Genomic DNA, 72,089 nt, shown 5'->3' with positions numbered 1-72,089 from the left:
TGTGTGTGCCGTGTGTGCGCACAGCGCACAGTGCACAGTGCACACATTGCAACATCAATGCATGTATCTATTCTACATTAAACCTCAGCTAGGGTTTTCATTCAGTTCAAATTCTGTCTGAGCACAAAGTGCACAATTTAATTGGCTGGTAATCCAGTCTGGCAGTGTGCCGCGGGTTCGACTCCCGATGGCCTTTACTGCGTGTCACCCCCCCCCCCCCCATCTCTCTCCCCATTTCCTGGCAGCCTACTGTCTGTCCCTCCATAAAAAAAATATATATACGACATATAAAATAAAGGTGAAAGCCAAAAAAAAAAAAAAAAAAAAAAAAAGATCAACCTCATTAAATAGAAAGTATAAACTACTATAGAAAAATGTACTTTAGATCTACCTTATTAAAACCCATTTTGGGCGGGAGACCCCTTTTGGTGTTAGCATTATGTTATGCTTTAGCTATTGAAAAATAGCAGATCTACAAGCGCATAGCGCGCTACCGAGTGGCGCGCTACGAGCTTGTAGGTCTGCCATTTTTGGAAAATCGAAGAACGACTGACATATATACAGGGCTGCCATGTCTCACCCTTTGAGCGTGACAGTCACGCAATTTAACCCTTTACCACACACCACGCCACACATGCCATTTCACACGCATTATAAATAACAATTTTCTCCGCGGCTCCGCCGCATAATAACGCGCGCTCATGTGTGCGTCCTCACAAACGGTAAAATAGCCGATCTGCATGAGATCTCATGCAGCATATGCAGTAGGAGGGTAAACAGTGGACCAAATCGCCATTTTTCATGGAAGACAATATAGACCCCACAAGTTACAACAAGTTAGGTGTTTGGCGTCTCTTGCGTGATATTTATCTCATTTATTTCTAAAACCATTGAACGTGTTGTCTCCAACCAGCTCTCTCTCCATCTCTCACAGAACAACCTGCTGGATCCCAACCAGTCCGGATTCAAGAAGGCCCACTCCACAGAAACTGCCCTGCTGGCAGTCACAGAAGCACTACATGCTGCCCAAGCTGCTTCCCACTCTGCAGTACTGATTCTCCTAGACCTATCGGCAGCATTTGACACAGTGAACCACCAGCTGCTCCTAGACACCCTAGCGGATCTAGGCATCGGTGGAACGGCACTAAAGTGGTTCTCCTCCTACCTCACCGAACGGACCTACCAGGTTTCCTGGAAAGGTCTGTTATCATCCCCCCGAACCCTCCAAACTGGGGTCCCACAGGGATCTGTACTTGGTCCCCTCCTTTTCTCACTGTACACTAAATCCCTTGGCACTATCATCTCTGCCCACAATATATCCTATCACTGCTACGCCGATGACACACAACTGTTTCTATCCTTCCCCCCTTCTGCCACTCAGGTGGAAGAGCGCATCACGGCATGCCTGGCTGACATCTCACAGTGGATGTCCTCCAACCACCTCAAGCTGAACCCAGACAAGACTGAGCTTCTCTTCTTCCCAGCTAAGTCCTGCCCTATGCGGGAGTTAACTATTTCCGTAGACAACGCCCTGTAACGTCTGTCCCAACAGCCAGGAATCTTGGTGTTGTCCTGGACAGTCAGCTCTCGTTCAAAGCTCACATCACAGCTGTCACTCGATCCTGTAGGTTCACACTCTATAACATACGACGAATTAGACCGTTCCTCACCCAGGAATCAGCCCAGCTCCTAATCCAGACAACAGTCTTGTCAAAACTTGACTATTGTAACTCCCTCCTTACTGGCCTACCAGCATGTGCACTTAAGCCTCTCCAGCTGATCCAAAATGCCGCAGCTCGCTTGGTCTTCAACCAGCCAAAATTCTCACATGTCTCCCCCCTGCTCCGCTCCCTCCACTGGCTCCCGGTCGCTGCCCGCACAGAATACAAAACTCTGATGCTGGCATTCAAAGCAACCAAAGGTATGGCTCCCCCATATCTTGCAAGTATGATTGAACCCTACAAACCCTCCCGCGCACTCAGATCAGCTAACGCAGGGAAGCTGGAAGTACCCTCACTAAAAACGCCGGGACAACGCTCCACACGTCCCAAACTCTTCTCCCTTCTGGCTCCAAAACTGTGGAATGCACTTCCCATGGCAGTCAGAACTGCAGCATCACTCCCAATCTTCCGCCGTAGTCTGAAAACCCACCTTTTCAGACTCCATCATGGCCCATAGCACTTACTCTACCCTAGATAGCACTTCTGTAGACTTAGATAGCATTTGAAACAGACTTATAGCATGTTATGTAGACAGCACTAGAATTGCATTGTATATAGTCATAGCACGCCATAGTACATATGTATAGCATAGTAGTATATATGTAAAGTTTATACGTATAAATTTCATTATATAGATATTCCACTGTTACTTTCTTAGCTTACGCATGTTTCATGATGAATGTTTTTATGTGATGTATTCCCATGCTTTTGTTCTTGCTTAATGTAAGTCGCTCTGGATTAAGAGCGTCTGCTAAATGCCTAAATTGTAAATTGTAAATATGAGGAAGTGAAGTGGAACGGTGCCAGTAGCCCGTGCGTGCACATTAGGGACAAAGTCGTGTGTGTGTGTGTGTGTGTGTGTGTGTGTGTGTGTGTGTGTGTGTGTGTGCGTGAAGTGAAGGGGGGGGGGGGGGGGGGGGGGGGGGGGGGGGGGGCGCATCGCGACTTGTTTCTGTTCAGAGAGAGCCCACAGATGTGTTTGAACTAAGAAAATGTAAAAATAAGGCATTTTCCCACATTCCAGTTTTCTGACTTTTTATTTCACAACATATTCCCCAATTTCCACTGAGATTATGGGGTGAATGAATGTGGCCACTGGCCAGACCCATCTTCTCTTTCTGTCATAGTGACATTGTCCTCCATCAGATCATGTCCAAATCAGGTTATCCAATCTCCAGTAGCCTCTTCAGTTTTTTGAAGATTTTTTGAGTGGTGCAACCACTGACCACTCCCTTACGGAGCTATGTGTGTGGCTGGCTGGGTCTGAGCACTATGTGTGTGGCCTGCTGGCTGGCTGCGGGGTCTGAGCATATAGATAGATAGATATCTTTTTCATTTCTACTTTAAGCATGAGGAGGCTGTCAGTGCAGGGAGAGCAGCTGGCATGGAGGTGAAGACATCAATGTTAAGGTTAAATATCAACGTTAAAACGGGACAAATCCACATTAAAAAAGGCCAATTATTTTCGCCGCTGCTCTTCGGACGGCGTCGAACGCATTAAGACACTATAGAGTCTCACTCTTGACATTTTCTGAAATATGGCAGCCCTGTATATAGCTTTTTCAGAAAACTGTCAGGACGTAGAAGACATGTTTAGAATCTGATCTCAGGTCAAAACGGGTTAAAAAAGTCGTAGAATGGACAATACTAAAACAACATGCATTCATACACAAGCTAAGTTCCAAAACATGTGGATGCCATTCCTGGCAGTGCTTGACAACATGTTCTGTATATCTTCTATGTAGCTCATAGATGTCAACTGTGCATCTTTTGCTATCATAACTCATAACTATATGTCTCTTAAAAACACACCCCAGTTACAGAACACATTCCACTGTGTTTTAACCTTAACAACGGAGAACAATCAGCAGATTTAGTTTCATCATCAATCATGATGCGAGCAGCAATAGGCCAGCGGTGTTGAGCAGCTTAAAAGCAAATTGTAAAACAGATTGCAAAAATCCATATGAAATATCTCTCTCTGTCTCTGTCTCTGTCTCTGTCTCTGTCTCTGTCTCTGTCTCTGTCTCTGTCTCTGTCTCTCTGTCTCTCTCTTTGTCTCTGTCTCTGTCTCTGTCTCTGTCTCTGTCTCTGTCTCTGTCTCTGTCTCTCTCTTTGTCTCTGTCTCTGTCTCTGTCTCTGTCTCTCTCTCTCTCTCTCTCTCTCTCTCTCTCTCTCTCTCTCTCTCTCTCTCTCTCTCACAGGTGGGGGCGGTGGAGAGGAAGAACAGTGCCCTGCCTACCTGGGGGACTTCAGTGGGGGAGGAATGGTATGAGGGTGTTATAGGTGTTTACTTGGGTATACAGAGGATTATCAGAACCAGAACTGGGAGGGCATAGTGGAGAGAGAGCGTGTGCAAAGTTGTCTACATGGAAATGGATGCTATACCCGCAGTTGTCATTTAGGGGACGAGTTCTGGTTTGCTATAATAACCGCGTTCAGCCGATTGCCTCGACACTGTGGCACAGACTGGTTGTTCTGCCTCCTCCAAGAGGACTGATAGAGGAAGTCCAGAAGCTGCTGGTGGACTTCTTCCGGTTCGGACAACACTGGATACGCGCTGCAGCTGCCCTATATCTCCCAGTCGAGGAAGGGGGCCACGGTCTAATTGACATTCAGTCCAGGATACTGATGGCCTTTCCGACTCGAGGCGGCTCAAAGGCTGCTTCACCCCACTGCGGAGCAAGATGGCTGGAGACTGCTGAGCATGCTTCTATACGGAGAGCTGGCCGTTTGGGGGTACAGCAAGCAGCTGTTCCTATTAAGCCTTAACGAGGTAGATCTCAATGGGCTAACTCCGTTTTATAGCTCCGTACTTCAAGCTTGGCAGGTGAGGAAACACCAGGAATGTGGCTCTTTGGAAGAGCCACTATTCTAACAACAGTTTCTTTGACGCACAGACTTTATCCTCTGCAAGCCTGCCGTCAGCCCCCGCGGGAGGCAGGCTTGCGTGAAACTGGGCCACTTGTTGAAGGCCACAGAGACATCTGTGGAGGTCTTGGGACAGATGGCCAAGATCAGGTCTTCCAGACTGCTGACTATAGACTGGTGGAACAGGTTGTTTCCTCTCTCCCGGATCCTATGAGATTTGTGGAGAGGTCAGAATGGGTTAATCAGACCAGTGTGTGTCCAGTGGAAACCTCGTATGAATCTGATCTCAGGTCAGAATGGGTTAGAGCACCTGTTCATATAAGTGCACCGGGCTATAGGGGGTTTATTTGGATTAATGGTCTCTTATTGGTGGTTTCTGGGGTTGGGGGAGGTTTTCTCACACGAGCCTTTTTGTTTTTGGTCCAAAATACTAATGCTAATAAGAAAAGTGTCCATGTGCTCCTGAACTTCATGTCAGGGGTGGCTACGCTGCATGGCAATCTGGATAAGCAGGAAAAACGAAACCCTGGCGGCCGGCGGGGTCTGTAGAGTCCCTGTGTAAGTGATGCAAGGACTGCATGGTGGCAGCCCGCATCAGGGTAGAACTTGCTTACTACAGGGACAGTGGACAGTCTGGAGACTTTTGATGCAACATGGGCTGTGGGAGGCCGTGCTGTGTATGGTATGGTGGGGGGGGCATGGGAAATTTGATGCTGAGTGATTTGGTGCTGAGTTGCGGCAGTATTCAATAAAGGTAGCTTTAAAAAAATATCTGTCTGTCTGTCTGTCTGTCTGTCTGTCTGTCTGTCTGTCTGTCTGTCTGTCTGTCTGTCTGTCTGTCTGTCTGTCTCTCTCTCTCTCTCTCTCTCTCTCTCTCTCTCTCTCTGTCTCTCTTTCTCTCTCTCCCTCTCTCTCTCTCCTGGGTGAGCTTTAATTGAAGCCGATAACGGAGAAGACAGTTCAAAGGGCTGTTTTAAAGATTGATTGACAGCAGAGAGCCGACACTGCCAACTGTTATCATTACCATGATTATTACTACTATGATACATTATGATTATGATTATATTTAAAGATTGATTGACAGCAGAGAGCAGACACTGCCATGATAGAAACTGTATTAAGACCGGAGAAGCATTATACATGTGTCACTTATCTTACACATGGATGTGTGTAAGATAATGGTACTTATTATGTGACCATTATTTTATACTTTGGCTATTCAAAAATAGCAGATCTACAACTTCATAGCGCAACTAGAAAAAGTCCCCCTCGGGGCACAGGTCTCCACCAGGGCAGGTCAGGTTTGTGGCCTCCTGGTGGCGCTATAATAAGCCAATGTGAAAAGGGTGACATTTCTTCTTACGCCTTGGAATGACAATTGGATGATTTGAGGCATTTTGTTCCAAAAATGTGTTTTGCAAAAATCCACCTGTTGGTGGCGCTATAACAGGCCAATGTGAAAAGGGTGGGATATGTTCCTCAGCCTAGTAGGAACGTATGTGAAAGATTTCATGTAAATTGTAAAACGCTGCGTTCATGATTTGAGGCTTTTTATTCAAAAAGGGCCAATCCTGTAAACTTTGAAAGCCAATGTTAGCCAATCAGGATGGAATTTGAAATATCGGACAGAACTGTCTTGAACACATGACTATAGAGATAGCCTACTGTGTAACGATTTGCAGGATTCTTGGACGAAATATGGAGGAGTTTTAAATATATATAAAAAATGTGTTTTACAAAAGTCGGCCTCCTGGTGGCGCTATAACAGGCTGTTCGGGAAGATTGGGGGCAGAGTTTCATTGTTGGCATCCAGGGAGTGTGTGTACAACATTTGGCATCGACCGGGTTAACGGTGCCGGAGATTAGCTGTACACAGACGAACACACACAAACCCGCGCACACGCACGCACGCACGCGCACACACACACACACACACACACACACACACACACACACACACACACACACACACACACACTGCAACAGTGTTAATGTGTTAATGTGTTCAGGTCCATTCGGAGCGGGCCTGTCACTGTATCGTCAGGCTCTGCTACGTACGTCTCACACTGTTTCACTGCTTCAGTTATAGTCATGCGTTTCACCCTGAAGGGAAATACAGCTGAGTTAAAGCTGAGTTGTGCTTTCTCTCTATATATTATTAAATCCATACAGTCTTCTTGTATTATTCTCCTCTCTATTTCTCTTTTCCCCCTCACACACAAACTCTGTGTGTGAGCGTATTCATGTTGTTGTGAGAAACCTGCAGGCTGTGTCTGCAGGCTCTGTGCCTCTGAAGAGATGCTCTGTGACTCTGAAGAGATGCTCCGAGGATCGGGAGCAAAGTAACACGAAGACACTAACTGTGTGTTGCTGCCTCACCGAGATCCCATCTTTCTTCTCCCTAATAGTCACCCTGTGTTCTTATCAGCACTCGCTCAGTGCTAAGCAGACTGGACCGTACAGCAAGCACATGAACACAGGGCACAATGTGAACCCTATATGAACACAGGGTACAATGTGAACCCTATATGAACACAGGGTACAATGTGAACCCTATGAACATAGGGTACAATGTGAACCCTATATGAACACAGGGTACAATGTGAACCCTATGAACACAGGGTACAATGTGAACCCGATGAACACAGGGTACAATGTGAACCCTATGAACATACAATGTGAACCCTATGAACACAGGGTACAATGTGAACCCTATGAACATACAATGTGAACCCTATGAACACAGGGTACAATGTGAACCCTATATGAACACAGGGTACAATGTGAACCCTATATGAACACAGGGCACAATGTGAACCCTATGAACACAGGGTACAATGTGAACCCTATGAACACAGGGTACAATGTGAACCCTATGAACACAGGGTACAATGTGAACCCTATGAACACAGGGTACAATGTGAACCCTATACAGGGTACAATGTGAACCCTAACTGACGATGGTGTAAAAAGGGACCCAAACTGAGTCATAGATCATGTCACTTTTTCATGTGCACATGAGCACGCGTGCATGCGCGCGCGCACACACACGCACACACACAGACACACACACACACACACACACACACACACACACACACACACACGAGACACACACAGAGACACACACTCACACATACACATACACATACACAGTGGTCCTCAAACATGTTAAAAACTGTTGCGCTGTATAGCCTACTGTCTGCAGCATAGACGGACGGACGGATGGACGGAGAGAGAGAGAGAGAGAGAGAGAGAGAGAGAGAGAGAGAGAGAGAGAGAGAGAGAGAGAGAGAGAGAGAGAGAGAGAATGAAACAGGTGGCAGCTGAAAGGATATGTTGTCTTCTTACCTGCTCTCTCTTCTCACATCCTAGTGCTGCTGCAGCTGCTTGACTCGACTCCTTGTGTGTGTCTGTGTGCACTGAGGAACTGGGAGAGAGTGAGAGAGGGAGAGAGAGAGGGGGGGGGGGGCAGGAAGAGGAGGGGAAGGAAAGGGGGAAAGAGAGACAAATGTTGGATTTTCAGTGTGAAAAATGGATAGTGGGTTTAATAATACTATGGGACAGAGAAACAAGCTGCACAGTGTGGCTGCATGCTGCTGCAGCATCCCTGCATGCTTTCTGAATGGTGAGACCACATGCAGCAAGCAGCTGGGCTGGAAGACTGCACACGCACGCACGCACGCATGCACACACACATGCACACAAAACATTGATCCAATAACTTATATGTTCACAATCATTATAAATGTGACTCATCATATAAAGGTAACCAACTCCAAAATACTGGTGAGGAAACTGCTTAAAATTAATATCACATGCCTGTGGCTTGCTGCTTCTCTCAGAATGGTCATCTGTGACATATGCTCTAAATGCAACGGCATTAGAGCTATGGACCAGAGCTATAGGCAAAAACCTTACGAAATATACTCTTCCCCTGACATTAAGATCAGAGGTAAAAAACCACAGAAGACCGCCTGAACACCTGGTATGATCACTTCAGTAAACTCCTTGGTAACCCCGATCATTCCATGGATGAACTGCAGACCATCATCAAAGAAAATCGGCAAGTCAAAGACCCCTGGACCTGACGGTATTCCTGCCATCACGAAGAGCTCCTCATTTTCTGCAACGAAACACGCAAAGGGAGCAACAAACCCACTGCCTTCTCCATATTATCTAGCCTCATACCGTTACCCAAGAAAGGCGACCTCCAGCAGCCTGGGAACTACAGAGGTATATGTGTGCTTGTCAGCCATTGCTTCCAAAATCTACAATTCTCTTCTGCTTAACCGCATTACACCTCATATTGACTGCATAGGCAAGGCAAGGCAAGGCAATTTTTTGTATATACAGTAGCACCTTTCATACACAAGGCAATTCAAAGTGCTTTACGGAATGAAAACAAATACAGAGTGCAACAGTGCACTTTAAAATGAATACAGATTATAATAGATACAATTAAAATAAGATAATTATATAATATATAAGATATAGGAACCAAAATGGTTTCCGTATAGGAAAAGATCAACTCTACCACAGATCCTTGCTTTAAGGAGAATAATCGAAGAACTCCGGGTATCAAAGAAGAAAGCTTCCGTCATTTTTGTAGATTTTTGCAAAGCATTCATAGCACAGGGAAGCTATGATGCATATATACTGCTCAACTATGGAATACCAGAAGAAACGGTGAAAGCAATAGCAGTGATGTATGAGAACCCTGTGTGCTTCGTGCAGAGCATTGATGGACCAACAAAGGAATTCCAGACAACCACAGGCGTCCTTCAGGGCGACACACTCGCTCCTTTTCTCTTTGTCATTGACTATGTCCTTGGGCAAGCGATGGATACCATCTCCTCCAGAGGTCTCACAATAGGCAGAAGATCTGGTCGTCAAAGTCAGAAGTGGCTGACCGACCTTGACTACGAGGATGACATCGCACTGTTTACTGAACACATAAACTCTGCTCAAGAGCTTTTGACATCACTAGCAGTGTCAGCAGCCAAACTTGATCTATTGCTCAATGCCAAAAAGACAGAATGCCATGCTTCTGAATGAAGACTATAGCGGAAAGGACTTCCTGACAAGGAAAGGACAGGCCTGGAGTGCTTGTAACAAGCTACATCTTATATTTCAGTCAGACATCTCAAGAGCTATACCAAGATCAACCTGTTCAAAGCATGTGTGGAAGGTATCCTTCTTTTTCTTTTCTTTTTTAAATTCTGTTTATTGATAAGCACACCCATTCAGACAATTGGACATAACTGGAACATCAACATTTACAGCATTATTGTAGCCTACTTTTGTTTAGTTTTTTTCTCCATACATTGTTTTGTTTTTACTCCATACATTAACTTTCCCCCCCCGCCCCCCATTGTTCTATATATGCCTGTATATACATTAAAAAGATACTGTAATAGTGTTAATCACTGTAGTATGCATAAGAGGTCCCTGATTATACCAGTTCCATGGATATACGATATTAATGACGGTCGACATACGTGTAGTACAAATATATTTTTTAATAAACAATAAAAACCAGAAAATAAAATAGGCATGGCCAGGCCTCCGAGAGAGTTAGATGTTTCCTAATTATACTGATTTTATTTCTTCTGTTTTCTACCCCCCCAAACAAATAATTACAAAGATGAAAAACAACAAAAAAGTGTTGTAACCTGCCGTTTTTTTCTTCTTTGTAATTATTTGTTTGTAAATATTGTGTTTGTTGTCATGAGTTGTCACGACTCGAGTTGGATTTGTCCGCTGCGTAAACGTCTTTAAATAAATACTTTTTGAAATGTCTATGAGGAAAATGAACGGATAATCATTTCCTGGGCCCTGGTAGGGGGCGGGACTGCGACGCTCTATAGACATCTGATCTGTATAAACGACTGTATATAATATGCCGTCCGAGACCATGGGCTATAGTCCATGTTCTCTGAGTGATTTTCGTCTTTTTTTCAAATCCTCAAAAATGATGAAAAATGGCATGCTACAGTATGCCGTCCAAGGCCATGGGCTGAACTTGAACACACAACCTGTGGCTCACATAGACAGCAGCTTATCAGAGTGAGCCACCATGCTCTTTGAGAATATCCTCAGCTTTCCATTGTTCTTCTGGGTGTTATTCTCCAAAATGTGTTCCACAGTGAAGAATAGAAGGAACTCAGCTAGACTTGAACCCACAACCTATGGCTCACACGCGGGGGGGGGGGGGGGGGGGGGGGGGCGGTCGCGGTTAGTCGGCACAGACGGACAGCCAATGAAACGAAGGCTTGCCATTGTTGCCAGGCAGTTTTGCCATCTTTTTTTACCCAATCAGAATTTTTCACTTTTCTTTGTAGGGATTTGGAGACTGGAGTTCGATTCCCCCTCATGGAAGATGTATCCATAGTTAAAGTTAGTTATTGATCAGTTAACTGCCTGGTAATGGCATACCTGGATGTAAAATAATTAAATATGTTGAGCTATATTTCTTTATTTTTGTGTCATGCACCAAAGGCGCCCAGCCCACATGGGCTTACAGGACACACCATATCATTGCATTCAATATTGCATTGTGTACAATAAACAGATATGTTTTTTTGATATTCCCTTTTTTCTTTTTTTTTTACACAAACAAAACCTTATTTCCCACGCCCTGCATAAAAAGTCTGCCAAAGCAAAAGTACCTTTCCTAAAACAAAATTCCAGTTTTTCATAGTCCTCCAACCAGAAAAATATATCTAGATGGCCAAGTGGGGAGGGAGCTCCAGGGGGTCCCCATACAGCTAAATGATAGTTAGTAACCAAATAGACCCTGATAGGTCTGTAACTCAGAGTGTACAAATGGAACCACTCTCATATAGTTAAATTAAAATTGCTTTGAAAATATAAATTGGGGGACCGTAGAAATGCCAGAAATGGGGGTCTGTAGACTAATGCATGTCAAAATGGGGGTCCTTGAAATTAAACGGATTGAGAATCACTGCTAGAGCCATTAAAACAAATCTTCCCTTATGGGGTCCCTGTCCCTGTCACTATAAAGTTCAATATGTAATTGGCCGCCAGCTAAAGGCAGGAAAAAGGAGCGGGCCCTGATGGTGTAAGCCCAGGTGTTTTCAAGCTTCTGCCAGTAGAATGGGTCACGTTTCTATGTACGCTCATGAATTCCATATTTCTAACTGGCTATCCAATGAACTGGGCCCCTGCTAAACTGATGATGTTATTTAAGAAGGGTAAACCGACTTGATTGTCACAATTATCGGGGCATAAGTGTGATCAATATTAGTGCAGCAAAGGTATATGACTATGTGCTTAATAACAGACTGATGTGCTGGTATAAGCCATTCAGAGAGCAGGCAGCAGGAGCTCAACCTAGAAGAAGCTGCATAGAGCACATTGTGGCACTTTAATAGGATTATAATTGAACATTGTGTCAGATAGAAGCTGAAACTGTATACCTTTATAGACTTTTCCAAAGCCTATGACACTAATGACAGAGTCAGGGTGCCGAGAGGAAAACTGTTCAAAGTATTAAAGAGCCCGGGGTGCAACTGACGTCATTTTCAGTAGAGGGCGCCAGTCCACATAGGTTCATGAATGTTTTTATTTGCATTCACATCCCCATAGGGAGATTTTAGGTCGCTTCATAAGAACTGTGTTTGAAAAATAAACTCAATGGGATAGTTCCAATCATAGATATTAATTGTCTATGTAAAAAACAGTTTGGAAATACACTCGCCCTCTCGCGTTTAAACAACTTGCCAGTTAGCCTGGGCACCATTTCATTTCGGTATATGATCCGGGCTGGAGCCGGATGATATGCTTACGTCATGTTGTAGGCAATGGTTTGCCTAGGATGCTGTTTCTGTTTGTTGCTTCCTGTTTGATTAAAAGCAATAAAAGCTCTCGTAAGCGAGAGCTTTTATTGAGAGGGAAAAGTAAGTTGTCGCCGCCTGTTCATCCTGTCTGGCGACTATAAAACAATACTACAACATGACGTAACCACATCTCCCGGTCCCAGCCCGGATCATACGGACTTTTGAAACAGAGACCAGGCTTTCCTCCCTTCCTCCGAGGCGGTGGAAAGCCTGGTGAGGCGAGGTTACTGGCCAGTAAAACACTGCCTTCGTATCCGATTGAACCAATCAGCGGCGTTCAGCGCTCATAGCTCAGTTTAAAATTTGTTGTTGCTTCATTTGCTCGTCTTGCTGAGAAAACATTCCAGTCCAGAGAGAAGCCTTGAGTTGACTGACGGAAGAAAGAAGCAAATTTTATAATTTTATAGTTGTTTTACTGCTTGTGTTTTGGTAAGTCTTGCGATTTGGGTGATGATTAGTTACTCCGCTTCAGGGTTATTTGGTTGAAATGCTGCACAGTGCTATAAACTAACGTTAGCTTAGCTTAAAGCTACGATTTTAAGGTCTCTTTGCTTCAGCTAATGTTATGTCTGCTGGTAGCAACGCTGTTGCTGTTAACCATGTTCGCTACTTTGTATTTATTTTCTCGTCTCTGTATATTGTATATCGGCTATCTATGTAATGTTATATCAATCTAATAAGTTTGATACCATAATGATTACAGTAATTCGGATAGTGTCGTCGTTCATGGCATGTCTGTTTACAGGGCCTGTTTCTTCATGTATTAATTTCACAGATTTCACCTCAAACATGACTGACGAAAGTGAGTGGGCAAAATTACCAGTGGAGCAGAAATGTGAACACAAGGTATAAACACTAGCCCTGAAACATGAAGTACGAGCGTCATGTGACACTTGCCCCCGCAAAACGTTTTAATATAGTTAACAGTTAATTTAGTATTTCCCTCCCTATCTGAAATCATCTTATATACAGATTTATTTGATTGTATAGTAGTCTATCTCTATACTCTGTACAAGCCATCATCATGCTATTATGCCCATGGATATACAGAGTGAACTTGACAATGTTATATTAATATGATGCCTTTTTATATAATCACCAACATGAATTATGTTTGTTATTTACAGCTAGGTAGAATAGTGGGGCAAGATGGAAAAGGGGCGACCGTACCCGTTACCTTTTTGAAATGTCAGAATCGATAAATACCGTACATCTACGAAAGTTCAAAATCTGGGCTAATGTGAACCATATGGCTACCCTGACACCTTATCCATAATTTATAAGTTATGGAGCAACTTGGACACTAATGCATGAAGGAAGCATGAGTTCAAGTCTGTTGCTCTCCTCAGGTTGGCGGAGGGTGTGTAGAGCCCAGGATCACATTAGATAATTGACACAGGGGTGAAAAATGGGTTACAAAATCGTGGGATAAAAAAATTATTAAAAAAAATAACAAAGTTATGGACTTAAATGTTTTTTCATCTCAACTCTTCACAAATGTTTAAGCATGTTCGGATCATGTATACTTTACTTTAAAAAAATATTATAAACTGAGTTTTCTTTTAAAACATTTAGGAAAAAATAAAAAAAATTGCCAATTTAACAGAGTTGCACACTCTTCCTATGTGCCCACCTACCTGTTAGCTTTCACACTTGCAGTTTGCAAATTATCTAAATTTCTCTATTATGCTCTGTTAATTTTTATCAGCATGTTAAAACAGCGTTGTCATGAACCTTGTCTTTTTTTTCCCCAAGGTGTGGAAGGCCAGGCTACAAGGCTATGAGGATGCTCTGAAGCTATTTCAGAGGATTCACGATGATAAAAGCCCAGAATGGGGGAAGTTCCTTGGACTCATCAAAAACTTTGTGAAAGAGTCCAATGCAGTTGCCCAGCTGAGGAGCCTCGAAGCTGCCCTGGCTTTTATAGAAAAAGCCCATGTTGCTACCAGGTAGGGAGATGAATGTCCCATTAGGTTCCCTGCAGATAGCTAGCTACAATAATGTTACATTTCAATATGATTTTCTTCATTAGAAGTCGGGTAAATAAGACTACTGTTTGTTACACTGTTGTATGTTGTGTATATAATAATACATGAATGTATATAGCGCTTTTCAAGGTACTCAAAGTCGCTTTACAGAACAGAACAAAATATTTGATTCATGGTTATATTTTTCGTGTATTTTATTAATTTCATTTAGCCTACAATGTTTGAAATGGATCTTTTCATTTATGTTGCGATTGCACGTGTAAAATTAAACCATATTGAATAAGCCTGCATAGTAATTACAGGCTTCCTACACAAGTGTATAAGATTTTTGTCATTTCCAGGTTTAAGTATGCAAATAAGAAATTAGTATAACAAATTGTTTTACAGACAATGCAGCAATATCTCTGAATTGCATATATACATGGCATCTTATTTAAATTCTTATTTCATAAAGCGATTCATGGAGAACAATTATATATATATAGATAGACCGTTTCAGTTGGTTTACTTATAATTATTTGTTAAGCTGCTGACGTATGTTTAACGTCTTACTTTATGAACTGCCAATGGAGCAGAGTTATTGTTCTTTGGTGATGCACATCACATGGTGTTACTGCAGGGGTTGAAGGTGTATATGGTTTAAGTTTACTTGACGACAAACTATAACATTGATTGCCTGAAGTTGGTGTTAATTTCCACATGCTGTCCTTATTTTGACATTGTAGGCAGAAAAACCAATAATATCTAATGGCAGATCAGCAAGCTCAGTGTGAGCTTGTAGATTGGCTATTTTCACCACTTGACACCATTGCACAGCTAAGGCGGTGGTTAATTGACTCCTATGAGCGACAGTACATGGCTTCTTGAAATTATTTGGCAACGTATTGGCATAATATATAGACCTATATATTCTCCTCTACAAATGCCTTCTAAATCCTGACAGTTTTCTGAAAACCCATGTATCTACGTCAGTCGTTCTCAAACATTTTAATGTGAAGGACCCCCACATTTTTTTGTAATTGGCTGCCGACCCCTATCTGAAAATATGTTGTTCCAGGGACCCCCAGAAGCAAAGATTTTAGTTAAAAACGTTGGCTCTGAAAGAATATATATTCAAAGATTTGCACTACATTTTCACGATAAAAAATAAATAAATAGCAGACCTACAAGCTGATAGTGCGGCCGCGCTATCAGCTTGTAGGTCTGCTATTTTTCAACAGCTAAAGCATAACATAATGCTTTATAGAACACAAAGGTGTTCCCGCCCAAAATGTGTTAAAATGCGTAGGAACCCTGCAATTAATAAGTATGATTTAACCCCTCTGTCTTTATCTTTTGTGCCATCTGCAGGACAGTGGGTGAGGTAGTGAGTGCCGTCGTCAATAAGGTTTTTAACCAGCCCAAGGCGAGGGCCAAGGAGTTGGGCTCTGACATCTGCCTCATGTACATAGAGATAGAAAAGGCTGATGTTGTCCAGGAAGAGCTCATCAAGGGCCTCGACAACAAGAACCCAAAGGTTGTTCTGGCCTGTGTGGAAGTCATACGAAGAGCTCTGAGGTACTACAGGGACATGGAATGGCTTTTATGCTATCAGGACTTTGTGTTTTTCTTGTGCCGAGTTGATCGCTGTTTACTAGAGTGAAATGTAATTATTTACAGTAGAACATCTCTCATTTAATGCTTTGATGAATGTAATTTATTTAAAACCCAGGAAATTGTAGCTTCATATAGCAATTTTCCAGCTAACATGGGCTGGCACGAAGTACTTTTAAAAGTGACGGTAAAAACCTTTTTGGCAGCCTTATTCCCATATAGCTGAATTATGTATCCTTTTGCTTTTTTTCCCCCCCAGTGAGTTTGGACTCAAGAATTTTTCCGTGAAGCCAATTGTTAAATTGTTGCCGAAGCTCTTCGAGTGCAGAGAGAAGGCAGTGCGGGACGAAGCGAAGTTGTTGGCTGTAGAAATCTACAGATGGATCAGAGATGCTCTCCGGCCCTCGCTTCAGAGCATAAACGCTGTACAGGTGAACCAAGCTCACTGTAATGTCAAGGATGCACACCGCCACATTGGAATATTGCTCAATGCGGCCACCTTTCTGTATCTACTCACTGCAGTGCTTCTTAGGGTGTTCCTTTGGTCCATGCATTGGAGCACATTGTATACGTGTCAGTGTTGTTTTTGGCAGCAAATTTCTATTTTAGTTTTAGTCATAGTCTCTTGAATAGTTTTCACGTAGTTTTAGTCACCTGGAATGTTCTAGTGTTTAGTCTAGTTTTAGTCGACTAAATGTCATAGGATTTTAGTCGACTAAATCTACAGTTGATTTAGTCGACTAAAATGTGTTTTGACAGGCCTTGATGTCGTTGTAATGACATATTTTACACGCGTTGTGAGATTGTATACCTGCTATTTTCAGCATGCAACCCAGCATAAAACTGGATCTCTTGTCCACTAGTCCCTTCCTAACATTTTAGTCTAGTTTTTATTTGTTGACGAAATTGTCAGTATATTTAGTCTTAGTTTTAGTCATAGATTCGTTTTTATTTAGTTTTAGTCAGTGAAAAATGGCAGTCGACGAACATTTTTCGTCTTAGTTTTAGTCGACGAAAACAACACTGATGTGTGTGTGTGTGTGTGTGTGTGTTCTCAGTTGAAGGAGCTGGAGGAGGAATGGGCTAAAGTACCTCAAGGAGCACCCAGACAGAACCGCTTCCTTCGATCCCAACAGGAGCTGAGAGAACGGCAACAACAAGTGGAAGCTGCAGGGGACGAGGATGACAGTATGTAGTCGTACACACAGACCCCCTCACTTCACCCTTCTTTCTGGCAGCTTGGATCGTGGTATACATACAGTCAGCTGAGATAAAAAATGGCATGTTCTCCCTGTCTCAGATGAAACCGAGGACGTGCCCCAGCAAGTTGATTCCTACGAGTTCCTTGAGCCAGTGGAGATCCTCTCAAAACTGCCAAAGGATTTCTATGAGAAGATTGTAAGCTCTATCCATTTACAGTTTGGGAAATCATTTCTTACTTCCAGCTCTAGCAAATGTTAAATTACTCTGTCTTTTTGCAGGAGGCAAAGAAATGGCAGGAGAGAAAAGAGGCGCTGGAAGCCTTGGAGCCACTAGCTAAAAACCCCAAGCTAGAACAGGGTGACTACGGGGATTTGGTACGGGTACTGAAAAAGGTACGGACATCCTTAGCCACTTGACACGGTTTTAAATGACCCATGGTGGATGTGTACTGGACAACAATGTATTATTTATTTTCTCTTCTGGTTGTAGGTCATTGGAAAAGACTCCAATGTTTTATTGGTAGCTCTGGCAGCCAAATGCCTAGCTGCTTTGGCATCTGGTCTGAGAAAGAAGTTTGGCATCTATGCAGGCCAGGTAAGAGGGCTGCTGAATTCACGATTGAGACACATCATGTGATGCATAGCCTGCCATGCAATTTGAATTCTGTAATGTCTTAGAATGTTTGCTTCCCAAGGGCTTGTTGCTTAATGTTTTAAACATTTTCCAATAACATCCTCGGTGTCAAATAAAAGCTTATATAAGGCTTTATGCTTATGGCCATGGAAGTGTCAGACAATAGTCACAAATATGTCTCCGCAAGGCTGCATTATTGCAACTCACTTTTCACTTGTCTAAACAAAACCACCATGGACCGCCTCCAACTAATTCAGAATGCCAGCAGCCGGATTACTAACCAGGTCCAGCAGATGGTGCTACATCACTCCAGTCCTGGCCTCCTTGCACTGGCTTCCTATCCTATAAATGTCATGGTCCAGTTTGAAGCTTTAGCGCTCACTTTTAGAGCTCTGCACGGTCAGGCCCCAGGTTACCTGACTGACCTTGCTCCCTCTGTATGTGCCCAGAAAAAGGCCCTTAGGTCTGCCGAACATGGTCTGTTAGACCCACCCTCTACTAAATTAAAATGAGTGGTGCAACTCCCCTCTATCTGATTGATTTTGTTTTTCGATGTGTGTATTATTGTTTTGTTTGAGTCGAATTGTACAGTATTCTTTCTGTTTTTATCCCCCGTTTTGCTCTTTCCCACTGTATGTAAAGCACTTGAGAGAGATCTTTGTGACTGGTGCTAGATACATAAAATGTACTTACAATACACAATATAGCCACACATTTGGACTGGGAAGCCTGTGTCAATCCTAACTATTTGCTATCTATATCTAGGTGGTGCCAACCATTTTGGAGAAGTTCAAGGAAAAGAAGGCTCTGGTGGTCCAAGCCCTCCAAGAAGCTATCGATGCTGTTTTCCTCAGTGTGAGTTGGTTTATTCCTCTAAGGGAGCTAAATCTCCCATATGAAGAATAAAACGGCCTGCACACCAATTTCAGCTCCCAGTTATATCTTTACTTCAAAAGTGGTAAAGTTTGGGCCGCAGCCCATCCTCATGAAATGAGTAGACGACAATACATTTATATACGTAGTGTGACACCCCACACCTGATTATCCCAGACTTGTACAGACATTGTAAATGTACACAAATGCCTCAGGCTGACAAAGCCATCATAATGCTACCTAAGGGGCGCCTCTTGTCTACTCTGAATGCAAGTAAAAAGGCGGGGACAAAAATACCTTACCGGCACCCAGCCTACTAATGTACTTGGGTGTGCGTGGCTTTTGGCTGTTTTTCAGCCGCCTCCTTCTAGCTAATCTCCCATAGCGGCATGTATAATGTTGAATGACAGGACTAGATGATATTTGAATTCATGCGTCTGACTCTGTATGCTATTGCTAGTTGTCTCAGAGTGTTTTGTTAACAATGCTAATTTAATTTCAAATGTCTAATGGTTTTGGTGTTTACTATTTAATAGAATGGGCATCTGCTTTAAGAAAATAAATAATCCAAATTCTCACTTAGTTGGCTTGCTAAGAGCCTGTGTTTAACCCATTTTGGGTGGGAACCCATGTTGGTGTTTTAAACATGATTTTATAATTTAGCTATTAAAAAATAGCAGATCTACAAGCTCATAGCGCGTGGCGTGATATGAGCTTGTAGATCTGCTTTTTTGAAAAATCGTGAAAATATTTATTTCAGAAAACTGGAGGATTTAGAAGACATTTTTTAAATGTCGGTCAGGCCAAAATGGGTTAAACTAATCTTACTCTAGTCCTACAGTGAAGTAATGGGGTTCATTCATTCAATGTACCACCCATACACCCCTGGTGTGTACTCTTATCATAATTGTTATTGGCCTCACTTTTATTGTGGCCTCAAGCAACAATAAAACACTGTTTAGAACTTTAGAGCACCGAAGTCTGACGTCACTTTCAGTAGAGGGCGCCAATACACAGGTTCATGTATTTTGCATTGTATCCCCATAGGGCGATTTTAGGTCGCTTCATATAAGAACTGCGTTTGAAAAATAAACCGACCAACCTGGCCTTTCTGTCAGGGGAGTGGCTGTGCGTCGTTAATGATGTCCATTCATATTTGATACAGCCAGTTTCTGGAGAAAATGGAATTAATGTGGCCGCAAAAGCCTTGAAACTATGACACATTGCGTTTCTGAGATTCCTTGTTGACGTAAGCTCAGCTGGTGGTGACTTGACTCGTACTAACCATGAAACATTAAATATCAATAAAATAAAATTAAACTTAATTAACATTCTGTTTCTGTTGTGCGACGGGCAGATGCAGCAACCCCGCCTACCCGGAAATGTAGTCTCTTTTTCAAACACAGTTCTTATATGAGGCGATCTAAAATCCCCCTATGGAGATTACGATGCAAATAAAAAGTACATGAACCTGGGGACTGACGCCCTCTACTGACAGTGACGTCAGGACTTCGGTGCTCTATTTTTACTATAATAACATGCTTGAGGTTGGAACAACTTGAATGTGTTCCCTCAGAAGTTGAACTTACTGTGCAGCCAGTGTCAAGTTCTTGCTATGTTTCTAAAAGTTCATTTTTTATTTATTTTTGTCCTCAGACAACTCTACAAAATGTGACTGAAGATGTTCTTGCCGTGATGGACAATAAAAACCCTTCAGTGAAGCAACAGGCGTCCTTGTTTCTGGCCAGAAGTATTCGTGTCACCAGCCCTGCTATTGTGCCCAAGCCACTGGTCAAATCATTCTGTGCTGCTGCCCTCAAGGTTCAATACACAACATTTCTGACAACCACAACATCATTCTTGACTTGTCATGAAATCCAATTATCTTGTTTTGTGACTCGCATGAATAGCTGTAGCATATTAAGGTTGGTTTTCCCTTCTGACAGCAAGTCAACGATTCAGCTCCTGAGGTGCGTGATGCTGCCTTCGACGTTCTGGCAACCATGATGAAGGTAGCTGGAGAGAAGGCCGTCAACCCCTTCTTGGCCGACCTTGATAAAACCAAGCTCGATAAGGTGAGCTACTGGGGGTTGGAGAGAAGCGGTGTAATTGGAAAGCCATTATTAAAGGTGCTCAAACAATGAACTATACTGAACAATAAACTATACTGAATAGTTTGAGGTGCTGGAAAAGTTATCCCTATGGTTTTGTGTGCCTGCTCTGTATGCATATTTAATTGTAGTTGCCCATTGCCCTGAACCTGACCAAAAAGTTCCACAATGGTTGAACGGTTTAATTTTAAGTAGATGGAAACTACCAGAGGAGCAGCAATTTAAAAACGTTGGATGCCGTCTATAATCATGGCAAAATATCTGCATTGATGGCAATGTTACATTTTGGGGTTTGTTTATTTTTGACACTTGTATGACAAAGGCGTTGGTATTGTTCATTTATTTGTATGACCTACAGCACCTGGCTACAAATCTTTATTTGGTAACATTAGCCTACATAAAGGCAAGCCGAACATAAAACTGCTCATTTATTTTTAAGCGTTTAGTTCCATAAACCTCTAGGGTTGTATGGTAAACATCTAGTGTTGTATGTTTAAAGAGTTAAAGTTTGATTTCAAAATGGAAACTGTGTTGGAACCGGCTGACAACCAACACGGTTTTATTTTCACATGCCATGATTGTTAACATGCATCTTTTATGGCCAGTCTCCTAATTCCATACCGTTGTTTGTTTCTTCAGATTAAGGAGATTGCTGACAAGGTAGAGGTTATTGGAGGAAAGAAGAAAGCAGCACCGACACAGAGTTCTGCCTCCACCTTACAACCAGCCCCTGAGGCCCCCGCACATCCCAAACAGACCCCACTACCCAAAGTAAGGACACGGCATCTGTCCACCACTCTACCTTTAGAAAATATATAATATGCTGCACATTGTCACGTGTGACTGTGTGTGTGTGTGTGTGTGTGTGTGTGTGTGTCTATATGTAATTTTTTTTTTAGACTACTAATGTGGCTACCAAGAAAACCAAGGCAAAAGCAGCAGCAGCTGGAGCACGATCCCTGGCAGGAAAAAACAAAGATGTGGCAGAGGCTAAAGAAGTGCTGGAAACGGAACTCTCTGTGAGTAATCGTATACTGTAAACGACCATGCAGCAAGTTCTCTTGGTTATGTTTTAAGTGTTGACACTAAGGTCTCAGAGGCACTTTCCCATCAGGGCAGGCAAGAACAGTCGGAAGTAATTGTCTACTTGGCCATGGGTCTTGCCAGAAGACTTTGTAAGCTGCTTGCTGCATTCTTGTACTTTTAGCATATCTGTTGGGGACTAGGGAACGGTGGAGGGAGAGAGAGAGCCACGGAGCGATCTGGCCATGTTTAGACAGATCTCTCATGTTGTGTTACAGTGAACTAAAGGCTGTTGCGTCCTCACTCAAACGCACACACGTTTTTATTTACCTGTCCCAGGCAGTCGGCAACCTTGACATTTTGCGATGGTTCTTCTGTTCTCAGATGGAGGTGTGCGAAGAGAAAGCTGCTGCTGTCCTTCCATCCTCCTGTGTGCAGCAGTTAGACAGCAGCAACTGGAAGGAGAGACTGGCTGGCATGGAGGAGTTCCTTCAGGTCAGTACTAGTTTAGAATCTGAAATCCTAAAACTCGACTAGAGCTATAATTTTATAGAAACATTGTTGCTGTTCTTCAGTAGTATATACTATATGCAAAAGACTAGCTTTAACCGTGGCTGTGTTTTGTCTAGACCGTGGAGAAGATTGATCGCAGTGAGATGCCTTGTCAGGCGCTGGTCCGCATGCTGTCCAGGAAACCAGGCTGGAAGGAGACCAACTTTCAGGTACCGCCCCTTTACTGTGTTTATGTACTTATATCCCTTATGTTGCTATGAGTAAATTAAGTATGACAGACGGACCATTTGAAAACAGCTTCCGTCTACTACTGAGGTATCACAATCATTTATGAAGGAAGGACAGAGGCACTGTCCTAATTGTTTTTTCAAGAAGACTATTTGTCTTTTTTTCCCCCCCAGGTGATGCAGTTAAAACTGCAGGTGGTAGCTGTGGTGGCCCAGAGGGGTAACTTCTCTACGACATCAGCCTCTGCAGTGCTGGAAGGTCTGGTGGACAAGGTGGGAGACATCAAGTGTGGCGGAAAGGCCAAGGAAGCCCTGACTGCTATTGGGGAGGCCTGTACTCTGCCTTGGACAGCTGAGCAGGTGACAAGTTTTTTTTTTAACTTTGCAAGCAGTAGTACAAAGAACACTAGTGCCAATATTAAATTATGGTATTTTGGAAATTATTAAACTACTACCAACATACTGTATGTTTTATTTTGTTGAGTAATAAGTTCACTGACATGTTAGATTATAGACTTTTGTTTATTATGGTAGCCAATATTTGTGGAGGCCTTTCGGTGTGTTTAACATTTCTATTATTGCCACTTTAAACTTGTGTGCGATATTATATACTTTTCCATTACTTTTCTATGATGAGCATCTGTTTGCAACTTAACTTATTGTTCCTCATTGTGTGCTGCTTATTTAGATTGTTTTGAAATTAATAGCCTTTTGCTTATTATACAACCTTTTTTTTTGTCTTTCTTAGGTTGTTTCAATAGCCTTCACCCAGAAGAACCCAAAGATCCAAGCTGAGACACTGAGCTGGCTGTCTATTGCCATAAAAGATTTTGGTTTTTCAGGGTAAGCACGACTCTGTGACAGTTGGTTTTGGATTCACAGTGGATGAATGCCTTTCTGTTTTCTCAAATGCGTTTCAATCACCTTTCTCCTTGCAGAATGAATGTGAAAGCTTTCATCAGCCATGTGAAGACTGCTTTGAAAGCCACCAATCCTGTGAGTGTTTCATCATTATTTAACTTGACATTACATTGCGTTTGTGCCTTCACCTTGTCCGAGAATCAAGTTTGACAATTAAATATGAAGCAGAAATATTGCTTGCCATTTTAAATCTTTATTTCCCCTTTTTTCCCCTCCTTTGCAGGCCATTCGCACAGCAGCCATCAGTCTCCTGGGCGTCATGTACCTCTACATGGGATCTCCGCTGCGGATGTTCTTTGAGGATGAGAAGGCTGCATTAGTAACCCAGATTGATGCAGAGTTCCAAAAGGTGGCGTGTTTAAGCCTGACGTCGAAATTAAAAAAAAAAAAACTTGTGAAAAATATTTTCACAAATAAAAAGAATGTGCAGACCTACAAGCTCGTAGCGCTATGACCTTGTAGATCTGCTATTTTTCAATAGCTAAATTATAATGGGTTAACCACATGGCAGGGATGTGCGCAGTGACTATTTTCTATAAGGTCTAACCTAGTCTGAAGATCTATAAAGTCAAACCTAGTCTGAAACAAGAGTGCTGCATATCTCTGCTGTCGGGCATATTATTTATTTCCAGGAAATGTAAACTATATTTTATAAATCAAGCAATACTGCCTCGTCAAAGTTGGTGTTATATATATATATATTGTCAATTACTTGCAGGAGAGGGGGTGGAGTTGGCTGGTTTAGTCGACAGTTTGACGGTCCAATAAAGTTAGCTTGTTTTGTCAACGCCGCACTTTTATGCTTTTCATTGCTTTTCAACAACGGGGTTCTTTTTCAGTGGGCAGTTCTTAATGGGTTGCAATTATGTGACTGCATTCACGTTCTATGCTGTTCCGTAGATGCAAGGCCAGGCTCCTCCTGCACCCACCAGGGGCTCTGCTAAGGGGCGTGAGGGCCAGGTGGAAGGAGAGGAGGCCGAGCAGCAAGATGAGGAAGAAAAGGATGACGTCACGGATATGCTTCCGCGCACTGACATCAGGTTAGACGCTGAACTAATGAAAGATTGCCGGTCCAGTGTGAAAAGTAGGATTAATTGTAGCCAGAGATAATAGAGCGCCGAAGTCCTGACGTCACTCGCTCATCCCCTGGCTCTGCCTGGTTCACGGAAGTAACATCTTAAAATCGTTTCATATACGCATTGTGGTCCAAAAGTAAACTAGCTGTCTCGGCGGTATTGTAAGGGAGGTGTCTATCGTTTACGAACGTCAGTCACTCATATATGTTAGTCTGTTTCTAGCAAAATTTTAACTAATTCAGCATCAGTAACGATAGCGTTTTCTCTCAGTTGATTCTTCATATCCATATGAGTGTAACGGCCGTTTATTTTTCAAACCCAGTTCTTAATGAGGCGATCTAAAAAGTACATGAAACCTGTGGATTTGAGCCCTCTACCGATATTGACGTCAGACTTCGGTGCTATACAAGCGGTTAATCCAGCGGTCATGGGGACTGCATGTACATTGGTCCATCCTATGGTTAGCATAGCGCTTGCATATTTGTCATGTAATGGCCATAGGACCTGTGGAAATGGTTGGTTAAATGCTTAACAATGACTTACATTAGTTTGAACCCATTTAGGCCTGACGTCAAATGAAATTAAAAAAATGAAATAAAAAAGATTTGTGCCGCATTTTCACGATTTGTCAAAAATAGCTAAAGTATTACATAATGCTTAAAACACAAAGAGGTTCCCACCCAGAATGGGTTAATCTAAACAATTATGTTAGTTTTAATTAAATTAAATTAGTTCAATTTAAATTGTTGGTATATCAAATACTTGTTCAAATCAATTATTTGTTAAAAATAAATACTGATGGTGATAATGGTATGTTCAGTAGTTCACTAATACCAATAACATACAGTAAAGATACATTATGGCATACAAATAACGTCACTAAAGCATGGATTAAAGAAATTACATAAACCGTCCCAACGTGCCATAGCATGCACTGTACTGAAGTAAAACAATGGGTGGTAAATCTTTCTGATCATTGTATTATCTTTTTCAGTGACAAGATAACTGGGGAGATGGTAGAAAATATTGGGGACAAAAACTGGAAGGTCCGCAAGGAAGGACTGGACCAGGTAGCTGCGGTCATCTCCGAAGCTAAACTCATCAAGCCCACAGTGGGAGAACTGCCTAATGCACTCAAAGGACGCCTCAACGACTCCAACAAGATCCTGGTTTGTCTCCCACACACCCAGCCTTAATGTTGGCCTACCGAATTAATGCAACCGACACAATGGAAATGTTGATTTCGACGCTGGTATTGTTGTCTCATTCAGGTCCAGCAGACCCTGTCCATCCTTCAGCAGATGGCCGTTGCCATGGGTCCTGGCATCCAGCAGCATATCAAGCCTCTTGGAATACCTGTGATCACTGTCCTTGGTGACGGCAAGGTACAGGAAGATTCATGTATTGCTGTGCCAAAGTAAAAAAAAGAATCTAAGCATAAAAAAGGGAAAGTGCCAGGAGGAGGCAAGAAGCCCTGGGGGCTTATACCTCTACCTATATTCAAATGCAATAAAGACATTTATAACAAGATATAAATTCCAGTAGAAATAGTATAGTATACAGTGATGCAAATAGGTTTTCAATGTAATGAGTCGCGGGGCGCAGGGATGGTCTTTTAGATGAGTCCCAGGGACATGTTATGAGTCCCACTTCAACGACGTTAGGGGTCATATTTTGCCATTTCTACAAATTGCAGCATTTAACTCCCATGTCATTGTATGTGGTTATATTCATGTAGAAAACAGAAGAAATTATTATTATAACTAATTCTAGAAAAATAAACTAGAATGAACAGTACAGTAGTGCAGAGGTCGTTTTATTGCGTCCCTTAACTAACTGCATTTTAACCTGTGTGTGTGTGTGTGTGTGTGTGTGTGTGTGTGTGTGTGTGATGACAAACACAATGATTCAAAGTACTTTATTCTCTTCTGGAGTAGGTAAATGGTTTCTGACAATTTGATAACAGACTTGGTACAGGAAGATTGATTTTAACAATTTTATAACTGACTCTTAAAAGGTTTACTTTGTAGGACCTGGCTGAAGAAGTTTAGGAATTCACAACAAAATGCAGCAAGCTTTGTTCAATTCTGCATGTTTCTGAGCTCTTGTCAGATTAGTTTAAAAACGGACAGCAGCTCTACTGCTCTTTAAATATGCTCATTCCCTGCTTTTGCCATACTTTGTTGCTACATAAAACTACTTACCCATTTTCTACTATGCTCCATTTTTGGTTAAATCTGCCGATTTAAAGTGATTGTCATGTGCTTTGACTTAATGTTTTTACCTTTTGTGTCAGTTTTGTTTTTGTCGTCTAAGACGAAAAATGTTCAACTACCTTTTTTCACTGACAAACTAAGCTATGGTGACTAAGACTAAATATATTGACACTTTCGTCAACAAATAAAAACTAGACTAAAATGTTAGGAAGGGACTAGTGGACAAGAGATCCAGTATAAGTCATTTTACACTTGGTTTCCATGCTGGAAATAGCAGATTTACTTGTAGATCGGCTATTTTTCAGGAAGTGTGAAATCTGTCAATACGACGGCATCAAGGCCCGCCAAAATGCATTTCATTTGACTAAATCAACTGTACATTTAGTCGACTAAAATCGCATGACATTTAGTCGACTAAAACTAGACTTGACGCCAAGACATTCCAGATGATTAAAATATGACTAAAACTGAATGAAGTTGCAGTCCAAAGACTATGACTAGACTAACACTGCGGCTTTTCTGTATTCCTCCAGAACATGGTCCGTGCTGCAGCCCTGGCTACCCTGAAGGCCTGGGTGGAGCAGACTGGCATGAAGAAATGGCTGGAGGGCGAGGAGCTGTCTGAGGAGTTGAGGAAGGAGAACCCCTTCCTTAGACAGGAGGTGATTATGTCTTCTCGGTCTACATCAGGGGCGCAGTGAAGCCAGTCGGAAATCCTGACTTCCTGAAAGTTCATATAATGGCCTGTTGTGGCGCTGTCATTGGGCCCAAAAAACCCCATAGCTCCATAGAGGTCCATGTATTTGGGCCCAACTTCACCTAGACCAGGGGTTCCCAACCACCGGTACTGGTACCACCGGTGGTACTTGAGCCCTCCTCTGGTGGTACACAGAGGAGTTGCCCCAAAAATTTTGAAAAAGACAAAAGTGCAATTACTACAGGTAGTTCTTCTGACCAAGCAATTGGTTGAAATAGGCTATCCAGCCGTGCTGAAATGAGCATGACAGCACACCTAGCCGTTAATTAATAAAAGATTTGAGAACGGATTAATCACATTAGAAATATCATCAGTTGTGCTGATTAGTGATTAGACAGAGTTTTGTCAGAGCAGCAGCATTATTGGCTTGGGAATAGAACAAAAAAGACAGGTATTACGCTCCTGTATTTCAACATCAGTTATTATGGTGGTACTTGGAGAGACAGATATTTTCTGAGGTGGTACTTCAGTATAAAAAGGTTGGGAACCAATGACCTAGACTGTATTACCTTAATAAACACGGTCATGAATACTTTCTGCTTCCAGTCACTAGTTTAAAGTCTCATTTCTCATGTCATAATGATGGTCCCATTTATTAAAAACATGACCATAAAGTCGAGTATGTTCTGAGGGGTGTGGCTACCGTTACAGTCTATGATCGGGACTAAGATTTGAGTTAAAGGTTCACTCTGAAAGAATATATATTCAAAGATTTGCTCCACATTTTCAAGATATAAAAAAAAAAAAATAGCAGACCTACAAGCTCATAGCGCTACGAGCTTGTAGATCTGCTATTTTTCAATAGCTAAAATGTAACATGATGCTTAAAACACCAAAAGGAGTTCCCGCCCAGAATGGGTTGAATTTAAAAATGGACAACGTATGGGAATGATCAAGAGGATTCAACCAGGGCAATGATTTAAAGTTTTGCGACTCAAAGGTCAAGGTGACAATCCAGCCGTGGTGCAAGAGATGTAGGCAGGCTTTGTATGTCGAAATGGGACAAGCGGTTCATAAATCAGATAATATATTATATAGGATGATGTCAATAATAGGGAGTCACGGACCATGACGGGTTTGTACGTTGAAATGGGCCAAGCAGTTCATAAATGGGATGAGAGATATCATCGATATAGGGACCATGACTAAATTGTTTAACTTCATTCTCTAAATATGTATATAAGCATTCATTGGTTGTCGTCTTATTCCGTTTCCCCCGCTATCAGCTGCTCGGCTGGCTTGCAGAGAACCTGGCCGCCCTTCGCTCGGTCCCTGCAGATGCACTGCTCTGTGTGGGCCCGTTGTATGCATGCCTGGAAGATCGCAATGCTGATGTGAGGAAGAAGGCCCAGGATGCCCTGCCTGTTTTCATGACCCACCTGGGCTTTGACAAGATGAAAAAGGCTGCCGGGAAACTCAAGGTAGACCACATTGTAAAAGATGTGTTTTTTTTGTGTGTGTGGGGGGGGGGGGGGGGGGGGGGGGGAGGATAGATATACTATTAGTTAGAGCTGTCCCCGACCAAGCTCAGTGCCGTGCTATGAGCTTGTAGATCTGCTATTTTTCAATAGCTAAAGTATAACATAATGTTTAAACACCAAAAGGGGTTCCAGCCCAAAATGTGTTAATTTCCTTCAGAGTGTGGTCAGAGGGGAAAGCTTGCATCTGGGTTTCTTGCAATGTATTACATTTTGCTCAACTGTTTGGCTGCTTTATACTTACTGGTGTATTTAAATTGTCCTTCCGTCTATAGCCTGCATCGAAGGACCAGGTTTTAGTGCTGCTGGAAAAAGCCAGATCAAACATGCCAGCCAAACCCACTGCAAGTGATCCCACTTCTAAACCTGCTGCCAGTGGTCCCACTGCCAAACTGGAAACCAAAGATCCTGCCAAGAGTTCCCCAGGTTGGTCCGTGTATCCTCTCCCAGCAAGGGGGAAATGTGTGTCTGGGACCTAACCAACCATTTGTGGCATGATGGTGTGTGTGCAATTCAAGCCAGTAGGGAAGGATTTCTAAGATGACCCGGCCAGACAATTTGCTAAAATTTTGACAAATCGTTGTATACATTTTCAAAGGATTTGTAACCCATGCTTGTCAAGTTGTCATATTACAAGATGCATACCAGTCAATTTATAGCTATATTAGTCATTATATCCATCCTAGAAAACTGTAGCTCAGTGAAGTCTCCTTTTGAACTTCATTATGTATTCTCTCCATTAAAGCAGCAACTGCCCAGTTGGATTCAGAAACCACTGATAAATGTCCTCCCAAGAATACTAAACCAACAGAAGAGGCAAAAAAAGGAAAAGTGAGTCACTATACAGTTTTGGTTATTTTCAGTGGTTTTGCATGCTTTTTGTAACCCTCTTGGACAAGGTATTCAACAAACTCATTATATTTTGACTTTCCATGTTAAATTGTTGAGCTGAAATGGATGAGTAGTGTCTTTCTGGAAACCACAAAACGTGCTGGTAATTGTACCTTGTTTCTTTGGTCACACACTGCCTAGTGACTCTGTAGCTTGTTGTCCCTTGATGAATTCCTAATGCCTACCCTTTTGTTATGCCACTAGTGGAAATTGTCTACTTGGTCAAGGATTGATCTGCTTTAACTTGAGACTGACTTCCCAATTTGCTTTCCTCATTTTCAGAGCGGAGTGGTGCTGAAAAAGCCTTCGGGGAAGGGAAAAGATGAAGAGGACAAATCTGGTCCAATCTTCACCCTGATACCCAACAAAAAAGAGCTGCGTGTCAAAGAGGAAAAGAGCTTAAAGGTGTTTTACCAATATTTGCGTCTAATACTGTTTCCGTTTTAAACGTCAAGCCAACTTTCAAGAATATGTTGCAGCTAATGATAGCTTTAATATAAAGTTGATACTTTGAATGATGCATTGTAACGTAGAACAATGATGCTGCATCAAATGAAGCTACAGCCAAATCTGAATATAATATTCTCCATGGTATAAGCAAACGGTTAATCCTGTAAACGACTCAATCTGGGTGTATTTTACTTATCGAAACACATTTAGTACAATTGCCACAACAACCAGCCAACATGACGGTAATATTTTTATCATATGTTGCTTACCGTGTTTTTATAAATGTCTTTAAGATTTTGAAGTGGAACTTCGGCTCTCCCCAAGACGAGTACGTGGAGCAGTTGAAGGCTCAGATGGTGCCGTGCGTTGCCAAATGGCTGCAAGAAGAACTCTTCCACCATGACTTTCACCACCACATCAAAGCAATAGCTGCCATGATTGAGGTTAGAGCTTATGGGCATTCAGAGTCACGCTTCATAACGGAGGAGTGGGAGAGTGAGAGTGATGAGTTGCACTAATCGTTGGGGCGTCGGGTTGCAAGTGGCACCCGCGCTCCATTCCGACAACCATCCTGGGGACACACCCATGTGCACAGGGGCCATCTGACTCACTCGGAAGTAGTTACAAAATATAGATTCTATATTTTAATCTGTATAATAATGATGCATACTCCTCCTTTGAATATACTTGAATGAATCTCCATATTATAATATTCATATTTTTTTTTGTCCTACTGCCTCCTACCTGCTCCAGCGCCTGGATGCTGAAAATGATGCCATGGTGTCCTGCCTGGACCTGATCCTCAAGTGGTTCACTCTACGCTTCTTTGACACCAACACCAGTGTGCTGATGAAGGCTCTGGAGTTCCTCAAGCTCCTCTTCCTCTCTCTCAGCGAGCGGAAATACCACCTCACTGATCTGGAGGCCAGTTCCTTCATTCCTTACCTCATCCTCAAGGTTTGTGTTTGCGCCAATCACGCTTAACCCATTTCGACCTGATGCCAGATTCTCAGACTGTATATATATTTCCTGGGCCTCCTCGACGTGAAATAATTGGCCGCCGACCCCCGTCTGAAAATATGTTGTTCCAGGGACCTCCACGGAAGCAAACATTTGAGTTAAATATTCGGAAGGAATAAATATTCAATTTTTCAAAAATGGCAGACCTACAAGCTTGTAGCGTGGAGCACTCATAATGGAGGAGTGGGGTGAGAGTGATGAGTTGCACTAATGGATGGGGCGTCAGGTTGCAAGTGGCACCCGCGCTCCATTCCGACAACATCCTGGGGACACACCCATGTGCACAGGGGCCATCTGACTCACTCGGAATTAGTTACAAAATATAGATTCTAGTAGTATAGTACACGTATAACATAATGCTTAAAACACCAAAAGCGGTTCCCGACCCAGAATGGGTAAACTGACTCCAGTCATTATACACTAGTTAACCAGGTTATGAACGGTATTAAATATTTATACTTCACTTGTGTGAAGTGAGCGGTGCAGGATGTACAGTATGTATTTGTCATATGGCATCTTGCATCGTTATTTACTACCCTAAACAAACATTAGACTCTATACACTGGCAAATGATTTGCAATATCATAATTCCCCTAAACAAACATTAAAGTCCATAGACTTGGCTGCCATATGACAATCTTGAAAAGCCATGTGTTGGAGGGGCTGGGGCACCCCTTAAAAAAAAACGTAATGGTGTGGAATTGTCTGGTGGGTTGTGATGATGACAGTGAAGAGTTGCACTATTTAGCCAGGTTGCCTGTCCAGAATTTATTTTGTTACTCAGTATCGGGCATACAGAATCACCCCCTTCGCACACAGCAGAAAGACTTACATGTTCTGAATCATTGCCTCATCTATATTTCTCTGTACATCTTTTCTTTGGAAGATGGGCGAGTCCAAGGATGTGGTGAGGAAGGATGCGCGCGCCATCATGGGCATGCTTTGCAAGGTTTACCCTTCCAGCAAAATCTTTCCGTATGTCATGGATGGAACGAAGTCTAAGAACTCCAAGCAGAGAGCTGGTGAGTAGATCTAATAACTGCATATTATTCATGCTTTTGACAGATTTCACCACCACATCAAGGCAATAGCTGCCATGATTGAGGTTAGAGCTTATGGGGTGAGAGTGATGAGTTGCACTAATCAATGGGGCGTCAGGTTGCAAGTGGCACCCGCGCTCCATTCCGACACCAACCTGGGGACACACCCATGTGCACAGGGGCCATCTGACTCACTCGGAAAGTAGTTACAAAATATAGATTCTATATTTTAAGCTCTGTAATGATGCATTTCTTACTCCTCCTTATTTAATGAATTAATCTCCATATCTTTTCCTTTTTTTCTAATAACTGCATATCTGTTATCAACCAGATAAATTGTCAAACAAAGCACTTTATTCATGCTTTTGACAGCCAGCCACTGGCATTTTAGGTTTAATATATAATATATAAAAGACCATACTGCTAGTGTCATATATTGTCTAGTATTCACACAGCCATACATCTTACATAAACATTGATCATTTCACGTTTGTCGTTGCTTTGGGATTTCCCATATTAATCACATTTCTCCTGTCAAAGCATGGCTGACGTTAATTCAATTACTCAGGCAATGTTATCATTTATGAAAGCCTTAAAACACAAATCACCATTGTGTAACATTTAGTGTTGTCACGTGTCTATAGCAAGACGTTTATTTTCATACCATATTAAATGCCATCATTTTGCTTATTATTTATGTTTCTTTCCCCCTCTTGATTTACTGCTCACGATTTGAAACGGGGACATTTTCCATCCAGAGTGTCTGGAAGAACTAGGCTGTCTTATTGAGCTCTGCGGCGTGTCCGTCTGCCAGCCCACGGCGGCGAAGGCACTCAAGTCCATCGCCGTTCACATCGGAGACCGAGACGCCTCGGTGCGCAACGCAGCTCTGAAAACCATAGTTGTCGTGTACAACATATCCGGGGAGCAGGTTTACAAACTCATTGGCAATGTACGTACCTTTGCTTTCCTACTGAAGTTATGTCAGTGGTTCCAAACGTTTTTATTTTGGCTTCAGTAATTATGTTTTTCTCTTTTGGCTTTCGCCTTTTTATTTTATGGAGGGACAGACAGTAGGCTGACAGGAAATGGGGGGGGAGACATGCCGTAAAGGCCGTCGTGATCGGGAGTCGAACCCGCGGCACACTGCCAGACTGGATTACCAGCCAAGGTGCCTGGACCGCTGAGCCATGGCCCAGGCCCAGTAATTATGTCTAATGAATGTTTGTTGTTCTATAGCCCAGAGTCTTCCCTGAAAGCTAACTACCGTATACTAACCTGGACCATTTTAACCCATTTAGACCTGAGGCCGATAAAAAAAGAAAGAAGAAAAGTCTTCAAAATCTGTACAGTTTTCTGAAAAACCCTATGTTTCTATATCGGTGGTTCCTCAAACATTTTCATGTCAAGGACACCCTAACTGGCTGCTGACCCCCATCTGAAAATATGTTGTTCCAGGGACCCCCAGAAGCAAATATTTGAGTTAAAACGTGCGCTCTGAAATAATATATATATTAAAAGATTTGCGCCACATTTTCACTATTTTTCAAAAATGGCAGAGAGTGCCGCGCTACGAGCTTGTAGATCTGCTATTTGTCAATGGCTAAAGTAAAAGGGGATAATTTGATCACTGCAATGGCCAGTTTTGCCCTTTTTATATATCAGAAGAAACTGAGATACTAAATATGCCTGGCAGCCACAACAAGATGAACGTTATGCCGTTCCTTTATCCCCAGTTGCCAGACAAGGACCTGAGCATGTTGGAGGAGAGGATCAAGCGCTCGGGCAAGGACAGTGCTCTGCCGCTGAACGACAAGGCACCCAGCACCAGCCTGCTGTGCAAACCAACAGTTGACAAACCCACTAAACTCGGGTATGCTTATTTATGACAGTCATTTCAATGCCACATGATCTTCCCCATCATAGTTTATGCAGTCATTCATTTTTATAGTTGCACTGTGATGAGAAAAGTGCCATTCAATGCAGATTCATGACCACATGCACTCATGGTACACACACTGTTCATTTGTTCAATCATAATTTGTAGTTTTTAGCATTTTTCTCATGCATTGAACCGCATGACCGCATGCTCTCAAAAGTCTCACCACTGTTCAATGTCGGCAGTCTGCTTCAAACCCAGAGTGCCCTGGTCCAGGCAACGCACCAGGAATTCAGCCTGGACCTTCCAGAGGACCTCGAAAGTAACCTCTCTGTTGTAAAGGAGCTACCTGAGCTGGAGGATTGGAATTTGGATAACTTGGAGCCTCTACACGTCCCGGCGTTCAAGTAAGATGCGTTCCTAGGATTCAAGGTTTTGGTGTGTGTGTGTGTGTGTGTGTGTGTGTGTGTGTGTGTGTGTGTGTGTGTGTGTGTGTGTGCGCCACACACTGCAATGCTGTCATCACATCAACACTTCATACAGTGTGCTGTCCCTGACACTATAATTAACCCACTCTTTGAAATGTACAAGGGAACAATCATTTCCACACGTGACCACTTCAATAATGTCCATGCATATTGCATATCTTCAATTATCTCGGCTGATACATGTAATGTTTCTTTTTGCAGGACAAATTCACGTTTCTTTGCTCCAGTGTACAATATCGATGCCGATCCTGCTGTCCGCATCAACATGCTATTGTCCAAAATTGCATTTGAAGACATTCACACCAGCATGGATGCCCTAATCCAAGTATGAACGCGAACCATTTCCCTCATGACTCTCTGGCTAATAACTTTAGAAATGTACAGGGAGAAATATGGCCCGGTCATCCATCAGAGAGAGAGACGGGGCAAAGTAACACGTTATAAAAAGTCTTCCTTTTTTTTTCTTTTCTTTTTTTTTTTTACAGATGACTGAGGAGTTCGGCAAGAAGGGCTGTTCAGAGGCTGCGGTTAAAACTGTGAACCCCTTTCTAAACGCTGCCCTGTTCCAGCTGCGCCTCGTCCACAGCTCTCACCTGGCCGACCGGCGTGTATCTAGAAGAGACCTCTCGAAGTTGTACTGCTGTATTACCACGAGTATCTCGTCTGTGAGTAATGGGTTCTCGATGGCCTGATAATGCTGCTATTTGTTCAATTAACTCTGCACTTAAGACATTGAAGAGTGAAGTGACACATGTCACTCTTTTGTCTACGTGCAAATAGTGCAATTACGCATTCTTTAATGTCAAATGTCTTCACTTTTGTGGTAGATATACTTGCCGTTTGCCATCCTTCTGGGCTAGAACAGATAAGAATTTGCAGATATAAAGTGACAGCTGCGTTATGGTTGAAAGGCTTTTGATTACGTACAGACACTACATGCATTTACAGTGACCAGGATTGTCCCATTTGAAAATGTATGAAGTTCAACGTTGGCTGATATTTAATGCACATCCTATAATTCTGTTATGTGAATATGGGACGCTTCCTAATGCATTGTGCCATGATCTTCCTCTGATGTAGGTAATGCCTAAAAAAAAGGGATGGTTTTAGAATTGAAATGACAACGGTCATATCCTCTCCCCAGGTATTTGAGTCGGAGGTGCTGGCACAGCAAGCCTCTTCGGGTGCCCTGAAAGACCTGATAGAGGGCATGGTGACTGTGCTGTCAGACAAAAGGGTGAATGAGCTGTCGGATGGAGCGGAGGTCATCCGCTCTGTTAACAAACTTATGGGGCTGCTTCTATTGAAGGCCGATCAGACAAATGTGCTCGGGTATGTGTGCTTTCAGTTGTTCTCCTTATTTGATATTTTAGTCTGAATTTGAATCCAGGACAAATTTAGCCTTCACTTTAAGCTCTACCTTATTTCCCTTTCAGTGCTCTGCTGGTGCTTTTACAAGATGCCCTTCAAGACCACACCATCTCGGAGTTCTCAGACTTGGTGATGAAGGTAACGGGCATCAAGGTTGTCTTTATTTGTCTCCCTCAAGAGAAATTTGTCTTGGATCTCTGAGTCGACATCTATGATGTCCACTTTCAACTTTTTGAGTGGTGCAGCCACTCCAATGCACAGCATTGTGTGTCCATTGTGTGTCCCTGGCTGGGTCTGGGTCTGTCCGCCTGAGCACGGAAATAGCGTTTGTTCACCACCAAGTGTTACTGTTGCACAGCCCAACAGACACACACAGGCCAGGGAGGAGGCTTGTACAGTGCAAGTACAGTACAGTACAGTACAGTACAGTACAGCACCACTCGGTTCAGAGGGGTCTTTTTTCTTTTCCTTTTGACTTGCATCTCATTTCAGCTGAGGCATTGTTCACAAAGTTGGATCAACTCTTGTTTTTAAGAATGCTATACAAAGTGCTTTCCAGTTAAGAGAATGATATCAATGACGCATTAGTATTTTTGTCAAATTGTTATTTTTTTATTATTTTTTATCCTCTAAACACATTAACAGAAACTGTTACAGTTGTTGCAGACAGACAGATAAACGGAAGAGTAAAAATGCAAGCAACAGAATGCCTGATAGTCTTTAGTTTTAGGTAGTTATTTCACTCTACTTCATGTTGCTTACTGTTGAAATTGAACTAATTGTACGATTTGTTTTTGTTGGCTCAGTGTATATGGAGGGTGACCAGGTTCCTTCCAGACATCATCGCTACACTAAACTTGGACAGGGTCTTGTTGGACATTCACAACTTTATGGCGGTGTATACCAAAGAGAAGCTTCGCCAGTTTCCCAACAGCCTACCCCAACGCACACTCAAGACCCTGATCATCACGCTGTGTCGACTCACAGGGCCAAAGGTCGGTGTATGAATGATGCCGTGTATCTCTTGTGAGAATTCTATATCCACCACTACCAGCCTTTATATGCCCTCGGTCAGGGTTGTGATAAGTCTCATCAACCCGAGGGGTTATCCTCTGTCCTTAACTAACTAACTAGGTGAGGATGAGGATTGGGGTGAGGATTTCCAATTTTATTACGGTTAACTGTCCAATGCCCAACTCTGAGACAGAGTGAGTAGACGGAAATGGTGCCATTTTATGAGCATTAGTGAGATTATATGACGTGAAGGTTAAAAACCTCACACCTGTGTGAGGTGAGGGGCGTTCTTATCATACATCATCGTGACGTAAAATAGACACTATAAGCCGATTTGCTCAGACACTATGATGTCCATTCATTGTCAATGGGAATTTAATCATTGTAGGACAAAAATAAACAATAGGCCGATTTGCTCATTTTACAGGCCATGCATATCTAAGGATGTGAAACATTTGTCGCAAGTTTTGAAAGTATTTTTTGCATTTTTCAGACCATGTATACAGTATCTAAAGATTTGAAACGCATAATTTCTGCTCTTTGATACCACGCGTATCTAAAGATGTGAAACATTTTAAAAGTACTGCCCCCGTGTGTCTGTCTGTGTAGATCATGGAACATTTGACCCTAGTCCAAGATGAGTTCTCAACCCTGGAGGCAACGCTTAAGAACGTGTTGAAATCCCAAGGTCTTATGCCTGCAAAAGAAAATGTGGTATGTATACACAAACTAGTGTATAATTGTGTATGTCAATTATATTCACGTACACCAATGAACACCATAAGAATCTTCAACTAACGATAGTATTTTCTCACTGTAAGATCTCTAGTACCAGCTGCAACCCTGAAAAGCAACCGGAACATCATGGACTGACCAATGTTAAGGTGTGTTGGGGTTCAAAGTGCATTGCTATTGAACTGCTGCAATGCTATAAATACCGTAGCTTCTATCCTACCCATAATGCCATAAGACGAGCTCACTTGAGGCCCTATATTGATGGCGCTAAATTAATGCCAGGAGCAAGGTCTGTGGGAATGTGTCCAGCCCAATGCCGTCATATACCACAGATGGGGCACTTGGAGTTTAATTTGAAGTAGGGATGCACCGAAAGGGAAATTCTTGGCCGAATACAGAATATGATTAATATTATATTTTATATATTTTTTCCTACCATTGCTGTCATGGCCCTACCTTAAAGCTACCTGATTTATCGCAAAAGAAATGGTTATGTCAAAACTTAACTTAACTTGAATAACAATCACTTATGGGTCCATAAAACATTTATTCAGCTCTTTTGAATGCATTAATTGCATACACTATTCGGTGATATATTTTCTGCCTATTCGGGCTATTTCTGCGGACGAATATTCGGTGCATCACTAATTTGAAGACTTGAGGTGAAAACCTCTACTGAATTTGTTGGTCATAAATGGTGTATTATCATGGAAATCACAACACAAAAGGCCAACCTATTCACTTTTAAGTAGCAGGCTAATGAGGACACGGTAGACTGTAGTCTGTTTAGATCTGTCCGTTTTTGGTATATTGTTTACATGTGATGTTTGTGAATGGTGCATAAACACACCTGCATTCATGCCTTGCATGGTAATTCAATGGGGAACAATTTATTCTGTATTAAATTGATATATTTGAAGTTGATCCTCATATTTGCTTAGCTCTCACTCTCAATAACTTTAATACTCCTAATGATATTGGAGACTCTAATCCTGTGACTTTTTGGTATTAGTCTAATCGTTTTCATTCCAGGTGACTAAAATGTGACTAAGTCTAGTTTTACCAAATGTCATAAGATTTTAGTCCACTAAATCTACAGTTTATTTAGTCGGCTAAAATGTATTTTGGCGGGCCTTGATGCCGTCGTAATGACTGATTTTTCATTTTACTTGCCTTGCTGAAAATAGACTTATCTACAAGCTCACAACGCGTGTTGTGTGCTTTTAGATCTGCTATTTTCGGCATGCAACCAATTGTTAAATGACTTATACTGGATCTCTTGTCCACTAGTCCCTTCCTAACATTTTAGTCTAGTTTCTATCTGACAAAATTGTCAATACGTTTAGTCTTAGTTTTAGTCATAGCTTACTTTTCATTTAGTTTCAATTTAGTTTGTCAGTGAAAAAAGGTAGTTTAACATTTTTCGTCTTGGTTTCAGTCGACAAAAACAACACTGCTACACATAAGAATGTCCAACTAACCATAGTCTTGCCCTTAAGGTCTCTGGCTCCGGCTTCAACCTTGAGAAACGGCAAGTGTTGCAAGAACATCGTGGACTGACCAGCAACATGAGGGTACGTTGGGCTTCTCGCTGCATTGCGCTAAAACTTCTGCAGTGTGTAAAATAATGGCTCACACGTCTGTTTATAGATGTTTTCTAAGTTGAATGGGAAGAAAAGGTTGCACTCATAAAAGTGTCCTAAACGACTGCATTTACCACTAATAAAACAAATAAATCGATAGAGCACAGGAAGAACGTCCCCCTTAAGGCTGCAGTATGTTCTCAACAGAACACAACTTTGTTCTGCCTCAGCAGGTCAATACGAACAACATGACCTAATTCAGTATTTTAGCTGTGACGCTCCGTCAGACTAAATCTGAGACGAAAACAACCACGAAAGTCTCATTTTACCGCTTTCCTCGCAACAACAAAGCTGCGCTGCTCTCCCATATCTGGCTGTGACAGGCCGTCTGCCCCACATGGAATACTATCGCCATTTTATTTTATTGTGTCAACTAAATCCTCATTAATGCAAACTAGATTCAACATACTCAAGCCTGCACACATTCTAAATATGCCCCCGAAATATTTTACAGAGCAAATCATTTTGTTGTCATGGACACTTGTACAAAACATTAATAATTCTACTCGAGTTGGAAGCATTAACGTAGCACTACAAAATGACGTCGGACTTAAATACTGAATAAGAACGTACGCTGTTACACTGTTCTAAGAGGGTGGGGTCTAATGTCCAGAACTGAGTTACGAAACCCTTCAGACCTCACCTTAAAGGCTGCAGCATATGCCAAACAATGGACATTTTTGTCAGGTCACAGTGGTGTAATTTTGGATTTTTGGTTCAGAAAGCAAAGGTGATACCGAGTGAAGCACTGCTAAATTGTTTTTATCACTATATATATTTTTTTTTTGGTTTCCATGAAATTGAGTCTAATTTAATTCAGTACTATTGTGTACTGTAGTATTTCCTCAGACTAATCTTGTAACCTGAACATGGTTTGAGATGTTGGCAATGATTTAATCCATCTCGACTTTATGTTGTTCTCCACTGCAGCTGGAGGAGGCAGACAAACCTTCCTCGCACACCTCTGGACCTGCTTCCTCTGTAAACATCGACAACAAGCTCCTCTTTCTCCTCCAGGACAGCCAGGCGCTGGCCTGTTCCCAGAGCCCTGCCCGTGGCCCTACTACGTCTGTCTCTAAGTCCACTGCCACCTTGGATGACATCAAGAGGAGGCTTCAGATTTTAAAGCATGGGCGCTAAATAGGCCCCACTTTGACCCGTTTATATTTGTTGTCCATTGTCCAATGTGTGTGATATTTTATACGTTAGTTCTTTTACTTTACTTTTGTAATAAAGATCCTTTTAACCCTTGTTGGATATCCAGTCCAATAAATCATTTTCCAGTCTACTCTGGCTTTTGCTTGTACCCCAGACAGATTAAGTTGTTTGATTCGATCACTACTTTGATCAAATGACACATCTGACACCCCCCCCCCAAAACGGGAACCCTGTAATACATTTTTTGACAGCTCCCGTTACTAGGCAACGCCTGGCACACAGCGCCTGGATATGTTTTGTGCATGGGCACATCATTCACTTCCTCCTTTGCGAGTCGAATCTGTCGCTCTCCATGGTTTTGATACGGCAATATGTTTTGTCCTCATTTCTGACTTAAAGGACAACTTTAGTTTTTTTCAACCAAGGTTTTAGGTTGTTATTAGAGAAATTAAAAAGTGAATGTAATTTGCTGCATTCTTTTGTTTTTGGGATTTTAGCAGTTTTTGACAGGGGGGCATTCGAGCATGGGGCAAAATATGTATATTTTTACAAAATGTTATGGCGATTTTCTTTAATTATTATTTACTATAGTCCTAATAAACCCCAAGAAATTACATCTGACCACAAAATATCACAGGATCTATTGAATGTGACAAACTGGCCCCTAAGTCTTTGCGTTTGTGTGTGCATAAGTTCCTCTTTCTCTTGCTGTGTTGCCAGTTTTGCAAGAGAAACAAGTGACCAGGTCTATGAAAACAACCACAAATGAAAATAGCTGATCTACAAGCTCACAGCGACACATCGTGAGGTTGTACATCTGTTATTTAAAAACACATTGAGAATAAATCAAGATATTTTGAATATTTTTTAAACTTTTTAATAAAATGTGTGGAAAACTGGAAATAATAAAAAGTCACCCCATTTTGTGTTGCCTAGAACTGTAGGTCTGACAAAAAACAGTAACAATATGAACAGCTTTGTGATGTCACTGAGATGTACTTGTTACTGTTACTGATTTCTTTCAGACCTCCAGTTCTAGGCAACACAGAATGGGGTGACTTTCTGGGGTGTATTTGTACAACCATTAGTCTTTACATCTTTTCTCGTATAATGATTTTTAGAATGTAACTGAAATGATGTAGAAGTTATTTGGGGTTAGTAACAGCACGTCACTAGCATGACTTTTACATTCTTGTTGTGTTCATATAGTTTTAAGCAGACTTATTTCAAGATGCTCCACTGTTTGTGTTCATACAGTCTCCATATAGTGAAGTGTCACTACCTGCACTAACCGTGCAGCCAAACCAGCCAAATCCAGATGAGCATGAAGAGACCACACGCTGCTCGAGCTGTGAAGATCAGAAGACAAGATAAATGCTTCACGCCTTCCATTAGACTGGTTGAGAGCACACACACAGACACACACACAGACACACACCACACGCGCACACCACAGAGGCAGTAACTGTCAGCACTCCCTGTGCGGTTTATTTTAGTTTTTTTTTCTTCAGGTTTAAAGTAAAAAAAAAATCTAAACAGGTTTGTGATGAGACAGCAACAGAGCACATTTCTGACCGTATACTTTTAGTATTAGTATCGGTGTGGTGTGTTGTGTTCCACATGCAGTGAGCTTGCGTGTGTGTGTGTGTGTGTGTGTGTGTGCGAGCGTGTGTATGTTCAGCACAGTTCATTTGGTCTCACTCCATGTCTCGGCTCAGTAAAGACTGCTTCACACTCAAACTGTCTGCGAAAACAGCTAACTCCACCACCTCTCCCCACATAATGTAGAATATATAAAGTCACACAACCAACATCGATGAGGCAGTATTGCTTTGTTTTCAAAATATAAGGTTTTCTTAATTTCCTGAAAAATGACCATTTTGGAGTTAGGTGGTTTCTTCCCAACAGCAGAGATATGCTACACAACCACAATGTTGCACATAGACATACAACAAATCCCCATGAAAAGCAACACTAAGGGCCCTGGCACATTCAAAGTGTCAGAAAGCCCTCAAGCCCCAGTCCAAATGCACTCATTCAGGGACGCTGCTGACCATGTGGTTGCCCTGCTGCGCATGATATGTTTGTGCTGAGGCCAAATTGGCATTTGATGCGTGGCACAGCTGAGCACCATAACACACTAGGCTACTTACCCAACAGGTCCCAACAGGGTTCAAGAGAACTTTGCCAGTGCCAAAAGCAATTCCATTTTCACCCATGGGGGCGCCACAAATGCCAAAAATCTCACCATTTGTTGAAAAAACAATATGTTGGGGGGCTCAATCCCCACCAAAATAATTACACATGATCTCAGGGGTGATGTGACCATTTAATTGACTCGTAAAATTAGTGGGAGGGGCCAGGCTGTCTGTCTGACACTGAGGGAAGAGGAGAGGGGGATAGTCACTGAGTAGAGGGCTTATACAGAAGAGAGAGGGTAGACTACTAGACTGTATCGCCATTGTGTTTGTGATATATGGACCCCGAGTCTGTACTAAAGATAGAATAACAAATGTCTTGCCTATAATGACAAACCCGAGGCTATGTTCATTGGAGATTGACAGTAATGTTAGTATTAGTAAATAACTAAAAAGTAGTTTTGGAAAAATGGAAACTTGTCAACTGCAGGATGTGGTTAGAGACGTCATTTCTCATAGATCTGCTGTGTTTTCCTGTAAGTGAAGATGTTATCTTCTGATCTAGAAGGAGTGTGTTGGCCTAAAAATAAAAATAAGATCCTACACATAAAGGCCAATGCACACCTCATAAGGTTGTTGACTGCAGTTGTGTACTGCGTAGGACAAAAGTGCATTTAGGGAATCTTTGAAAAGCAGAAAAGCACACTGTCGGAAACTTGGCAAAAATGTTGCTCTTTACTCCGTCCTGATGAAGGTCTGATGACCGAAACGTCACTTAATAAGGAGCAACAAACAATGTGTCAAAAGTGGACCATCTATCCATAAATGCTTCAAATTAGACACACGCGTTCCTCCACTCCACCACGGGGAGTGCAGTGCCCGGCCTTGAGTCGGTCTGACCCACAGTTTTCCAGAACCGCCACAAAAGGCTAGCTCTGCCCAGGCTCTGGACAGGGCCGCCGCCTATGCAGGCTCTGGACAGGGCCCAAATTAGCCAATTGATCACACCTGATCACCTCTGCATGGATCTTCACTTTTTTTCTTATCAGAGTTCTATTAAAAGTTGAGAATAGAAATTTTCAGAAATGTTGTATAATGCTTTTTTATCATCTGTCCAATCAGGTGTGTCTCTCTGTGCCGTGCTGTCAGCGGAAGCAGCCACACGCACACTGTACCACCACCAGGCCAGCCTCCCTCCACCTCCACTGGGCTCACAAAAACACTATCAACCTGAATTACCTCAAATTCACAATCCAGTCAGGTGAAAAGTAAAATGGTATAGCCTACCTTTTTCCTATATATCAATGCATTGCTGTATTGAAATTGAGATTAGTTTTGTTCTAATTTAATTTCACAGCTTGTGCTTGTATTGATGATTGCTTACTTTTAAATGGCTGTACAAAAGTATAAATGTACAACAAGTAAAACATTAGGTCAAAGTGGTTATACTGGGTGATGCCATGTTAATACATGTTACTGTGGAACCCCTGGAAGCCCCTTCAAGGACCACTGGTGCATGCGCGTGCACGCACGCACGCACGCACAGTGGGGTTTGACTGCATGGGATCTTTTTTTAAAGACTGTAAGCACATCCTGTGGTTTAAACCTTTCAGGTAAATACTTTTTGAAAACACGTTTTTGATGAGACATGAGCAATAGTGCCTGCCTGCCTGCCTGCCTGCCTAGAAGTGCGAGGCTGCATCTGATCTGCAACAGTGTCAAGAGACCCAGCATGACAGCAAACACACTGATCACATATAAACATGCAACATTTGTTTGCCTGTATAGTCACAGGCCTGTGCCATTCCGTTTCTTGGGAACCGGGACTTGTCGCTGCCTTGAGACGTGCGGGGACCCAGCATGAGGCCAGAGACAGTGCTAGTTCAGCTGCACAGTCCTTGAGCACCTTGAGCACCCATCCCTGGATTCCGTCTGGACCCGCCGCTTTCCTGGAGTTGATGTGGCGTAGGCCTAGATGAGTGCTCAAGACAAAGGAGCCATCAGAGGGGAGAGGGCGGTCTTATATGCCAGCTTGGCACACCTGATACCATTTCTAAGGGCTGACCAAGCCGTGCTGTATGCATTGGTGTCCCCAGCTCTGTATGTGCTGCATTCCTGGCTCTTACTAGTGATTGTATAGTTTTGGTGTCATCCAGGTGTTTTTTGGTTTGGAAAAACACGGATCTGCTTCCAGTGTGAAACAATATGCACACTTCACTTAGTAAGAGACCACACCTTCGCTCAAGGTTAACAGTTTATTGAAACTGAACGAGATGAATGCGGAGTGGAGTGGAGTGAGGAACCCAAGGTAGGGCGAGACTCAGGGTGGGGGCGTTTAGTCTCTGGAGCTGACGGTCATCTTTGCTCTATACTCGGAATGAGCGGTTGGTCGTCTCTGCTCCGTCATTGCACCGGGGATTGGCCAGGTGATAATGAAAGGCAGGTGAGTTTGATGAGGAGGGAGGAGTTGTTGATAATGAGGGAGGAGTGGTTAAGGTCAAGCGGAAGGAGGTCTCTTCTCCAGAAACTATACGTTGTATAAATACAACTTCCCAAAAATGTATATAATCCGATCTGAGTCTGTGAAATAATTCAGAGACCCACACGTCAGCGCTGCCGGGCCACTAAAAATATCCCAGTCTGTGGTGCTGAATCAGTCCTGGGGCCCAGGGATAGCGTCCTCAGGCCACGTCCTGACAGACCTGACTTTGGGCCTACTAGATCTGATTTTTGGTGTGTACCAAGGGTGCAATCCCCCGCCGCTAGATGATGGGTGTGGATTGACATATTTTATTTGTCGACTTAAAATCTGATTAATAAAAATAAAAAAATCACACATATTCACGCACACACAGCCACGCACGCAGATGTAAGTCACGCACGCACGCACACACCAGCCAGTCTGACACGGAGGGAAGAGGACAGAGGGATAGACACTGATAGAGGTGTTTTACAGAAGAGAGAGGGTAGACTGGACTGTATCATTGCCATTGTGTTTGTGATACATGGACCCAGAGTCCATATATCAAAGATTGAATAACAAGATTGACAAACCCGAGGCTATATTCATTGGAGATTGACAGTAATGTTAGTATTAGTAAATAACTAAAAAGTATAGTTTTGGAGAAAAGCATTTAAATGGAAACTTGTCAACCGCAGGATGTGGTTAGAGACGTCATTTCTCATAGATCTGCTGTGTGGCATTTGGGTTTTCCGGAAAGTGAAGATGTTATCTTCTGATCTAGAATGAGTGTATTGGCTTAAAAATAAAATTAAGATCCTATAGATAATTTAAAGGCCAATGCACACTCATAAGGTTGGTGACAGTTGGTGACAAAAATGTTGCTCTTTACTCCGCCCTGATGAAGGTCTAACGACCGAAACCCGGCCTTGAGTCGGTCTTACCCACAGTTGACCAGAACCGCCACAAAGACTCCACATTTGGGCAGAAAAGGGACGCAGACATAACGGGTGGGGCATCCATTTCCAACTTGCATCGTTCCAAGCAGGCCAGTGCCCAACGGGCACCGCTGTAGTGTCTATAAAGACTGACTGGCGTCCATTAATTTGTTTAAGTAGTGCAGGTTTAGTCAGTGTACTGAGGTTTTTTCATGTCTCTTTGGTGTCATGTAGTCTGTGACACAAACTTAGCATTCACATTATGGTCATTTAAACATTAAATCCTATGAGAAATGAACAAAAGTTGGCCACATATCGGCCACATTTGTAAGACAATGCAGTGCTCAGAGCACTTTTCCTGCAGGCTGAGCAGAGTTCTTTTAAAAGTTGAGAATAGTTTATCCTTTTTTCAGAAATGTGATTATTATGTAATTATGTGTCTCTCTGTGGCGCGCTGTGAGCCTCCGTCACAGAAGCACACTACCACCACCAGGCCAGCCTTCAACCTGAATGACCTAATATTCACCATCCAGTTGTCTTAAAGGCATTCATTAATATATCAGTGAGCTCTGTTCCAGCTGCAGCAGTGTGAGGCCCAGTCAGGTGAAAAGTATAATAAATAATTCATAATTGGTATAACTTTTTTTTTTATATATCAATGCATTGCTGAATTGAAATTGAATTAGTTTGTTCTTGTATCACAGCTTGTGCTTGTATAGAGCTTGATGATTGGTTACTTTTAAATGGCTGTACAAAAGTATAGAAATCACACCTGTGTGAAGTGAGGGGCACTCTCATCATCGTGCATCATCATGACGTAAAATAGACTATTATAGTCCTGTGTTACCAGAGGCCTCACCGTGTGGCTACCAGAGGGCTCATTTCACTATAATAGTCCTGTTTGGCTACCAGAGGCCTCATTTCACTATTATAGTCCTGTGTGGCTATACCAGAGGCCTCATTTCAAAAACAGATATCTACACTTTAGACATTATTTTTTTAAAGAAATGTTTTGGGCTTTCATGACTTTTTTCGATTGTATGTAGTGGAGACATGCAGACAGGAAACAGGGAGGGAGAGAATATAGTAGACATACACACAAAGCCACACATTAGCAGTGCTCAAAAAAAGTGAAAATTGCTGATGGATCACATTGTAACATAACAGCTATTTTTGACAATAATATAATAAATGTCATGCATGCCTATAATGACAAGCCCCCCAAAAGGGACACCAGGAAGTGGGTAATAAGGGTTAGTGTTAGGAACAGGGTTAGTAATGGGTTAGGATTAGGGTTAGGGACAGGGTTAGTAATGGGGCGAGTCGGACCAACATGGCGTCTGAATAATGGCGCTGACCCAGTGTGCACTGGGCTTACTGGTGAATGGTGATGTGTTGGGTTTTCCAACTACCGCGTTGATAAGCATTTCCTGTCAGAGTGTCAGTAAGAGCAGCGTGACGTCACAGAGAAACCACATGACTGATGAAGAGAACATGATAAAACACGAAGTGCCGACCCCAAAGAGACCAGACCACACTGCTTCTTGTTGACTGAATGCCCGTTTAAAGACTAAAGTCTGATTGAACGTCCATGTATCTGTTTTGACAGCTAGAAACAGATATGAATTTTTACCAAATATTGGTGCTGTTCACCTTTTTCTGGACCTCAGGTAGGACTCTTGTTTTAACTTGTTGATTGTTTTAATGCGTTGATTGATTACTAAACTCATCACCTTTAAATCACTCAATGGTTTTTGGCTAAAATGCATACCTCTGACTTTCTTTTACATTGTGAATCCTTTAGAAGTGTCCTGTCATTAAGGACTAGTTTGAACACATTCCTGTATATGTACTGGGAAATATATAGGTTTATTCCTGTCAGGGTCGTAGTCTAGATGCGTTCATGTTAAAAAATCTCACCAGGTTTGGTGAGTCCCATGTTTTGACATAAAGTACAGTATAAAATTGTCTCACGCAATAAAGTATTATATACTACAGACGAACCAGATCGTTAGCCTTGACCTTTTTCTCATTTATAAATTCCAAATGACACAATCATTTTTCAACATATAAAGTTCATATTCTTAGGGATTTGTGATGTAACAAGCAGAGCGGCCAGTCTACGCGGCCTGCAGGCAGCAGCACAAGTCATGTTTATACTTAGTCGTAAGACAGTGTCACGCGACGAACGTAGCAGATCTACAAGCCCACATGTCATGGATTTGTTTTGTTGTGAATTTGTTTGAATTTTGTTGTGAATTTGTTGTGAATCAACAATCAAGTTTTTATTTGCCAGTAACTTGTACTTGTAGGAGCAGTGGAATGCTGTTGTTCCGCAAATTGTGCTACAATATTATATTAAAGCAGAAGTGGCAAAAGTTTTTATAAAAATGTTTACGCACCATTATAATGTTCTTATTTTGATCATAAGACCCAATTACTGAAAGTCAGTCAGGGTGCATATTTATTGGTTAAACATGGGTTAAGGTTTTAGGTGTGCTGTCCCGTGGGAGGTTAGGGTTAGGGTGAGGGTTTGAGATAGGTTGTACCGACAATATGTCATATTAGGAGTCCTACTAACTAAACCACACATGGTAAATGGCGGCCCGGGGGCCCCCACCTTCACATAATGCGGCCCGCAGGTTAATAGCAGAATACTCATATATTATTGATTTCAGCTAATTACTACAGTTCAAATGCTATTGTCTTTTTTAAAATTAAACGGTTACTTTTCAGGATTCCAAAATAGCAAAATAGCAAAAATAAATGAATAAATCAGGATTTAAATTAAAATATAGCAAACATAGCTGATCTACAAGCTCAAAATGCATTATCAGTTCCTCCAGATCTGCCATGTCCGCCGCGTCACGCCGTTGACCGCTGTACTGCTGTCTGTCTGTCTGTCTGTCAGAATGCTGAAGCCTTTTATCTTCGTCCTTTTTTTTCCAACTTGACTACAGGAGCAGTGTCTCAAAAACATAGAGGAAAACTTGACAGAAAAAGACTCGCTCACTATATAAAAAAATGAAGGAAAACTCTAACAGACCGAGACTTAAGAAAACATATTTTTATTTTATTTTAACATAAAAGTACATTAAAAGTATAGCAAACATTTCGGTCCTAAGACCTTCATCAGTGCTATATATACCGGTAGTCTTTTTCTGGCAAGTTTTCCTGCCTGTCAGAATGACCTCTACTTTTAATCATTTGAGGGAAACAAAGAACACATGTGAGAAACGCATCAGAAAAGATAAGAGTCAAGAAGAGAAAAATGCCGGTGCGAGATCATGTTAGATGTGTGAAAAGTGACAATACTATTGACAATATCCTAAGGTGGAAGGGCCAAGGATGCCATGGATGATGCTGTGACCACTAACCCAGCCTTAGCCACTGAAGAGGCAGGACTTAGCAGCCAGGTGGACACCACAGGTGGGTATATGGCATGGGATGTGCACACATAGACATCAAAGGGGGCTTCAGCCCCTGCCCTTTTGCCCGTCTGTAAAATAACCACAGAAATATAACCTTTGTGTGGTGAAAGAAATGCAAATGCAACTCCTTTCCTTTCCAACATGCTGGAAGGCAGCGCATTCAGGAGAATTGCTTTTCTGCAGTCTCCTGAACTTGAACATATTTGTTTTGAAATCCACTAGCTAAAGAGTGCTGGGTTGCGCCCCCCAAAAAGCTGATCTACAAGCTCTCAACGTGTCGCGCTGTGACGCGTTGTGAGCTTGTAGATCTGCTATTTTCGCAATTTTTGTCTAAAAGTGCCCTCTTACGGGATTTCAGCCCCTGCCCCTCTAACACTCTCTGCATGTCCCTGGGGTATGCAGGAAGCATGTTCATGACGTCTAGATATTAGATCTAGGACATTTATTATGATATCTCTGCTGTCGGGGAGAAACCAACTCCAAAATGTTCATTACATTTTTTTTTTAAATAATGCAGTGGCCTCATCAAAATTGATATTGTGACTTTATATATTGTCAATTACTATTCCCGACAATGACGATAGATACATTATTTGGTAACACTTGGTAATATGGCCACAAATCATTAGCAGTCATTAGCATGACTCATTAAAGGGGCATTTCAAACATGTGAGATGCTCGATTCATAATTTGATTTTTATCAGACACGCCCCCTCAATTACAAACACTAATTGTAATTTCAAACTCAAATTTGAATACCATGATGGATTTATCTAAAACATCCGTCCTTGGTTCAGGTGACTGAATACTGTAATACGTCAGGGGCCATGCATTTTCTTTCTATAAATAAATAAAAAGGTATAATTGAAAAAACACAGCCCCTCATGAACTAGAATTAGAGGGACAATTAATTGTTGTTTTTATCTTGTTTGAAGTAATAAGGATAAAATGCACATCAAATATCAAAATATTGAATGAATCAGGTTAAATACTGTCAGGGGTAGACCTATGTTTGAAAGTGAAATATCCCTTTAAACATCCTGCAGTGTTCACTTTTCTCTGCCAATGAAGCCAATTGAATTGAATTGAATTGAATTGAATTGAATTGTGTGCATGGGCGCATGTGTGTGTGTGTGTGTGTGTGTGTGTGTGTGTGTGTGTGTGTGTGTGTGTGTGTATGTGTGTGTGTGTGTGTGTGTGTGTGCCTGCACGCATGTGTGTGCACGTGCGCACGCATGCACGAGCGCACGCATTTGTAAAATACAAATAAAACGTCTCATTCATTTAAAAATCGATGCATTGTTGCATCGATTTCATTAACACAAGTCGATTCAAATTAGAATTAGAATGAAAAAATAATAATGATATATATATATATATATATATATATATATATATATATATATATATATATATATATATATATATATTATTATTTATTTTTTTTCGTTTGCATTGCATTCAGAACGCGCCCTTAATTAAGAACCTAACTGCATCTGTGTGTGGCCTCGGTCCCAGGCTTACTTATCTGCGAAAAGAAGATCTGTGGGTGGCTTTCAGCGGTGTCCCACTATTAGCGACTTTAAGGAACGACGGATACGGCAGTCGGCCCACGACAACAGGAAATGCTCGATACATAAACCTGCTCTCCGTCGCAGCCCTTTCTACTACGGGAGAACCTACACTACAACGCCATGTCATAACCATGTTTATTGAAATTATAGCTGAGCCTGTCATACATTTACACCGATTGCTCCATCACCTCTCTTATGCTGTGTCCGTCCTGAAAACAGTCGTTGCTTAAAGTCCGTATTGACTTCCTGAATGGCTGATGTTGAACTGCACAGTCAGTGGCAGAGAAGTAACAGATAGAAGCACGCAAACTTTATCCCCAGACTATAGATCCCCCCCCCCACACACACACCTCCTTGCTGATGCAGTGACTGTCCTGTTTCTGGTTTAGCTTTACGCACGGAACGCATGAATCTCTCCCTCTCCGGTCAGAGTGGGTTGTTGTTTATTTGCATGGCTCAGAAAAGAAGTAACATGAGAACGTTATCGAGTTGGGCTCCGTCTTATGAGCTAATTTAGAACTTCCTGTCTGAGAGCTAGCTAATTTAAGACATCCGGTTGCCTTCAGAATAAAATAAGGATATTTAATTCGTTATTTAAATAATTATTACATTACATTATTAGTATTATTATTACATTACAGTTATTGTAAAGACACACATTATGTTTCTGTGTAAAAATAAGTAATTAAATAACATAAAAAAGTTATCTAAATGGATAAATGCTATTCACTGGAGTGCATGGACTTTATAAAGTGGACACTGGACAAAAGACGGCTCCGCGAGGCAACTATCTGGACATACCCACGCATTCGGGAAGATGTCCTCTACCACCCCACAGTCTCCGCTAAGCGGGAGAGGTGTAAAATTCACAGCAGCAGAGCTTCTACTGGGGTCAATGCAAAAAAATGTACCGTTTCCGGACCCAGAATGGACACTGGACAAAGAGGCCTCCGCGAGGCAACTATCTGGACATACCCACGCGTCCGGGGAGATGTCCTCTACCACCCCACAGTCTCCGCTAAGCGGGAGAGGTGTAAAATTCAGAGCAGCAGACCTTCTATTGGGGTCAACACTCAAAAAAGTGCCGTTTCCAGACCCAGAATGGACACTGGACAAAGAGGCCTCCGCGAGGCAACTATCTGGACATACCCACGCGTCCGGGGAGATGTCCTCTACCACCCCACAGTCTCCGCTAAGCGGGAGAGGTGTAAAATTCAGAGCAGCAGAGCTTCTATTGGGGTCAACACTCAAAAAAGTGCCGTTTCCAGACCCAGAATGGACACTGGACAAAGAGGCCTCCGCGAGGCAACTATCTGGACATACCCACGCGTCCGGGGAGATGTCCTCTACCACCCCACAGTCTCCGCTAAGCGGGAGAGGTGTAAAATTCAGAGCAGCAGAGCTTCTACTGGGGTCAATGCAAAAAAATGTACCGTTTCCGGACCCAGACTGGACACTGGACAAAAGACGGCTCCGCGAGGCAACTATCTGGACATACCCACACGTCCGGGGAGATGTCCTCTACCACCCCACAGTCTCCGCTAAGCGGGAGAGGTGTAAAATTCAGAGCAGCAGACCTTCTACTGGGGTCAATGCAAAAGAAATACCGTTTCCGGACCCAGAATGGACACTGGACAAAGAGGCCTCCGCGAGGCAACTATCTGGACATACCCACGCGTCCGGGGAGATGTCCTCTACCACCCTACAGTCTCCGCTAAGCGGGAGAGGTGTAAAATTCACAGCAGCAGAGCTTCTACTGGGGTCAATGCAATTTTTTTTACCGTTTACCGATTTTATATACTGAAAAGAATAGCAGTGTTCATGTGCAGGAAGACAGCACTAGTGTAGATGAATCACATTTAAATCAAACCAGCAGTGTTCATGTGCAGCCGATAAAGCCTGAAAAGAATAGCAGTGTTCATGTGCAGGAAGACAGCACTAGTGTAGATGAATCACATTTAAATCAAACCAGCAGTGTTCATGTGCCTATAAAGCCAGTTGTTGTGCACTTCTTTGTACAGGCAGGTCAAATATGAACAGCGGAAACAAGGATGGAAGGATAACAGTGAGATCAAAGCTTTGATGGACCTTAAAAAAAGAATGGGAGGATAAAGACACAGACAGTGTTGTTGTAAAAGGATTCATTCAAGTTATTAAAGTTAGTCCCCTTAAGGTTATATGTTTTAGTGAAGCAGGAGTGAAACTGTGGCACAATGCGACTACACAATGTGTCGCATCATGGGATGCCACAGGGGGGATCATTAAGACTAAACTAACAGAGAAAAGGATTTTGTATTATGAAATTATAGTAAGTTCATTTAATTCATCAACTCCTGTTGCATTCATGATCTCTGAAGAACATACTCAATCGGCTATAGAGGAACTACTCACACAATTGAGATGCAAAGAGAAGGAGATATTTGGTACAAACACAACACCGATTCAGATTAATAGTGACAGGTCCATAGTGCTTTTAAAAGCCAGTATGCGTATCTTCAATCAAGATAGCATGAGTATGTACTTGTTACGCTGCTGGAGAATAGTGGTAGGAAAGGCAGATAACAATATGGTCAGATCTCCTCTCAGGTGATTTGCAGAGATTCTCTGGAGCCTATGCTGCACAAATAAACCTGTGTAAGAAAAGCACAGCTATTTATTTTAATCTATACTGCAGTAGAAGCTCTGCTGCTGTGAATTTTACACCTCTCCCGCTTAGCGGAGAGTGGGGTGTGGTAGAGGACATCTCCCCGGACGCGTGGGTATGTCCAGATAGTTGCCTCGCGGAGGCCTCTTTGTCCAGTGTCTATTCTGGGTCCGGAAACGGTACATTTTTTTGCATTGACCCCAGTAGAAGCTCTGCTGCTGTGAATTTTACACCTCTCCCACTTAGCGGAGAGTGGGGTGTGGTAGAGGACATCTCCCCGGACGCGTGGGTATGTCCAGATAGTTGCCTCGCGGAGCCGTCTTTTGTCCAGTGTCCAGTCTGGGTCCGGAAACGGTAATTTCTTTTGCATTGACCCCAGTAGAAGCTCTGCTGCTGTGAATTTTACACCTCTCCCGCTTAGCGGAGAGCGGGGTGTGGTAGAGGACATCTCCCCGGACGCGTGGGTATGTCCAGATAGTTGCCTCGAGGAGCCGTCTTTTGTCCAGTGTCCAGTCTGGGTCCGGAAACGGTACATTTCTTTGCATTGACCCCAGTAGAAGCTCTGCTGCTGTGAATTTTACACCTCTCCCGCTTAGCGGAGACTGTGGGGTGGTAGAGGACATCTCCCCGGACGCGTGGGTATGTCCAGATAGTTGCCTCGCGGAGGCCTCTTTGTCCAGTGTCCAGTCTGGGTCCGGAAACAGTACATTTTTTTGCATTGACCCCAGTAGAAGCTCTGCTGCTGTGAATTTTACACCTCTCCCGCTTAGCGGAGAGTGGGGTGTGGTAGAGGACATCTCCCCGGACGTGTGGGTATGTCCAGATAGTTGCCTCGCGGAGCCGTCTTTTGTCCAGTGTCCAGTCTGGGTCCGGAAACGGTATTTTTTTTTGCATTGACCCCAGTAGAAGGTCTGCTGCTCTGAATTTTACACCTCTCCCGCTTAGCGGAGACTGTGGGGTGGTAGAGGACATCTCCCCGGACGTGTGGGTATGTCCAGATAGTTGCCTCGCGGAGCCGTCTTTTGTCCAGTGTCCAGTCTGGGTCCGGAAACGGTATTTTTTTTGCATTGACCCCAGTAGAAGGTCTGCTGCTCTGAATTTTACACCTCTCCCGCTTAGCGGAGACTGTGGGGTGGTAGAGGACATCTCCCCGGACGCGTGGGTATGTCCAGATAGTTGCCTCGCGGAGCCGTCTTTTGTCCAGTGTCCAGTCTGGGTCCGGAAACGGTAATTTTTTTTGCATTGACCCCAGTAGAAGCTCTGCTGCTGTGAATTTTACACCTCTCCCGCTTAGCGGAGACTGTGGGGTGGTAGAGGACATCTCCCCGGACGCGTGGGTATGTCCAGATAGTTGCCTCGCGGAGGCCTCTTTGTCCAGTGTCCATTCTGGGTCTGGAAACGGCACTTTTTTGAGTGTTGACCCCAATAGAAGGTCTGCTGCTCTGAATTTTACACCTCTCCCGCTTAGCGGAGACTGTGGGGTGGTAGAGGACATCTCCCCGGACACGTGGGTATGTCCAGATAGTTGCCTCGCGGAGGCCTCTTTGTCCAGTGTCCATTCTGGGTCTGGAAACGGCACTTTTTTGAGTGTTGACCCCAATAGAAGGTCTGCTGCTCTGAATTTTACACCTCTCCCGCTTAGCGGAGAGTGGGGTGTGGTAGAGGACATCTCCCCGAACGCGTGGGTATGTCCAGATAGTTGCCTCGCGGAGCCATCTTTTGTCCAGTGTCCACTTTATAAAGTCCATGCACTCCAGTGAATAGCATTTATCCATTTAGATAACTTTATTATTATTATTATTATTATTTAATGACTTGTTTTTACACAGAAACATAATGTGTGTCTTATAGCATCATTTAAATGCTTAATTTGTAGTCCTAATGTGCAAATTAAACTTTTTTTCAATGCTCTAGAGGATACTCTTATTTTGAAGAGATCGTCCACCGCAAGTCTTAAATTAGCTCACTAGATTAGCTCACTAGACAGTGCCATCGAGGGCTATAGGAGGAGGAGAAGGAATACACGTGTTCACGGCGTGAACGTGGAAGGTCAGCAGATTGTATTCTGGTGTTGTGCTGCTGGCTGCTATAAATGTTAATATAGACCTATGTCTTCTATTGTGTTCTGAAGGTCAGGTTGCTGTACTGCCACTATAGTGTTAATGTTATATTTTGTATTGTGTTCTCGGGGCGCTGCGCTGTGCTGTGTGCCAATTATGCCCCCTCTCCTGTTGACTGTGTTCTCTTTTCTGGTCTGTGTAACAGTGTCAGTGTGCGAGGCACACTTGCGTGTTTAGTATTTACTCTTACATTTTTATGTTTTGATAATCAGCGCTTTTCCATATAGATACATACACTGTGCCATATTGGAGAGGCCCCCCGTCATAAAACGTTGCATCGACTCAACTTCGACTTTACTGTCTAACAAGTCGACTGTGAAAAATCTCAGAATCGCTATTGTGATTCTGTAGAACACTGTTGTTATGCAGAGTTGTGGTGATTAGACTCCATTAAAGCTATCATCTGTAGAGAAGCTCCTCTGGTTGTGGAACAGTCAAGGTTGAGACGCTCTGCTTCTCAAGGCTCTACCAGTGGGTACATATACTGTATGTGTCATGCAACCCATTCTGGACGGGAACCCCTTTTGGTGAATTAAGCATTATGTTATTCTTTAGCTGTTGAAAATAGCAGATCAATCGTGAAAATGTGTTGCAAATTTTTGAATATATATTCTTTCAGAACAAACGTTTTTTAACTCAAATCTTTGCTACTGGGGGGGTCCCTGGAACAACATATTTTCAGATGGGGGTCAGCGGCCAGTTACATATATTTTTGGGGGTCCTTGACATGAAAATGTTTGAGAACGACTGACAGAAAAATGTCAGGATTTAGAAGGCATTTGTAGAATCGTCCTCAGGTCTAAATGCGTTAAGCATTATGTTATTATTTAACTGTTGAAAAATAGCAGATCTACAAGCTTGCTGAATATATTCTTTCAGAGCCAATGTTCTTTAACTAAAATCTTTGCTTTCGCTGGAACAACATATTTTCAGATAGGTGTCCGCTCCGCAGTCAAATACAGATCATTCTGGGGGTCCTTGACATGAAAAAGGTTGCACCACTGACAACATAGATTTTCAGAAAACTGTCATGATTTAGAAGATATTTTGACGAATCGAGCTCAGGTCTAAATGGCCAGGGTCCACTTACTGAAATTAATTAATAGTTACCGTCCGTATGCAATAAAGAGGTTTTCTTCTAAACCAGTGTTTCCCAAACCTTTTTAGCCTGTGACCCAAAAATAAAAATATGATGTCTCCCCTCCCCGACACCCAAACTATAGCCTAGTTAAAATAGCCGATCTACAAGCTCACAACATGTGGCTTCGCGCCGCATTGTGAGCTTGTAGATTGGCTATTTTCAATACTACCTAAACACTTGTTTTCTAATTTATGGAATTTCTTTGATATTCTTTCTTTGATTTCTTCATGACATTACTTAAAAAAATTAATTTGTTTTTAATTCATGAAACTTTTTGCTTTTTTGGGATTTCTTTTTTTTTATGTCCTGAACTAGTAATAATTAAAAACAAAATGTAGGAAACAAAACATAAAGGGACCCATAACAATGTGTCCATGACCCACAAATGGGTCCCGACCCCCTATTTGGGAAACAGTGTTCTAAAGAACAAGTCTAAAATTCTAAATTTTAGGAAACACAGAAAACAGACTTAAATGAGGACATTTTGATCTGTAAGGGCAAACCTTACAGTATGCAGTATCAGTATACAGTACAAAAATCAATTGCAATTCTTAATATAATATTCAAATAGTGAAATCTTACCTGAAATATAGTTTCAAAAGTAGGTCAACTTCATTACGCTTGCATAATGCATCGCTGCCAAATTAACTACTTTTCTCCAGTGCATTTGGTGCAACAGATAAACCACAACTAGACCCAAGCAGAATGTATAGAGACGATCCATGTTCTCTGTTACAGTGGAACTCATTTATTCTGATATTTGTCTCCTCAGCTCTCCAGACTGAATCACACAACACAACAGGTAAACAAAGAACACATTATTATTATTATTGTTGTTGTTGTTGTTGTTGTTGTTGTTGTTGTTGTTGTCCAATGGATCCACTGTAGTTATTATTCATTCATAATATATTGTTAATACATTTGCATTGGTTGGTTAGATATTCATAAAACTTTCACTTATATATGTTTATTTAGATTTATTTTCAAATAGCTAAAATAGCCGATCTACATGCGATGCGATGTTGCGATGCATTACAGAGACCAAAACTTACAAGCCCTAATAGATAGGAAAATAGTAGATCCACAAGCTCACGTTGTGGGCTTGTAGATCTGCTATTTTCACTGTCTTACTTTATTGCGTTGTGTGCTTGTAGATCGGATATATAGGAACAAGCAGGGAAAATATGGAAATAAGAGGTTAACGATATCCCAGGTGTGGTATTGACAATAATAAACACAGACATTCATAAATGAACTTCACGCATAACTGTCGATAGAACTGTTGCTTTTTCCTCTTATTGTGTAATAATATCCCAACAACTACTTCCTGTGCCTCAGTGTTCAACAGCACGTGTGACAGCGAAGAGTTCCTGTGTCAAAACAAAATATGTGTCCCCAAGAGCTTTGTGTGCGACCATGACGACGACTGTGGTGACGGCTCAGATGAGCCCAAGGAGTGTGGTGAGTGGACGCTTCTCATACTGAATGAATATGGATATGAATTAATTTGGTCTCAGACGGATAGGAAAATAAGTTCTGCCTAATGCGAGATCTTGTTAAAACGTTTCAAACATATTCACAATGTCAAGCTCTATACTTCCTGTTCCAGAGTATCCACCATGTGGCTCCAACCAGTTCCGCTGTGCCAACGGCCGCTGTCTCATCCAGAGAGCGTGGGAGTGTGACGGAGAGCTCGACTGTCACGACCACTCAGATGAAGCTCCCAAGAATACTCGCTGCAAAGACGCAAGTAAGAAACGCACACGCACGTACACGCACACGCACACACACACACACTCTCTTTGCTGCTCAGTGTAGTGGAATAGATGGCTGTCAAACTCCTGTCTCTTACAGTATATACTGTACCTATACTATACCTGTGCATGTCAGAACTACTGGTGTGTCTTAAAGAAATACCCACGTCTCATGTGAAGTGGGGTCATTCCCCATACATATTATACGTTGTGGAAAGATATATCAATATTGATTGATTGATTGATTGATTGATTGATTGATTGATTGATTGATTGATTGATTGATTGATTGATTGATTGATTGATTGATTGATTGATTGAATGAATGAATATAATATTAGACAGAAATGCAAACAGCACGAGTACAGTCAAACACAAAAAGTTATGTGGACTGCAGATGGATTGTTTCCATCAAGGTCTTATGTAAACAATATAGAATACACTATTCTATATTACAAGGTAGGATATTGAAGATATCAGTCACACGTACATTAAATTAAAAAAACAGATACATTAATAAGAGAACGTCAAACATCATCCATAGACATAACTATAGAACTGGCTTTTTGCTCTTATTCTATGATAATGGATTGACCTAAACAACTACTTCCTGTGTCTCAGCAAACTGGTGCCGCAGCGACCAGTTCATTTGTCAAAATAAACGATGCATCCACAAGAGTTATGAGTGTGACGAAGGGGATGACTGTGGAGACAACTCAGATGAGGCTCACTGTATTAACCCAGGTAAGACGCACACACACACACACACACACACACACACACACACACACACACACACACACACACACACACACACACACACACACACACACACACACACACACAGCTTTGTGTCGTAAACTTTTACACGATCAGAATCACATTCATCTAAAGTTTCTAAACCTCCTCTGCTTCCATTGCTCTTCCCTTTCTCCTCCTTTCTCTAAATTTCCACTCCAACAGAGAAGAAATGTGATCATCACCCAGCCTATGTCTGTCACAACGGGAACTGTGTCCAGGAGACATTGCTGTGTGACGGCAAGGACGACTGTGGCGACGGCTCTGATGAGCTCAGCAGCTGCTCTGTTAACGAGTGTCTGAACAGCGAGCTGAGTGGCTGCTCCTCCCAGCTCAGCTGTAAAGACCTCAAGATAGGCTTCAAGGTATGGAATCAACAGCGCCATTTGACACAGATTCCACCAAGACACTGATGAAACACCTGGTCAGCATCACGCTCTGTTCCTGTCTCCTTACAGTGCACTTGTCCCAGCGGCTTCCGTCTGAAGGACGATGGGAAGACGTGTGTGGACGTAGATGAGTGTAGCAGCTATCCCTGCACCCAGCACTGCAACAACACACAGGGCAGCTTCCACTGTCTCTGTGTGGAGGGTTACCAGCTCAGCCCTGAAGACCCCACCATCTGCAGGTCCACATCTGGTAGGAAACAGTGGGAGCTCAAAGCACTGAAAGCACATTGGTTGTCTATTCCAAGAATAGCAGATATACGTACATTATACAAGCCTAGGACTAGGGTGGCCCCCGAAAAATATTAAAAAGAATATATATATATATATATATATATTATTTTGTTTTTATTATAAAATTGTAAAGTATTGAAATCCAATTCAAGTGAAATGTGTGCCTGCCTCTCTTTTTAGGGGCCTGGGTACCCCAAAATGAAAACAAAATAGCACAAAATAGCACCACGCCGAGCGGCCAACACTGTGAAATAGTTTACTGTCTGTCTGTCTGTCTGTCTGTCTGTCTGTCGAGCACAACAGCTGCTGTCACTGTGTGGGGAGTGAGGACTTTCTTCATCTTGTTTAAATAATAAATACTGATGAAACTTTTAAATGAAACAAACATGTTTAGCTCAGCATCATCTAACTTGAATTAACTTGGCATGTGATTAACATTTTTATTTTTTTGGTGTTTTAAGCATAATTTTTAACTTCTATTGAAAAATAGCAGATCTATAAGCTCATAGCGCGGCACCGATTGCCGCGCTAAGACATTGTAGATCTGCTATTTTTGAAAAATCATGAAAATCTGGCGCACATCTTTGAATATATATTATTTGAGAGCGAACATTTTGAAGTCATATCTTTGCTTCTGGGGGGGGGGGGGGGGGTGTCCCTGGAACAACATATTTTCAGATGCGGTTCGGCGGCCAATAACATATAATTGTTGGGGTCCTTGACATGAAGTAATTTGAAAACCACTGACATAGAAACCTTTTTTTTCCAGAAAACTGTCATGATTTAAAAGAATCTGGTCTCAGTCCTAAATGGGTTAACATACATAGATACAGAGTTTGGTTTTATTTGCATTTTCTATTGTTGTATTGGCTTATTGTTTGTTTGTCTGATGTCACATGGCAGGAACCGGTATCTGTTTCTTTCTGTACTAATATTGTGTGTTATTGGTCTAATACAATCTACCGTTGTAAATTATCATTCTTGGTAACTCTAATATTTACATTGCTTTCTCATCTCTACTGTATGTAGTTTTATAAATGATTCTGTGTTCATGAATATGTTCTGTCTCTCCCAAACAAATTAAGCATTGCATTTTACGCTAAATAAATGTGATGTCAAATTTTCTCTAGATGTGGAGCCCTTCCTCATCTTCACCAACTTCAACGAACTGAATAAGATGAACTTGAACGGCTCCAACCACACTGTGCTCAAACAGGTGAAAACCATTGAACATACTGTAACAACACATCCTATACACGCTTACATCCACCAACAATAACACATTTGAGCCCCTAATGAACTGCATAGACGATATTAAAACCTGGATGGATGAAAACCTCTTATATCTCTATGACAATAAAAGGGAAATCATCATCTTTGGACAACGCTCCAGTGGCTCCACCCCTCCTGTCAACAACCTCGGCCCCCTCACTTCCAATATCAACACAGGCGCAAAATAATCTTGCTGTTATTTTCGATAATATTTTTAAATTTGACAAGCAGATAAGCTCTGTTGTCAAAACAAGCTTTTATCACCTACGCCTCCTCGCCATGGTTAAACCCTGCCTCCCCCTCAAACAATTTGAAATGGTCATTCACTCCTTCATCTCCTCAAGGCTGGACTATTGTACTAATACTATGGCATCAACCAAACCTCACTCCGAAGACTCCAATTAGTCCAAAATGCTGCTGTCCACCTTCTCACCGGACCTAAAAAGTTTGGACCATGGAACTACATATTTTCAGATGGGGGTCCTTGTCATGAAAAAGGTTGAGCACCACTGAGAGACACTGAGAGGTCTATAAGGTTTAATGGGTTAAATCTCTTGCCCTATATGGCTGAACGTATACAGCGCTACAACCCTCCCAGAGCTCTGAGGTCTGCTGACCAATCACTGCTGACCGTGCCAACCACCTGAACCCTCAGAACAAGAGGTGACCGCGCTTTAGCGGTGGCGGCCCCAGAGCTGTGGAACAACCTCCCCCCCTTTATTAGAGCTGCCCAATCCATCGAGATTATTAAATCCTTACTTAAAACGTACCTGGATTTTAATGTAATCTGATTTTAATGTGCTCATATATTCCTATATTGTCCATGTATCATGTTTGCCTCATTTGCCATGTAACTGGTTCTACTTGATGTAAATTGCTTTAAATGTTATTTGCTCTAAATGTTTTTTCTTTCCTGTGAAGCACTTTGGTCAATTTCGGTTGTGTTAAATGTGCTATAAATAAAGGATGATTTGATTTGATACAATTCATACACTGCTTTTGACATGTCGGAATGTATTCGACCTGTCAGAGACTAACTGCTAACTAACTAACTGCTGTGCTGTGACAGGACTTGAAAGGAGTGTGGGCTCTGGACTTTGACTACGAGCAGCAGATGGTCTATTGGACAGAAGGGTTCTCATCAGCTCTCCCCACCAAGACGATCAGTCGTATGCACGTCAATGGCAGTGACGTCCAGGTCAGTGAGACAAATACACAGATGGGAAGTGAAATAATGTCAGAAAATGGTTATACTTGTATTCAAAATGCTTTGTAATATCACTGTTGTTAGACAGTGTGGTGGTAACTAAGTATTTCTGAATTAACGATCTATAAGCTCACACCGTGTCGCATCAGGACACGTTGTGATGCTTGTAGATCAGCTATTTTCACTACCATTGATATTGTTTTGAAGGTGGTGGTGGATTGGGCCGGATGGGGGAGTGTGTGTGTGTGTGTGTGTGTGTGTGTGTGTGGGGGGGGGGTCTAAATACAGCAATACATTGATACAAATTATTTATGTACACATTATACTGTATAGGCTACAAGTACGCCAGTACTTTAGCTCAAGTACACATTTATAGATAAATGTATACTTGCTATACGTAGTTGAGTAATATATACTCAACTACGTATCTACAGTATACGTAGTTGAGTATCTATACTTTGATTCAAGTATACTGGGCTTGAGTACTTTGTCCACCACTGCTTACTAGTTACTTTGTAGATTTAGATTGTTATGATGTTATAAATAATAACATTCATTATTGAAAATATTCAACATAGTTAGAAAATAGCAGATCTACAAGCTCACAACGCATCATGTCACAATGCATTGTGAGCTTTATAGCATGTTATTATATTTATAGCTGCTATTTTCAAAAATTCAAATTATGAAATAAGGCTTAAGTGCTGAGAGTTGTGCAAACAAGCAGAAAGGTTGAGTATAGTGGCAGTTAGAACACTTTTTACAATATCCTGTGATATTAATATGTTGAACAAATGACTTACAAATAGAACAATAAAACGTGGTGAGCACTGCGTGAAAAGAGGAGTTAACGGGCAATTACGGGAACTGTATTTTGCCCGTAAACCTCAAGTTTAGCGGGCACATACATGTGATATACGGTAATATACAGGTGTGATGGTACAATACGGGAGTTTATGGTTTTGTTTGTTGGAAAGATTAACGGGAGTTTCCTGTAATATACACATCCGTATTCCAAGCTTTTTGCGCAGTGGAGTATATCCAGAGTGAATGTATGTCTCATTGACAGGTCCTCCACACGTCACTCAGTGAACCATGGGGTCTGGCTGTTGATTGGGTGGGAGGAAACCTCTACTGGAGTGACGCTGAGCAGGACACCATAGAGGTGTCCAAACTAAACGGGGCGTACCGAACAGTCCTGGTCAACACCGGCCTGGATTTGCCACGCTCCATGGCTGTGGATGTACGCTACGGGTAAGTGTACTGTGGTGTGGTGATCATGAACCTTACACTGACTTTATCAACCGTCCTGTGAAACACCACAGATACAAGAAGACTGAATTTACATCTAAAAGCTAAACGGATGACATTGCATCATATTTATTTGTTGTACCTCTTGCTGCACTGTTAATTTTGACAGCAAATTCTGATTTAGTCTTAGTCTTTTGAATAACACCATTTAGTTTTAGTCCTATTTTAGTCTTCTGAAATTGTTTAGTCTTAGTCGACTAAATATCAAAATATTGTGGTCTTTTATTATTTTAATCTTAGTCTTACTCTTAATGCATGTACATTTTTAAAGATTTAGTAGTCTTTTGAACAACACAGCATTTTGTTTTAGTCCTATTTCAGTCATCTGAGTCCTATTTTAGTTTACTACACAACATAATTAACAGTCTTGCAGATCTAGTTAAATAAAAATCACATTAGTTATTTTTTTGTATAAGACTAGGATGTATCACATGAGTATGAGTATATATAGATCCGATCTACAAGCTCACACAACGCGTCTCACAGAGACATGTGTGAGCTTGTAGATCAGCTATTTTTGGTGTACTGTATGTTCCACCCAGAATAGGGATGCTGAAGTTCAAGTGTTTAAAGTAAACGTCAAGTATGAAGTTATTTTCATGGAAATGACTAGTTTACGTACCGTGAAATGACATAAAGGTTCTATAAAGTAACAATGCAATTCAGGGGTGCAGTTGACGAAAACGTTATTTTGCCGATCGAGGTGCACTGAGACAAAAATGTTTGAGAACCACTGCTGTACAGACAGTACTGTATGTGTGATTTGTTGTGAATAGTGACCTGACACAGTGTCTCCTCTGACAGCTACTTGTACTGGGCAGACCAGGGCAGAAACAACCCCCACATAGGGAGGATAGGGATGGACGGCACCAACAGGAGCGTCATAATGAACGATGGGATCACCGAGCCCGAGGGCCTGACGTTAGACTACATCAATGATCACATATACTGGGGCACCACGGGGGGGAGCATTGAGTTTGCCAACCTGGATGGAACCAACAGACACACAGGTTACACGCACGCACGCACGCACGCACGCACGCACGCACGCACGCACGCACGCACGCACGCACGCACTCACGCACGCACGCACGCACACACGCACGCACACACACACACACACACACACACACACACACACACACACACACACACACAGACAGACTTTAGTATGGGGATTCATGGATGCCATTTTTACAAATATTTTGGTCAACACAAATCATAGAGAGCCAAAACACACACACACACACACACACACACACATCATACTCACATACTGATACATATTTATTGTGGGCAACATTTTGATAAGACACTGTAATTACACAATTCCAGGTCCATTTTACACTGTGTTAAAGGAATGCTCCAGATTTGACTGTGTTCAAGAACAGCTTTTGTAAATGTTGTCCATGAGTATAGTGGAAGAAAAAGTAATTAAAGCAGTAAGAACATGATTTACTTCAGAGTACACTTTACTAAAACATTGTATATCTTATTATAAATAGTCTTATTACTATTTCATAATATTCTGACACTTTTGGTTTTGTGTGTCTGTAGTTCTGCGTCAGGACAACAGTATCTATGGTATTACCCTGTTTGAGGAGTACATCTACTGGAGCTCCTTCTCCAGCTTCATCTCCAGAGCTCACAAGACTCAGGGAACCAACACCACCACACTCACCACATACAGTCTAGGGGACATCCAGATCTACCACCCATATCAACAACCTGAGGGTCTGTACCACCTACTGTACACAACACTCTCATTATGACTCTGCATAATGTTTTATGACTTCTATTAACTGTCTTATCATTGTATTATTATCTGATCTGTTTTGAAAAGCATTACGTATACAGTATAAATACACCCTATAATAATTACAACAACAACAACAACAACAGCAACAATAATAATAGTCATATTGTGACATAGTAGTAGTAATAGTATTAGTATAGTATAATCGGAATTGGCCACATCGGCCATAAAAATGCCATATTGGTATCGGATCGGTCTCAAAATAATCCAGATTATTTCATCGGTTTACACCAGCAAAATAAATTAAAAATTCTACATTGAATTCATTCACACTTGGAAAAAGAGTATAGGCTATGTATTGATTGGCTTTGGGCCAAGCAGTGTTGTTTTCGTCGACTAAAACTAAGACGGAAAATGTTTGTCGACTACCTATTTTCACTGACAAAAACAAATGGAAACTAAATGAAAACTAAGCTACGATGACTAAAACTAAGACTAAATATACTGACAATTTCGTCGACAAATAAAAACTAGACTAAAATGCTAGGAAGGGACTAGTGGACAAGAGATCCAGTAAGTCATTTTACACTTGGTTGCATGCTGAAAATAGCAGATCTACAAGCTCACAGCACGTCGCGTTGCGACGCGTTGTGAGCTTGTAGATCGGCTATTTTCAGCAAGTGTAAAAACACTCATTAAGACGGCATCAAGACCCGACAAAATACATTTTAGTCGACTAAATCAACTATAGATTTAGTCGACTAAAATCTTATGACATTCCAGGTGACTAAAATGTGACTAAAACTAAATGAAGTTTCAGTCCAAAGACTATGAATAGACTAAAATAGAAATTTGCTGCCAAAAACAACACTGGGGCCAAGCCCCTAGAGGACCTATAGGCTTGTTTCCATTGTGGCCCTCTGTATAATATCGGAATTGGTCAGATTTGGTATCGGCAGATATGACCCTACAAATAATGGGAGATCGGATATCGGTCATTATAATTTCATAACTGTGCACCCCTAAACAGTATTGTAACATAATAGTAGTAGTAGTAGTATTGTATCATAGTAGTACAGTAGTAGTATTCAGGGCTCTCATATCCTTTATTACAAGAGAGAAGTGGTACCCATATTCAGAAAAAAACCCAAAGCCACAACAGCTACGTCGCTATTGCAACACCCACAACACCATCTTACACACTACACCCACACACACTCACACGGCAGTGACGTCACACACTTACCCTTCGTAGGCCTTCGCAGTGTTGCTGACCTATCTCCTCAAAACCCGTCGTTCGCTAACACTCGCATAGTCTTGGCATTCGCACTAATAATGCCTCACTTCCACACTCACGCCGCCAATGCATTTGTTTAATACACACATTCTCGGGCCAAACACCCAAACACCCACATCCCGAGGCTTTCCTACACGGAACACGGAATCACTGCTGCCCCAACAGGGACAGAAACAAGCCCAACAAGCCCACAAACAAGCCCTTTAAACCACGCTACTTACATACACTACAACTCGCTTACAATTCGCAAACCTGGCAACACTGCCCTGCCTCATACGTCACCAGCTCTGTTCTGTCCGTCGAGCTCACAATCTGTCGCAGCCATCTTGCTTTTCATTTTGATGGGCGAGTGGACATTTAATGCAAATAAATTAATTATAGGTCCAGCAAGCAAATCATGATGGTCTGTTTGTGCTCAATAGGCCACAATAACATTCCGAAATTAGGTGTTGTGTTTTGTATGACATTTTCCCCAGTAGTAGTTTCATATCTATCTCAGCTTTTGCCTGATAGCACACATGCTAACGTCAGCAGCATTTCATGACAGGTTGCCATAGCAACATAGGGGAGAGCGGGGTCAGTTGGTGCGGTAGGACGGTTGCACCTCGGACTGGATACCATACAACGCCTTTTCGTCGCATATTTCGTCGCATACAAAAAAGTATCCATTTCCGCCTAATATTGACGGAGCTACAGACCCTTTTGTGTTTTTGCACGCTTTAAGTAGCGGAGACTGGAAGAGAGACAGGTCGGTTGACGCGCATTTTACTAATTCCCTCCCTGCACAGAGATTAATTCATTTCAAGTAATCAAACTTTTTTGTGAACAAGATACACTTGTCCTCTCCCATTATCCCGAGTGTTTTTTAATTTTGGTGAAACGAGTCGGACGCAATCGGCAAGCAAAGTGATCTCGCTCTTACTTCCGCGTCTTTCGTCCTTGATCTTGCTTTTGACAGGACGAAAGGTTTTTTTTCTTTGCTTGCCGATTGCGTCCGACTCGTTTCACCAAAATTAAAAAACACTCGGGGTAATGGGAGAGGACAAGTGTATCTTGTTCACAAAAAAGTTTGGTTACTTGAAATTAATTAATCTCTGTGCAGGGAGGGATTAGTAAAATGCGCGTCAACCGACCCTGCTCTCCCCTACAGTGTGCGCAGACCTAACATGAGTTGTTTACAACAGAAACACACGGCCTTTTAACCACGCTACTTACACACAACAGGTCGGGAGTTATTAAACCGAACGTGGACGCTGTTTCAGTGTTACATTTGCTGCGCATATCGGATTAATTGTAACGGCATGCATGATAAATGTAACAACGCTAAAAAACACCATTAAACATATCGTTTTCAGCTTAAAGCAATTATATTTCATTGAAGCAACTCCTTAGCATTGTTTTCACACCATGGATGTGATAAGAAAATGTATCAAACATAAGGGAAATATTAAATAGTATCGGGTGTACCAGTTTGGGCTTTTCTTTTTTTCCAATGGGGCAATACATTGATTCAACAAACGTTTGATTGATTGAGTTGTACAATGTTATACAACCCTAAACTAATTTTAGAATACACTACACAATACAATACAATTTTAGAACATATAATATTGGCCAATATGTCAAATATGTAAATATTACATATAATGGCATTGAATGGAAGCGGACCATTTGTAACACATGTTACAAATGACCCGCTTTTGCAAGTTTTCTTTGCCGTTGCTTACAGACCAGAATGAACGTGAATTCCGTCTAAACACGATGCAAACTAATGAAGAACATAAGCATGAAGACATCCATGTGGATTTTTATTCACCAACACCAAAGGAAAAAAAAGGAGCACACATATACTCCAGGTGTCAAATTATACGCATTTTGAAAAAAGTCAGATTTTCGCCAATAACTCCCCGTAGGACAAAGGTAAACACTTCAAACTTCCTGGGCACGTAGAGTACGTTGCTGTACACATACTGACGCGATGGCGTCATGGTGGCGTTGACCAATCAAGAGATAACGTCCATGTTACAACCGTGAAGCGTTACAACCTTGGCGGCTCTCCCCTACATTTGTTACTAACATTAGGTTGTGGCGAAGTAGAAACATGGCGAGCAGATAGTGTGTTTTGGACAAACAGGCTAGGTATTGGTGTTGATTTGGGTCAACTGGACAAACAGCGTGGTGTTGTTTTGTGTCTGTGTTTGTGTTGGAGCGCCTCAGTGTGGCCGTACAGGTCATGTGCAACCTCTTCCACAGAGAGATGGAGACACTAAATCTCAGCTGGACAAACATGTTTGCATGCATGCATCGCTGCCTTGCATGCTGTGTGCTACTGTTGAGTCTGTCACTTACTTTGACTGATTTATGGCATTGTCTTTCTGTTAAAATCCAACTATGTTAATTTAAGAACTCTGGGCATATAGGTCATTGTTTATTCACTGTGTAGCCTATTGTATGTCAGACTGTATGTCTGTCCCACAGTCACAATCCTTTAGTAATTAGGCTGTGGAAATATTCAGGACAAAACAATGGTACATTTCCAATAACCCATCCGTTACTACATGTGGAGTCAACTCCCGCCATTTATTTCTTCCCATAGTGCGTGGCGAAGTAGCTCTGGGATGAGTGCGCGCGAAGCGCGCACGAAATTCTAGTTCATTACATGTGTTTCCTGCAGTGTCTGCTCATCCGTGTCAGACCAACAATGGAGGATGCAGTAACCTGTGTCTGCTCTCACCTGGAGGAGGCTACAAGTGTTCCTGTCCAACCTACTTCTACTTGGCAGCGGACAACAAGCAGTGCATGTCCAGCTGCACTGCCAGCCAGGTGATTCACCTCCAGTTCACTTGTGTTATACGCGTTTATGTCTTTATAGGTCTCGTGTCTTCTGTCGATAGTCATTCTAAAGATGTGTGTCGTCTCTCCCGTCAGTTTGCTTGTAAGAACTACAAGTGCATTCCGTTGTGGTGGAAATGTGACACGGCAGATGACTGTGGGGACGGCTCAGACGAACCTGCAGACTGCTGTGAGTAGAGACTCAGAGACTGAAACACATCTTACTACATGTGTTTACACTGATTACACTTATTACTTTGTACTCCAATGTCCTTTAACTGTTTCTGACGCCTGCATTAAATATATAACTACAAATGTCTTCTAATTCATGACAGTTTCTTAAAATCCTGTTTCTGTATGTCAGTGGTGCTCAAACCTTTTCATGTCAAGGACCCCAGAATAATATGCATTTGGCCGTGGACCCCCATCTGAAAATATGTTGTTCCAAATATTTGAATAAAAAATGTTCACTTTGAACAAATATATATTCAAAGATTTGCGCCACATTTTCACGATTTTTCAAAATGAGCAGATTTACAAAGCTCGTAGCCCAGCATTCGGTGCCGCGCTATGAGCTTGTAGATATGCAATTTTACAATAGCTAAAGTATAACATAATGCTTGAAATACCAAAAGGGGTTCCCGTCCTGAATGGGTTTAAGGCCACATTTCGGTCAAGTCCATGCACAGTGCACACACACATTTAGAACTGATGGCTTCCCCTGTTGGGCAATTACAAAATAACTTTACACACAGTGTTATGAAACATGTCCTGTGAGTTGTAATGTTTGGACTAAACAATTCATTATAGTCAGTGCATTTGTAGAAAAAAGCGGAGATCCGGGAACACTTAATAGTTAAAAAGGCGGAAAACTTTATTGAACCGACATGCGACAGAATACATCTTTCAGGGTATTTTTAGGTACTTATGTCATCCTGCGAGTTTAGTGATGATTGGTCCAACAACAGTCGTAACCTTGCACAGCAGCATGGCCTCATGCCATCACGGTTTATCTGGTAAGACATCAGTTTATGTAGGATACTTCTGTCTGAAAGCCAGGTGATAATAAATGTCCTTTAACGACACACAGCAGACATTTTTCTTACTCACTGTAGCCTATACTGTTTGATGGTGGCCGTTTGAAGTTTTGAACTATAGGCTATACATGCTAATGATGCTATGAAGTAATACTATACCGTAATGTACAGTGAGTTCCTGACGCACTTCATATTTGAGGATTGTTCACGGTAGTGAAACAAAATGTGTCGTCCGTCCACTATGCCATTTGAAACTTAGTTAAAATAGCTATATTCCAGGAACAGGCACAAAGCAGATATCCACCAATACAAATATACACATAGTTTGGGGAGTGGGACAAAGTCGCTGCATTGAAACACATGTATTTTAGTGGTGGGCCAGCAAGGCCTTCTCTGCTGGCCTTGCACTTTCCTGATGCAGATTTCCTTAGCCAATCAGATTTCAAGTTTTCCCTGCTGGGCGTCTTCTTTCAAGTGCCAGGGCCAGCTAGCTGGCCTTTGGTGACGTTAACGTCTTGCGTGGATCCCATCGCTGGGGGAAAATATTGTCCAATCAGATTGCCCATCTGATTCTGATACTCATTCTGAGGTGGGCATTGACTGTGTGGATAGTTGTCATGATCCAAGGAATCCAGGGAATGTCAGTGATTGTACAACCTTTGATTCAAGAGTTACGGGTCGAAATGTAACGCCCGACCTGGTGGAGACAATGTAGTAATAGAGACAATCCACGTTATCTGTTGTGAAGCTAATTGATTGTGTTATTTGTTTCCCTTCAGCTCTCCAGGCTGAACAAACACACAACACAGTAACAACAACAACAGGTAAACAAAGATTACAAATCATCATAGATTATAGATAGACCAAGAGCTTCTTTTAATTAAATCTCTCTCTCTCTCTCTCTCTCTCTCTCTCTCTCTCTCTCTCTCTCTCTCTCTCTCTC

At 42.1% G+C, this 72,089-nt stretch overlaps 2 protein-coding genes across 3 annotated transcripts; both read left to right on the top strand.

Annotated features, from left to right (window-relative positions):
- Positions 1–12,795: 12,795 nt before the first annotated feature.
- Positions 12,796–40,848, top strand: LOC308311005 (cytoskeleton-associated protein 5-like). 2 transcript variants are annotated; one of them, XM_080757500.1, is made up of 43 exons: positions 12,796–12,883; positions 13,230–13,300; positions 14,210–14,403; positions 15,793–15,999; positions 16,295–16,466; positions 17,094–17,223; positions 17,336–17,433; positions 17,517–17,630; positions 17,728–17,832; positions 18,637–18,726; positions 20,401–20,565; positions 20,691–20,819; positions 21,495–21,626; positions 21,755–21,874; positions 22,263–22,373; positions 22,508–22,600; positions 22,793–22,978; positions 23,367–23,461; positions 23,557–23,614; positions 23,763–23,888; positions 24,440–24,579; positions 25,610–25,784; positions 25,887–26,000; positions 27,365–27,493; positions 28,815–29,009; positions 29,342–29,492; positions 29,815–29,897; positions 30,240–30,362; positions 30,701–30,850; positions 31,161–31,364; positions 32,314–32,449; positions 33,226–33,419; positions 34,204–34,340; positions 34,592–34,753; positions 35,036–35,159; positions 35,320–35,499; positions 35,979–36,166; positions 36,271–36,343; positions 37,012–37,200; positions 37,829–37,933; positions 38,041–38,103; positions 39,454–39,528; positions 40,528–40,848. In XM_080757500.1, the coding sequence occupies exons 2-43, from the start codon at positions 13,244–13,246 to the stop codon at positions 40,735–40,737; spliced, it is 5,682 nt and encodes a 1,893-aa protein (XP_080613626.1). In that variant the 5' UTR covers positions 12,796–12,883; positions 13,230–13,243; the 3' UTR covers positions 40,738–40,848. The 2 variants fall into 2 exon arrangements, with proteins under 2 accessions (XP_080613626.1, XP_080613625.1); XM_080757499.1 differs by having other exon boundaries at positions 29,812–29,897.
- A 7,036-nt stretch (positions 40,849–47,884) lies between these two features.
- On the top strand, positions 47,885–59,932 carry LOC308320736 (low-density lipoprotein receptor-related protein 1-like; the record flags this gene model as incomplete). The annotated part of the gene is made up of 6 exons (XM_080771388.1): positions 47,885–47,962; positions 57,975–58,004; positions 58,541–58,663; positions 58,812–58,952; positions 59,578–59,700; positions 59,925–59,932. Exons 1-6 carry the CDS (start codon positions 47,914–47,916, stop codon positions 59,930–59,932), a joined length of 474 nt encoding a protein of 157 aa, XP_080627514.1. The 5' UTR covers positions 47,885–47,913.
- Between the last annotated feature and the right edge of the window lie 12,157 nt (positions 59,933–72,089).

Source organism: Protomyctophum bolini (assembly GCF_963924005.1).
Source record: "Protomyctophum bolini genome assembly, chromosome: 1".
Taxonomy (NCBI): Eukaryota; Metazoa; Chordata; class Actinopteri; order Myctophiformes; family Myctophidae; genus Protomyctophum; species Protomyctophum bolini.
Note: the sequence above shows the minus strand (reverse complement) of the source record. Positions and strands in the feature narration are given on the sequence as shown.

Coding starts and splice junctions, on each gene's coding strand:
- LOC308311005 (XM_080757499.1), top strand. CDS start 13,244: ATGACTGACGAAAGTGAGTGGGCAAAATTACCAGTGGAGCAGAAATGT. Junction 27,494..28,814: donor ACCCCTTCCTTAGACAGGAG/GTGATTATGTCT, acceptor CCCCGCTATCAG/CTGCTCGGCTGGCTTGCAGA. Junction 37,201..37,828: donor GTCGACTCACAGGGCCAAAG/GTCGGTGTATGA, acceptor CTGTCTGTGTAG/ATCATGGAACATTTGACCCT.